Genomic DNA, 72,089 nt, shown 5'->3' with positions numbered 1-72,089 from the left:
GACTAAGCTGTATTATTTAATGCCTATTCTGGTCAGTTGTTTCAACATCCTTACTTTCATATCTATTTCAAATTGCACTGTCATTTTGTGTACATTCTTACAAGGCCTGAAAAATACCAATTCTAAACTTTATATATGCTTCTTTTCTGGCCTTTGAACATGACTTACTTACCTTTGATGGTGTAACTCTCTATCTGCTGTTATTTTTGCAGGTTGATTTGTACCTAGAAATCTCTGTCATGGAATTCCTGCTTTTTATGTTCTTAGATTTTTATGCCATTGCCCATGACCTGTCACCATACAACATTTTGAGAGACTATGGTCTTTTACTTTTTGCTTTCTTTTCTTTTTCAAGCTGAAATTACCTACTGTGTGCCTACAGTTTCACTTGCTTATCAGAGAGACTGTGGATTGTAGCCTTTTCTCCCTCCTATTAGAGCAAAACCACTTCATTCTATGTCAGGACTTACTTCCTCCTGGCTAATGGCATATTTGAGACAAGCTGTTTTAAATTGAACTATTCCATACAGTGGTTGTACTTTGTGAAGTAGAGTGTAGTCTCTGTATCATAAAACTTACTTACTTTATGCAAAAATTCTCACTGTAGTAGTGTTCAACTTCTCTCAGAAATAATTGCATTTCCCTAGGTTACCTAATGAGTATAACTCTCTGATATAGAATCACATAGAATCATAATACAGGTTCCTGAACTCAGAGAGACCTAAAAAATTTTAGCCAGGCAGTAGGGGAAAGGGTCTAGGTGCCACTGAAGAAATTAAAAATTAGAAATACTGTTAGTATGGTTGTCAAAAGTTTCATTCTTATTGATGGTTGAGATCCACCTAGGCAATTAAGGAAGTTTATTGCCCCATCATCACATACCCACACTGCCTTCCTAATCAGTTCTGTCCCTTATGTCATGCAGTCACTTGACTTACACATTTACATTATAATTTCAGATATATAAGTAAGATGAATAACATATTAAATGGCTTCTTTTCCCTGTATTTTGGGTCCTATTTTGTTGATATTATCTGTGACTATTATACATATTCTTTAGTAAAAAGAAAATCCTCTATTTCTGTTCTCACAGAGCAATAACCACTCCTTGTACCTAACCAGCACTAATTACATAGAATGGTAGCAATTTGAAAATATGTCCTATCTGAAACACAGTCTTGAGCATTCCTGCTGCTTTTCCATCACTGACTGAAATGGAATCTCCCCAGGAAACATCAATGTGTTTGTTGTATGAAAGAGTTTTTCCTCTGTTTTCTTTAATATATTTCCTGAAAAGGACATGAGACCTGGGAAAATGAGCTCCTATGGACATTTGCCTTACGAAAATCCCATGAGGTATATATGGCAAGGCCAACCTCGATTTAAAGGGAGTGTCACAGGAAAATGGACACTCATGCAGAGGGAAGCTAATGAAAATCTCCAGTAAGGGAAGTGGTGTAGACCTGGCACAACTATGATGAAGACACTGACAAAGCCCCTGGCTAACATTATATCATGACAGCCTGCCTTCTTACTTCAGCTCCCAATGATTTTCAAGAAATCAACAAATAGTGGAAACTATTTCCTTACATGATCCTCCATCCCCAAAAGAATGTGCTTTTTGTGAGCCTCTCTTACCAAGTAGGAGCTTATACAAGGAAACAAGAGAAGAGTTCCTTGTTTTCAGGCTCTCTGAGACTTTTTTGTATTCCCTCAAATCTCTTTCTATATGCAAATGCTATATTTGTCTTTGTTAGATAGGATCAATTTATTAATGATTTCTCTTTTATGAAAGTAAAATAGTGTGCTAGTAATTTACTATGCCTTATTCTTTGGCTTGTCCTTTGAATTTCGGCTTATCTAAGAATTAATTCTCTCTCAAACACTTCAGGGCTACAAAAAGTATAATAAGTAGAACAAATTATGAAGTTACTAAAAATTGACATCCTTGCTGTCACCTCCTTTTTCACACACCCCCTCTGAATACACACCAGGTAAAAACTGCCTGAAGGAAATAGTCCCCTCAGCCTTGCTCTCCTGCGCAGCGCTTCCTGAACAGCATCTGATTACTCTCCACTGAGTAATTTAAATGCTGAGAACATTTCCATTGAACTAACAAATGCTTAGAGAGGATTGAAGTATTTCTGCATAAATTTTTTTCATCACAAAGGAGTATTTCCAATTTAGAAATGTTGATAGTTTTAAGTAGTGTAATATTATTTGGGATATAAATTCCAGGGATTTGAAAGGTATATCTCTGTATATTCTTGAAGTTGTACTGCATGGATAACTACTTAGGGCTGCAGAAATGTGACCCTGGCTGTGACCTTAGTCTCAGAAAGGGCTATTGAATAGCTCATAAGATGTCTACTATAATCTCCCATACTAAAAGTTGAAACAGGCTTAAGTAACCACATTATGGAAGAAAATCCTAACAAATATTTCTTTCTGAAAAAAAAAGTAATTATGATCTCTACTTCTGGTACTTACTCTTTAGGTACTTTTCATGGTTTCAGCTGACAGCTCCTTACTGTGTTTAGGTGTTAAGGGACACATGTCTCTGCACAGGTGTAACAGGATCATCAACCTGCACTTACTGTCCAGGAATTTCCTGGAGGCTCTTGAGTTCTTCAAGTTTCCCATTTTCATATTACACAAAGACTTTCATTAGAGATTCCTTTATGTTAATCCTTGGAAACATTTCTGCTTGGTCTCTGTCATGGAGGGAAGACAACCTAATATAAGGGAGGAGAACAAAACAACATCCCTCAGGTTTTGCAAGAGCTCCAATTGCTCTGAACAGGGAGGTGCTTTCCTCCTCCAAGACTAATGATAGTCATGCTCTTCTGCTCAGTCTGCTGGGGGAGCCCTGGGACCTCCTCACTGAGTGAGGGAAAGGATCCTCAGTGGCCTAGGATCTAGTGCCACTAATAAGCCTTTTGCTTAATGAACTTTGGCAAAGCAAATAATATAGGCAGCAGCCAGGATTGTCCTTTGAGGTGGTTAAGATGGAAAAACAGCATCAGACTCAGGCCAGGGCCCATCCTACTAGTGAGATAAAAAAGGAAAAGCATGATTAACTTCCTCACTACACTTTCTAAGGGAATGGGTGGGGGAGATTCTAATAATCAAAATATTTTTCTTAATCTATCATGATATAAATGCCTATAAAGTATCTATTTAATATGAAAATATATAGTCAGAAAAACTACTATGTATTCAATGACATTGTAGAATGTATTTGTGTTTTTTTTTAATCACACGAGCATTTATCTACATTTGAAAAACAGGTAAAAATTATGTATTTTTTTCTATTTTTTTTTCTAGACATATTTTTATTCTAGCTACAGATGAAGCTTTATAAGATCATGATTACATGGAGACTCAAAAACAATTAACTCAATAAAAACCACTGACTTAACAATTTCTATGTGAAATATCGGCCCTGAGATTTTTCAATTTGTGTGTTTAAAAGGAACCCATGTAGGAATATTTTAAGGCATAAAACTAAGATTTGGAGGACTGGTTAAGCAATGTTGTTTTTGGTCAATTAAAAAAAGAGAAATAAAAATTACTGTAACTTGGAGATAAGATGACTGTTAAGAAATATAGAGAAACCTATGATTCCATATTGGTTTCTTTAGGATTTTATGGTTTCAAGATGGTAGATCAGGGCTCATGATGAATGAATTTGCCATGATTAAGAAAGTTCCCATGGCAAAGGAAATAGGGAAAAATTCTCTTGTTGCTGGTTGCTTGAATAAATAAATTTGCTCATCCTCTCTTTCTTAATAGTTTTTATTATACCATTACATTATTAGTTTTATGGATTTCTTACCCTAATTTTCATTTTATATTTGAATTAAGGCAAGGCTTTATATTTTAATTATCATTCATTTTCATACATTTCAGTTTTTGTGAATAATAAAGTTTTATTTATAATTGGGTTTACATTGTGGGAGACAATATATTGTAGGAATAGGCTGTTATCATGACAATAAATATTCAAATTTGTGCTTTGTCGAAGAGGTTAAAACAATCTAAGCTTTACAAAAACATGAGGTTATATGATCAATCTCAAATGATGAGAATGAATCATACCAAATAAGTAATATGATGGAACTATATAAAAGTTTATTCTTAGATATTTTTTTCATCCCCTTTGCTTGCTTTTCTTTTTTCTTTCCTTCCTTCCTTCTTTCTTTTTCTCTTTCTCTTTCCTTCTTTCTGTTTCTGCTAATGTATATAATATGTTGAGGTATTGAACAAATATTTGATATCTAGACAATATTCTTACTTTAGTAAAGGTTTTAATTCCAGTAAATATATTCTATTACAACTCTTTATTTTCTAGATTATTCTCTTAGACTTTTCAAATATCTATCATATTCTGAGCATATTATAATGATCTACCCATGGATTCATCAATAAGATTTATGCCATTGAATTGTGTTATTGGAACAGTTTTTAAATAACCTTTTTTTTTTAATGAAACCTACCATGCATACAAAACAGCGTGTAATTGTAGAGGTATAAACAACCTAGAATATGGAACAGAACATTATCAGTACCATGGAAACCTCCTGTTTGCCAGTCTCTGATCACATCACATTCCCCTTCATCCCTAACCAATGCTACAAGGACTGAATTGCAAAGAGTGTTGCAAGGACTGAGGAACACCTGTGTCTACTATTCTGGCACAGTGAGATTCCTGTTTACAGTACATGTCGTTTCTGTTTGTACTCTTCTTCATCCTGGTCTTTGTCCAAGAAGGCTGACAGAATAGACTATATGCACAGACACCTTTTCCTGTGGATTTAACTTTGTTCAGCCTTTGAGGGGCCTTTATAATATCATCACCATGTTTATGCTGTTTCAGTTTTTAAATTGAAGTGTAGTTGATACACAGTATTATGTTGATTTAAGGTATACAATGTAGTTATTTTTCAACTGCATACACTATGAAATGTTCAGCACAATAGATGTAGTTACGTACTGTTACCATACAAAGATATTATAATATTATTGCCTATATTATCTATGCTATATTTTTATCCCAATGACTGACTTATAATTGAAAGTTTCTAACTCTTTATCACCATTCATCTATTTCACCCATACACTAACCCCTCACCACTGTGTCTATTTTCTGTGTTTATGAGTCTATTTTTATTTAATTTTTTAGATTCCATATATAAGTGAAATTATATGGTGTTTGTTTTCCTTTGTCTGATATTTCATTTAGCATAGTATCCTCTAGGTCCATCAATGTTGTCACAAATGACAAGATGTCTATCCTTCTTTCTTTTTTTATGAGTGAGTAATATTCTATTATATGTATGTAACACTTCCTTATCCATTCGTCTATTAATGGATACTTAGGGGACTTCCATATCTTGACTATTGTAAATAATGTTGTATTGAACGTAGAAGTGCCCACACTTCTTCAAAGTAGTGATTTTGTGGGCTTTTTTGTTTGTTTTTTGTTTTTTTTTCTCTTTTTTTTTATTTTTTATTGAAGGGTAGTTGACAACAGTATTACATTACATTAGTTTCAGGTGTACAACACAGTGATTCAACATTTATATACATGATAATTCTAGGTACCAGCTATCACCATACCAAGTTGTTACAATATTTTGACTATATTCCTTATGCTATATATTACATCCCGGTTACTTATTTATTTTACAATTGGAAGTGTGTTTATATATATATATATATATATATATATATATATATATATATATATATTTTGTGAGGGCATCTCTCATATTTATTGATCAAATAGTTGTTAACCACAATAAATTTCTGTATGGGGGGTCAATACTCAATGCACAATCATTAATCCACCCCAAGCCTAATTTTCGTCAGTCTCCAATCTTCTGATGCATAACGAACAAATTCTTACATGGAGTACAAATTCTTACATAGTGAATAAGTTACATGGTGAACAGTGCAAGGGCAGTCATCACAGAAGCTTTCGGTTTTGTTCATGCATTATGAACTATACACAGTCAGTTCAAATATGAATATTCATTTGATTTTTAAACTTGATTTATATGTGGATACCACATTTCTCTATTATTATTATTTTTAATAAAATGCTGAAGTAGTAGGTAGATACGAGATAAAGGTAGAAAACAGAGTTTAGTGTTGTAAGAGAGCAAATGTAGATGATCAGGTGTGTGCCTGTAGACTATGTGTTAATCCGAGCTAGACGAGGGCAATAAACATCCATGTATGCAGAAGATTTCTCTCAGAACATGAGGGGGGAGGTTCTAAGCCTCACCTCTGCTGCTCCCTGATTTTGTTTTATTTGGGTAAATTCCTAAAAATAGAATTACTGGGTCATCTGATGTTTCTATGTTTTGTTTTTTTGAGAAGCCCCCATACTAGTTTCCATAGTAGCTCGACCTATTTTCTCATTCTCACCAACAGTGTATGAGGGTGCCCTTTTCTCTACATTCTCACCAATACCTGTTATTTCTTTTTTTTTTTATACTAGCCTTTCTGACTAGTGTGAGGTGATTCTCATTGTGCTTTTAATATGTATTTCCCTAATGGTTAGTGATGTTGAGCAACTCTTTATGTGACTGTTGGCTTATCTGTATGTCTTCTTTTGAAAAATGTCTATTCAGGTCCTCCACCCATTATTTCACTGGATTATTTACTTTTTGGTATTGAGTTTAAATTATTGGGTTTTTTTTCTCCTTATCAGATATATTTTTACACATTTGTTTTTGTCTATTTTCTTTATCAGTTATTGAGAGTGGCTTGTTAAAATATTCATATAGAACCTTCTAATAATTTTGCTATGTATATTTTGATTCTCTATTACTAAGGATATATACATTGAGAATTATTTAGCTGTGAAAAATTCTATCATTATGAAATCTGTCTCCTTATCCTTACTGATTTTTATCATTTTATCTTAAAGGATTCTTGGCCTTCTTATTAATATTGGTATTCCATCTGTGGATTTTTACATTTGTATTATATTTTCCATATTTTTACTTGAAATCTGTACACATATTTTTGATATGTCTCTTGTTAGAATACATATGTGTGTTTTAGAAAAATATATTTTGACAAGCCTTGTATTAAGGAAAGCATTTATTCTGTAGAAATTTATCAGTAACAGTATAAACATAAACTTTGGCCTTATATGAGAGAAATGAACTATGTGTTAAATTTGCTAACATTGTGTTTCAAGCTTCTAGGTGATGATGGTGCTACGACAGCTGTGTTATTAAGCAACATCTCTTATAGTAATTCTCACCCTTATTGGTAAAATATGTATACACTGGACGACTGTGAGCAAGTTAAAAATACCTACTGGGTAACCAGAGCTTTGGGCTTCCCTGAGTGTGATAAGTCATGTTGCTTGGCATGTCCCTGTAGACACCATGGAATCTATGCTCATGGATTATTACAAGATACTAACTCCTGGGAGGCATGGGGTTTCTAAGCTTAGGTAGATCTGCACTGATCCGGGAGAATCATCATACTATTGTACTTGCAGTTCAAAGGTGAGGAGTGTTGGAGAGTTGCAAAGACTGAGAAACACCTGTGTTTACTATTCTGGCACAGTGAGATTCCTGTTAACAGTCCTTGTGAGTTAATACTGTGAATATTCTGGTCTTCTGGTATTTGAATGTCTGTTTAATCCTCAGAAAAGTCACTCTGTGCTTTCTTACATTGAGTACTACTGTCGATATATTTGAATTTAAATCTATTTTTTTCTTTGATGTTTTTGTTTGCTTAGCATAATATCTTAGTTCTTACTTTCTTTTGGATTTACACTGTATAATTCTTGTTCCCACATAGCTCCTTGATAATTTGTGGGTTTTTGTTTTGTTTTTACTACATTTAGAATGTTTACTTGACAGTTTTTATCTTGACTTAAATTAGTCTTAAATTGTGTGGTTACTTTTACATTTTTCTGGACAATGCAAGGAATTTAGCATACTTTAATGTCATTTACCACACAACTCTGAATCTTATACATTTTTTAAACTTTAATTTTAATACTTTTAAGCCACTCAGAATGTTGTGATTAATCTGATGATCAATATTCACTTAGATCTGCCAACACCTGAATTGTTATTTATTCCTCTCTTCCATTCTTCTTTCCTCTTTTAATCCGCATTTTTTTTGTGTGGGTCACAGGTAAAGAAATCACTTAGATCCTACTGCTCTGAAATGTCTTATTTCACTTGTTTTTATAGTGTATTTTCACTCAGCATAAAAAAGGATTCTGAGTTGATTTTCATTTTCTTTTAGCACTTTGAGGACAGTTTTTTTCTTCTCCCTTCACTTCATTTATGCAGATATTAGCTGCCATATTATTGTTGCCATTTGATGGTAATCTGTGTGTTTGCACTGGCTGTTTGTATATTTCTGCTTTGTCCTTGGTTTTCATCAGTTTTATCATGTGTTTTACTGGATTTCTTTGTCTTTATCCCATGAAGTGCTGCTGCTGACTCTTGAGTCTGTCACCTGTCACTGCTTCACTAAGTTTGGAATTTCTCAGGCAATAACTTTTTTATTATTCTCCATAGAAAATGTAACGTGGTTGTTTAAACACCATTATTTTTATTACTACTGGTCTCTTTCTACATTGATGGCAATCTTTTATTTTTTCTTTTTAAAAAATAATATGTTTGTATATCTTTCCATGATTTATGTTTTATAGAGTGTAATTAATACATTGTGCATGAAATGCACACAGATAGCTTGAGGTTTAGTGTATTTTGCCTTCCTTCAGGATGGTTTATATGTTTTTGTTAGGGAGCATAGAAACGTGAAATCCCATATTCCCTTAAACCTGTTAAGAATTGGCTTTTTTCTTGTTTTTTTGTAGTCCAAGCATGATGACTACAGTTAATAATACTGTACATATGTTTGACGTTTGCTAAGAGAGCAGATCTTAAAAGTTCTCATCACATACACACACAAGAATTAACATGTGAGGTAATAGATGTGTTATCTATATTTTTTATTGTGTTATTATTTCAGTATATATATATGTATATCAAATCATTTTGTACACTTAAAATTTGTACAGTTTAATTTCTCAATTGTACATCAACAAAGCTGAGGAAGAAAAGAACTGGCTTCTTCAAATAAGGACTTAAATCTGTACAAAGGCAATTCTATTTTTCAGCTTAGTCTTGCTTTTTTTTAAACTTTCTCTTTACATTAATGTGTGTAAAGTGTATAAATAATTTTATACAGATTCATTTTGATATGACCAAATTCTTTATGCCAGGCTCTTCATTGTGGTATGTCCAAATTATTTATGCCTAATTGGGGAAAAATTTATCATTATTTCCTTTTACTATCAACCAAAGTCCATAGACTGTATTAGTTTAACTCTGTGTTATACATTCTATGAGTTTTGACAGATATAATGACATGTATCTAGTATTATGGTATCATACAGAATAATTTCCCTGGTCTAATATCCCATGTTCTACCTCTCATTGCTTCCTTCCTTCCATCCTCACTCCCAGCCCCAGGGAACCACTAATATTTTTGCTATCTCCACAGTTTTGATCTTTCCAGAATGTCATATATTTGGGATCACATAGTATGTAGCCTTTTGGATTGCATTTTTTCACTTACTCATATGCATTTAAGACTCCTTTATGTCTTCTAATGTCTGGATAGTTCATTTGTTTTAGAAGTTATGTAATATTTCATTGTCTTGATCTACCAAATTATATCCATTCATCTACTAAAAGATATTTTGGTTGCTGTATCTGTGAGGTTAGCTATTGCATATAAACCAATAAAAATCTGCTGTTCAGCCAAATTATTTCATTGTATATTGACAAAAAAAAATCAATGAAGCCTAAGATTCTAGAATATTGAACCCTAAAGCCATAAGGTGGAGATGTGCAGAACTTGACAGTGGGAGAGATAAATAAAAAAGCAGAAAGACACACTGATAGAGCAAATGTTTTTAACATACCTGCATGATAGAGAATGAGTAGAAACACACTGAGAAGAAAGTTTTTAACTTTTTAAAAAATGGAGCTGGATTATTTGAACATATTATGAAACAACAGATAGGAACAAAATAAAGAATATTAATCAGATGTAGGAAAAGAAGTATAACACAGATTTTTGCTCTTACATATTAAGAAAAAAGAAATTACTCTAAATGTGGACAGTGAGAACTTGAGGAAAGTCTAATATTATGGTGAGCAAATACTGACAGCTGTCTTCCTTTTCAAGTGATGAAGCTCTCACAAAGGTAAAAAGTGAAGATTTGAAGATATAATGATAAAAAATAAACAAAGATGTCTGCAAACACTGAAGATGGTTATGAACTGATATAAAGAGAAGTCATCTTAGGGGCAGAGAAAATATATATAAAAGATTTATTAGGAAAATGTAAGAATCAAATTGAAGGGCAAAAAAGAGAAAACCGCACCATTATCTCAATAGGTAGGTGTGGGATAGTATAAAATATGCTAGTATCTCTTCTATACCTCTGTAATCCGCAATAAGATACACCAAGTATTTAACAAAGGGATTATATGGGGATTGTGTAATTTGCAGTTGTTTTTTCAAATGTAGTCACATAGCCTAATTTTTATTCAAATTAATAGGCAATATTTGTACTTATGTGGAGGAGTAGCCTATAGTTTTCTTTCCTTATAATGTCATTTTCTGGTTGTGGCATCATGTAATCCTAGCCTTATAAAATGAGTTAGGAAGTTTCCATCCTACTATACTTTCTGAAAGGGTCTGTATTGGATTGGTATTTTTTCTTCCTTAAACATTTGAAAAAATCACTTATAATACTTTGTGCAAAAAGTTTTATTAGAATGAAATTTTGTAATTGACACATGACTTTCTGTGCCAGCAATAAGTACTGAAAGTACTTACAAAAAGTAAGCTAACTGAATGGAGAGGTACACATGGGTCATTGTCTTCATATCTCCTGTTACCTTTTACTACTGTTGTGCAACTTTTCTGTTTATCTTTGAAAATCTTGTCTATAACTTTTCCCCGAAGTTAGTGTATAGATTCTTTAGGGACCTTTGGTGACCAGGGTCAGCAAGAAATCTCTTATTCATTTAATTCATCCTTATGCACTTAAAAGAAGCTTATAAATTCACTGAAATCTCAGTTTTTAGTATTATTTGCTGCTGCTATGCCTAGAGAAATTAAAACACTTATTTTTACTCTCTGCCCTTTGCCATAATCTTTTTTTTCACTTCAGGAACCTATAATACAAGAAACTATTCTGTAAGTTTTAATAAGACAGTATTTTTGGTGAGAAGACTGTTTTATGAAGCAACAGATGGAGACAAGGAGAAAGATGGTTTTTCTCTGGAACATGTGTGTGAGCACGTATGAGAGCCTAAGAAGGAGATCATTATATCGAATTAATTCCAGTCTGTCTTAAGTCTACCTGTATGTCACACTTATAGGTTAACTATTACTATATAAGAGACATTGACAAACTTATTAGCTTCAAGTAACAATAACTATTATCTTTCACGAGTTGAGGTTGACCATTGAAGACACCATAGAGGATACTTTTCAGATACTTCAGTTATTATAAGGACACTTAGGGGCTGTTATAAAATGCATTATGGCAATCAAATTGACAAACAAGAAGAAATGAATAATTTTTCTGAAATTTACAAATTGCCAAAACTTTTAAGAATAAATAAATGATGAATAGCCCTGTGTCAATTACAGAATTTCATTCTAATAAAACTTTTTGTACAAAATATTATGAGTGATTTTTCCAAGTGTTTAAGGAAGAAACAATACCAATCCAACACAGACCCTTTCAGAAAGTAGAGTAGGATGGAAACTTCCTAATTCATTTTATAAGGCTAGGATTACATGATGCCACAACCAGAAAATGACATTATAAGGAAAAAAAACTCTAGGCTAGTCCCCCTCATAAATATAGAAATATTCTTGTTGACATATTAGCAAATAATATACTGCAATATATGAAAGAATAATAAATTGTGACAAAGTAAATTACCCTAGAGATCAAGGTAAGTTTTGTATTAAAAGAGTGATTAGTGTGGGACTACAGCTTGTAAAAAGATGGAGTAGAGATACTTTTCTTTATTTCTCCAAGTACTACTAAAAATCCTTGGCACTATAAATACAGCAAACCCAAGAAGTCTTTGAAAGATGGAGAGAAGGAGACTAGCTAGAGAACTGGAGACCCAAGGAATAACAGTGGTGAGTTCTCTGGGTTTTCCTTTTGCCTTACTTATTACAGATGTGGAACTTTAGAAGCTGGCAACTTCAAAACACCACTTGGTACAGACAAAATAAAATGAAATAAAACCAAACCCTGCTTTTCATAGAGAAACACCAAGAAAGGAGCAGCTCAAAGACAGACAATAACTTCTCTACTGCAAACAAACATACAAAAAATACTGTGGCCCTATCCCCACTGAGACCAGTAAAGGTCGAATGGGGAGACCAGATTGCCATGCTCAGGAGCTGTACTGAGGCTCACAATGCCTCCTCTGGGCTGGTATCAAAGGATGAGTAGAAAGCCAAGACTTCCATCCCCATCGTATGGTCACCAGCAACCCCTACCTTATGTTATAAGTGAACGTCCATCTTCTTCTGGCAGTAACAATACATCCTTCCTTCTCCTCACTGTGCTGGTGTTAGAAGAGGAAGGCATTGTGGACACACTCCCCGCTGTCCATGGCGATGCCACTCTCCCCCACCTCCGCAGTGTGTCAGCAGAGGCCATGTGGGAGAACGCTGACAGGGGTTCCTACCCTCCTCCCACTGTGATATCAGCAGAGGGCAATGGAGAACTAGAAACATCACTCCCGCTCATCCAATATGAGGATCCCTGCTTCCCCTATCTGTCAACAGGGACCAAGAAGGGGAGTTGAACTCTCTGCATCCAGTAGTAATGAGGCTGAGTCCCTTCCTTCCCTGATGGACTTGTGTCAGAGGAAGGCAGCTAAAACAGAAAGTCTAAGTAAGACCCACAGACTTTTAATAACAAATCTGTCCACATCACAGTAAAAAAATCACTGATACAATTTAGTAGTTAATAAAACTAAGAAACTGATAGGTTAGATCAATTTAATGCAAGCCTCTTAAGCATGGTTAACTGTATTATCTATATCATAAACACACACAAAAATATATCCAAAGTCATAGACACTAAGAAGTGACTCATGGTTATCATGAGAGAGGGGTTGGTGTGAGTGGGCTGGGTGAGTGGGATAAAGAGGCACAAAAATCTTAATCATCAAGTATGTTGGTCATAGGAATGGAATACAGCTTGGAGGATATAGTCAATAGTTCTGTAACATCTTCCTTTGTTGACAGATACTTACTGCACTAGTGAGGGCGAGGATTAATAATGTGTGTAACTGTTGAATCACTGTGTTGTATACTTGAAATCATTATAACATTGTATATCAACTATACTTCAATAAAAACAGATATCTAACATCAGAATTTAGTGGCATTGATTTAGTGGAGCCTAATGACAAAACACAGTGGGTCTGGAGCATTTGAACTTGCCACAGTTGCTGTCACGGAAGAGGATGTTTCATCACATATCTTCATGTCTAAGTAAAAAGAAGAAAAAAAAACACAAGGGGAAAATTTATATTCATTATCTATACCATTCTATTGTCCTCAGTTCCTTAGTATACTGATGCTAAGAATGCAGCTCTCTACATAAGGCTCCCAGGCACTAGCAACCTTCTGTAAGTGACAAAATTTATATTGTGATTTATGTATTTAACTCTCTTATGACTATGATTGGTAGAATTCAGGTCTGATCAAATATGTCACTTGGACAAAGCAAAGGGGTAAACCTTCACTATCATAAATTTACCAGGAGGGTGCCACTGTTTCAGAATATTGATATGGATGCTTAGGTGACCTTTATCTACTAAGGGTCTCTGCATCTGCAAGTTTGCATGCTTTCCATACAAACAAGTGGGCTGAATGAAGTTAACCGATATAATTTGGATAGTGTTTTATTCAAGAATTATTTCCCTCTCATTTTTAAACAAATAGAGCTGCCAACCTTCATCTCTACCTGTCAGTAAATAATATGATGCAGTCAGATAGATATGGCAATAAAATTATTATAACAATAAAAATAGCAATAGATTACATTATTAACGACTTTTAGTACAACAAGTAAAGTCTCATGTCTGTAAAGGACAGCACCAGAGCACGAACCTAGTGACCTAGTAACACCAGCACACTTAAATCAATATGCTGTGGCAGAGAATCACGTAACTGATCCTCTTGGACTAAAGAGATGGTAAGTGATTAACACCCATAGACGGCCCAGTCAGTTTTTTAAACTGGCACTTTTATTGTAGCTGGTAGCGAGGAAATTCTTTTCTTTGTTTCATGAAGTGAAAAAGAGTGAATTGAATGCTGCAAAGTGCAATGCTATCTGTCATGCAGCAAAGAGTATCTGCATTAAGGAACACTGAGAGAAAATTTATACACATAAAGTTATGACAGAGAAAAGAAGCATCAAGACTGAGAGTGAGCAACAGTAAGTCATGGCACACATGAACCCTTCTTTCTGGCCCCTGGGGTAAGGAGAATTTTCTAGAATACATAAGTCTTCCTAATCAATCTGATTTTTTTCATCATTTGGTTTTATTTTTTTACATGCAGTGACAACAATATAACCCCACATACTATAGTAGGTGAATCTTATCAAAACTAGACTAAGGCAATTTATAAAAGAGAGGTAGTAATACTGTTACCTAGGATGTTGTATGGGTGAAAAGTTATGAACCACAGTCTCAGGTCGTGATTCCCAGAGAGCATCATTACCAAGCCAAATAATGCTGGCTCTTTCAAAAATTGTTTTACAGAAAGATGATTGCCTTTCTTATAAGTACTAATCCTAATTAGAAAAGTTCTATACTCAGGAAATTGTTCCTAAGTGCATAGTTTTTTAATTTATTATTTTAATGTAAGCACTACTACATTTTTTTTTGTAGATAATTATTTTTAATTGAAGGGTAGTTGACACACAGTATTACATTGGTTTCAGGAGTACAAAACAGTGATTCAACATTTATATACATGATAATTCTGGGTACCAGCTATCACCATACCAAGTTGTTACAATATTTTGACTACATTCCTTATGCTATACATTACATCCCGGTTACTTATTTATTTTACAATTGGAAGTGTGTATATATATATTTTTTGTGAGGGCATCTCTCATATTTATTGATCAAATGGTTATTAACAACAATAAAATTCTGTATGGGGGTGTCAATGCTCAATGCACAATCACTAATAAACCCCAAGCCTAATTTTCATCAATCTCCAATCCTCTGAACCATAACGAACAAGTTCTTACATGGAGAACAAATACTTAAATAGTGAATAAGTTACATGGTGAACAGTACAAGGGTAGTCATCACAGAAACTTTCATTTTTGCTTATGCATTATGAAATATAAACAGTGCAAATATGAATACTCATTTGATTTTTAAACTTGATTTATATGTGGATACCACATTTCTCTCTTTATTATTATTATTTTTAATAAAATGCTGAAGTGGTAGGTAGATAAAAGATAAAGGTAGAAAACATAGTTTAGTGTTGTAAGAGAGCAAATGTAGATGATCAGGTGTGTGCCTGTAGACTATGTGTTAATCCAAGCTAGACAAGGGCAATAAAACATCCACGTATGCAGAAGATTTCTCTCAGAACAGGGGGGTGAGGTTCTAAGCCTCACCTCTGTTGATACCCAATTTCTCACCTGATGGCTCCGCTGCGTCTGTGCCTGTCTTAGGTTGTTCCTCCCTTGAGGAATCTTACCCGTCTCTGGCTAACCAGTCATCTTCCGGAGCCATACAGGGAAATGTAAAGTTGGTAAGTGAGAGAGAAGCCTTATTGTTTGAAAAGCTTAGCTTTTTACTTCTTTGCATATTTATGCCCTGTGGCTTCTATGCCCACCATTTGTCCTGAGGTAACTTTACCACTTGGAAGAATTATGATACTCTGTAAATTTGATATGAGGCATGAATTCTATTAAAGGGTTATAATTAGGAGGGAAGAAGAAAAGCTATAGAAGTAGCAGGCAGAAGAAAACCTGGGAAGATTGATTATTTCTTTGACATATCTTCTTTAGAGTAACTTCAGCATGTATAGGATTTAAACTACTAATTAAATTGTGCACACACATTAACATAATAGGAGTATAGTTACATAACCAAAGCATACCTGTAATTACCATCCATCTCCAGTGAAACCAAGAAAACCAGTTAGGCAATGTAGGCATTAGTGAAAATTTATCTATGATATGGTGGATATTGTCCAACTGAACTTGAACAGTCTGTGAGAAATCAGACAAATTGAAACAACCCATTCCTGGGGACTGTTCACATCCCATATGTTCTTTTAACAGTAAATAGTCTGTAATAGTAAGATTTTGGAGCACTACAATTTGAACTTCTCCTAATTCCTGGTTGAGTTCCAACAGTATAGATCCAGTCAAATTTGTTGTTTTACTGTATGCACAGGCCAGCTTAGATATCTCCTTCATCATTCCCATGGCAAGTCCAGGAACTGGTGGGATGAGTGCATCTACACCTGTGACAGTGCGTGGATCTTTGTTGGAGTTTTTTTTTTTTGCTCATCATCTTCTGTCATGAGTCTTCCTGAGATTGCCAATGTTGGAAGTTCTTTTTCATATCGTATCTTAGTTCATTTTCAGGGTAGCCCAATTAGGCTTTGATCCTCTGTATAAACAAAAACAGACCCTTTGCCTACACTTTTATATGCCCTTTATATCATTGTGTAGAACTCATTAGAGGTCACCACATAGGAACTGCTTTTTTTTTTTTTAATCATTAATCTACACTTACATGACGAATACTTTGTTTACTAGGCTCTCCCCTATACCAGGTCCCCCCTACATACTCCTTTACAGTCACTGTCCAGCAGTGTAGCAAACTGTTGTAGAATCACTACTTGTCTTCTCTGTGTTGTACAGCCCTCCCCTTTCTCCCACCCCGCTATGGATGCTAATCTTAATACCCCTCTTTTTCTGCCCCCCCTTATCCCTCCCTACCCACCCATCCTCCCCAGTCCCTTTCCCTTTGGTACCTGTTAGTCCATTCTTGAGTTCTGTGATTCTGTTTCTGTTTTGTTCCTTCAGTTTTTCCTTTGTTCTTATACTCCACAGATGAGTGAAATCATTTGGTATTTCTCTTTCTCTGCTTGGCTTGTTTCACTGAGCATAATACCCTCCAGCTCCATCCATGTTGCTGCAAATGGTAGGATTTGCCCTTTTCTTATGGCTGAGTAGTATTCCATTGTGTATATGTACCACCTCTTCTTTATCCATTCATCTATCGATGGACATTTAGGTTGCTTCCAATTCTTGGCTATTGTAAATAGTGCTGCGATAAACATAGGCGTACATTGGTCTTTCTCATACTTGATTGCTGCATTCTTAAGGTAAATTCCTAGGAGTGCAATTCCTGGGTCAAATGGTATGTCTGTTTTGAGCATTTTGATGTACCTCCATACTGCTTTCCACAATGATTGAACAAGTTTACATTCCCACCAGCAGTGTAGGAGGGTTCCCCTTTCTCCACAGCCTCGCCAACATTTGTTGTTGTTTGTCTTTTAGATGGCAGCCATCCTTACTGGTGTGAGGTGATTACTCATTGTAGTTTTAATTTGCATTTCTCTAATAATTAGCGATGTGGAACATCTTTTCATGTGTCTTTTGGCCATCTGTATTTCTTTTTTGGAGAACCGTCTGTTCAGTTCCTCTGCCCATTTTTTAATTAGGTTACTTGTTTTTTGTTTGTTGAGGCGTGTGAGCTCTTTATATATTCGGACATCAAGATTTTATCAGATGTGTTATTTTCAAATATATTCTCCCAAACTGTAGGGTTCCTTTTTTTTTCTATTGATGTTCTCTTTTGCCGTACAGAAGCTTTTCAGCTTAATATAGTCCCACTTGTTCATTTTTGCTGTTGTTTTCCTTGCCCGGGGAGATATGTTCAAGAAGATGTCACTCATGTTTATGTCTAAGAGTTTTTTGCCTATGTTTTCTTCCAAGAGTTTAATGGTTTCATGACTTACATTCAGGTCTTTGATCCATTCTGAGTTTACTTTTGTATATGGGGTTAGACAATTGTCCAGTTTCATTCTCCTACATGTAGCTGTCCAGTTTTGCCAGCTCCATCTGTTGAAGAGACTGTCACTTCCCCATTGTATGTCCATGGCTCCTTTTTCAAATATTAACTGACTATATATGTCTGGGTTAATATCTGGATTCTCTAGATTGTTCAATTGGTCTGTGGCTCTGTTCTTGTGCCAGTACCAAATTGTCTTGATTATTATGGCTTTATAATCGAGCTTGAAGTTGGAGAGTGATATCCCCCCTACTTTATTCTTCTTTCTCAGGATTGCTTTGACTATTCGGGGTCTTTCATGTTTCCATATGAATTTTTGAACTATTTGTTCCAGTTCATTGAAGAATGTTGCTGGTAGTTTCATAGGTATTGCATCAAATCTGTATATTGCTTTGGGCAGGATGGCCATTTTGATGATATTAATTCTTCCTAACCACGCTCATGGGATGAGTTTCCATCTGTTAGTGTCCCCTTTAATTTCTCTTAAGAGTGACTTGTAGTTTTCAGAGTATAAGTCTTTCACTTCTTTGTTTAGGTTTATTCCTAGGTTGTTTTTTTTTTTATGCAATGTCAATGGAGTTGTTTTCCTGATTTCTCTTTCTGTTGGTTCATTGTTAGTGTATAGGAAAGCCACAGATTTCTGTGTGTTGATTCTGTATCCTGCAACTTTGCTGTATTCCGATATCAGTTCTTGTAGTTTTGGGATGGAGTCTTTAGGTTTTTTTATGTACAATATCATGTCAACTGCAAATAGTGATAGTTTAACTTCTTCTTTACCAACATGGATTCCTTGTATTTTTTTTTTTGTCTGATTGCCGTGGCTAGGACTTCCAGTACTATGTTAAATAACAGTGGAGAGAGTGGGCATCCCTGTCTAGTTCCCAATCTCAGAGGAAATGCTTTCAGGTTCTTGCTGTTCAATATAATGTTGGCTGTGGGTTTATCATAGATGGCCTTTATTATGTTGAGGTACTTGCCCTCTATTCCCATTTTGCTGAGAGTTTTTATCATGAATGGATGTTGAACGTTGTCAAAAGCTTTTTCAGCATCTATGGAGATGATCATGTGGATTTTGTGTTTCTTTTTGTTGATGTGGTGGATGATGTTGATGGACATTCAAATGTTGTACCATCCTTGCATCCCTGGGATGAATCCCACTTGGTCATGGTATATGATCATTTTGATGTATTTTTGAATTCGGTTTGCTAATATTTTGATGAGTATTTTTGCATCTACGTTCATCAGGGATATTGGTCTCTGTTTTTCTTTTTTGGTGGGGTCTTTGCCTGGTTTTGTTATTAGGGTGATGTTAGCTTCATAGAATGACTTTGGGAGTATCCCCTCCTCCTCTATTTTTTTGGAAATCTTTAAGGAGAATGTGTGCTATGTCTTCCCTGTATGTCTGATAAAATTCCGAGGTAAATCCAATTTTCCGGGGGTTTTGTTCTTTGGTAGTTTTTTTATTACCACTTCAATTTCATTGCTGGTAATTGGTATGTTTAGATTTTCTGTTTCTTTCTGGGTTAGTCGTGGAATGTTTTATTTTTCTAGGAAGTTGTCCATTTCTCCTTGGTTACCAAGCTTGTTAGCATATAGGTTTTCATAGTATTCTCTTATAATTCTTTGTATTTCTGTGGGGTCCATCGTGATTTTTCCTTTCTCATTTCTGATACTGTTGATTTGTGTTGACTCTCTTTTCCTCTTAATAAGTCTGGCTAGAAGCTTATCTATTTTGTTTATTTTCTCGAAGAAGCTGCTCTTGGTTTCATTGATTTTTGTTATTGTTTTATACTTCTCAATTTTATTTATTTCTTCTCTGATCTTTATTATGTCCCTCCTTCTGCTGACCTTAGGCCTCATTTGTTCTTCTTTTTCCGATTTCAATAATTGTGACATTAGACCATTCATTTGGGATTGCTCTTCATTTTTTAAAATATGCTTTGATTGCTATATACTTTCCTCTTAAGACTGCTTTTGCTGTGTCCCACCTAAGTTGTGCCTTAGTGTTGTTGTTTTCATTTGTTTCCATATATTGCTGGATCTCCATTTTGATTTGGTCATTGATCCATTGATTATTTAGGAGCGTGTTGTTAAGCTTCCATATGTTTGTGAGCCTTCTTGCTTTCTTTGTACAGTTTATTTCTAGTTTTATGTCTTTCTGGTCAGAAATGTTGATTGGTACGGTTTCAACCTTGGGAATTTACTGAGGGTCTTTTTGTGAGCTAGTATGTGGTCTATTCTGGAGAATGTTCCATGTGCACTTGAGAAGATTTTGTATCCTGTTGCTTTTGGATGTAGAGTTCTGTAGATATCTTTTAGGTCCATCTGCTCTACTGTGCTCTTCAGTGCTTCCGTGTCCTTACTTATTTTCTGCCCAGTGGTTCTATCCTTTGGGGTGAGTGGTGTGTTGTTGTCTCCTAGAATGAATGCATTGCAGTCTCTTTCCCCCTTTATTTCTGTTAGTATTTGTTTCACATATGCTGGTGCTCCTGTGTTGAGGGCATAAATATTTTGAATGGTTATATCCTCTTGTTGGACTGAGCCCTTTATCATTATGCAGTGTCCTTCTTTATCTCTTATTAGTTTTTTGTTTTGAAATCTATCTTTACAGATATTAGTACTACAACCCGTGCTTTCTTCTCACTGTTGTTTGCCTGAAATATGTTTTTCCATCCCTTGACTTTTAGTCTGTACATGTCTTTGCATTTGAGGTGAGTTTCTTGTAAGCAGCTTATAGATGGGTCTTGCTTTTTATCCAATCTATTACTCTGTGTCTTTTGATTGGTGCATTCAGTCCATTAACATTTAGGGTGACTGTTGAAAGATATGTACTTATTGCCATTGGAGGCTTTAAATTTGTGGTTACCAAAGGTTCAAGGTTAGCCTCTTTATTGTCTTACTGCCTAACTTAGCTCACTTATTGAGCTGTTATATACACTGTCTGGAGATTCTTTTCTTCTCTCCCTTCTTATTCCTCCTCCTCCATTCTTCATATGTTGGGTGTTTTGTTCTGTGCTCTTTCTAGGAGTGCTCCCATCTAGAGCAGTCTCTGTAAGATGTCCTGAAAAGTTGGTTTGTGGGAAGCAAATTCCCTCAGATTTTGTTTGTATGGGAATTGTTTAATCCCACCATCATATTTGAATGATAGTCATACTGGATACAGTATCCTTGCTTCAAGGCCCTTCTGTTTCATTGCATTAAATATATCATGCCATTCTCTTCTGGCCTGTAGGGTTTCTGTTGAGAAGTCTGATGTTAGCCTGATGGATTTTCCTTTATAGGTAACCTTTTTCTCTCTAGCTGCCTTTAAAACTCTTTCCTTGTCCTTGATCTTTGACATTTTAATTATTATGTGTCTTGGTGTTGACCTCCTTGGATACTTTCTGTTGGGGGTTCTGTGTATTTCCGTGGTCTGTTCGATTATTTCCTCCCCCAGTTTGGGGAAGTTTTCAGCAATTATTTCTTCCAAGATACTTTCTATCCCTTTTCCTCTCTCTTCTTCTTCTGGTACCCCTATAATATGGATATTGTTCCTTTTGGATTGGTCACACAGTTCTCTTAATATTGTTTCATTCCTGGAGATCCTTTTATCTCTCTGTATGTCAGCTTCTATGTGTTCCTGTTCTCTGGTTTCAATTCGATCAATGGCCTCTTGCATCCTATCCATTCTGCTTATAAACCCTTCCAGAGTTTGTTCAATTTCTGTAATCTCCTTTCTGGCATCTCTGATCTCCCTCCGGACTTCATCCCAAATCTCTTGCGTATTTCTCTGCATCTCTGTCATCATGTTTATGATTTTTATTTTGAATTCTTTGTCAGGAAGACTGGTTATGTCTGTCTCTTTCTCTGGTGTTTTCTCTGTGATCTTTGTCTGCCTGTAGTTTTTCCTTTTCATGGTGATAGGAATAATTTGCAGAGCTGGAACGAGTGACAGCTGGAAGAACTTCCCTTCTTGTCCGTTTGTGGCCTTCCTCTCCTGGGAGATTAGCGACCTCTAGTGGCTTGTGCTTGGTAGCTGCGTGCGGACAGGTCTTGTGCTTCCTTCCCGGCTGCTATGGGGTTTATCTTCACTGTTTCTGTGGGCGTGGCCTGACTCGTGCCACTGCTCCAAAGTGGTGGGGTCATGTTGGAGGGGGAGCGGCAGGGAGGCTATTTATTTCTATAAGTGGCATCCCTGCTCCCTGCAGCCCAAGGGATTAGGGTGCCCAGAGATCCCCGGATTCCCTACCTCTGTATTAATTGTCCTGCCCTGCCCCTTTAAGACTTCCAAAAAGCACCCGCCAAAACAAAACAACGACCACAAAGAAAAAAGAAAAAGAAAATTTTAAAAATTAAAAAAAAAATTAAATAAAAAATGGCCACTCGTTTTTCTTTATTCTCCGGCGCCAGCCTCAGGCATCTGCTCACTGGTATCACTGCCCTGTTTCCCTGGTATTGTTGTCCCTATCCCTTTAAGACTTCCAAAAAGCGCTCGCCAAAACAAAATAGAAAAAAAAAAAATGGCCACTCGCTTTTCGTATGTCCTCTGGCGCTGGCCTCCAGTACCCTCTCACCATTCTTGCTGCCCCATTTCCCTAGTATCCAGGGCCCCACGCACGCACTGTGTCTGCGCTCTGGCCCGGATGGCTGGGTCTGGGTGTTCAGCAGTCCTGGGCTTCGTCTCCCTCCTGCTCTGCCTACTCTTCTCCCGCCGGGAGCTGGGGAGAGAGGCACTCGGGTCCCGCTGGGCCGGGTCTTGTATCTTACCCCCTTTACGAAGCACTGGGTTCTCGCAGGTGTGGATGTGGTCTGGATATTGTCCTGTGTCCTCTGGTCTTTATTCTAGGAAGAGTTGTCTTTGTTATATTTTCATAGATATATGTGGTTTTGGGAGATTTCCACTGCTCTACTCACGCCGCCATCTTGGCTCCACCCCCCACTTGTACATTAAAAAAAAAATAAGTTTATTTAAAGAAAAAATAAAAACTAATAATTATTCTACCTCTTAATGCTTTGTTGTCATATGATAAGCTGTAATTCTATTTTTTATTCGATAATTAAATTAAATTGGGAGTTGAATTTCTTCATTAATATAAAAATTACTGTCCCCCTGGTTGACATTGCTGTATTCTTAATTAAGTGTTGTTGTTTTTATATCAATTATACTCATATTCATTATGTTTCCTCCGAGTATCATTTAAAGCAAAAAACTAAAGCAGGATATATATATATATATATATATATATACACACACATATATATGCATAAATATATAAATATATGTATACACACACAGAAATATATATACATACACACATACAAATTAATTAAGTACATATAAATAAATGTAAGTACAAGCATAGCTAGATACAGTATATATACTTATGTGATCTAAAAGCTAGAAATGTCCATTGCCATCTCCTTTAGAATAAATTAGGCAGTGATAAATACCAACACAATGTATAATATTTGAAGTGCATACATTAATATAGGATATGACTAGTCATTTCCTTGTGATATACCAAAGTAAAATGCTACAGATCATTCCATTGTATTTTGTGCTTAAATTTGCAAGAAAACTGAACCAAAATAGCATAAAATGTAATGTTTCTGAGAAATGATAAAAATTAAAAGAGAGAAGAAACAAAACAATTTATTCTTTATTAGTTCTCTGGCAAAAATTGTTCGGTGGATATTGTAGTTGTAAACTGAAACCAGATCAGTACATTTGAGGAAAGTATCTTTCTCGCAACATCCTTAAGTGCTTGTTTCACGTCCTGGTTCCTTAAGGTATAAATAAATGGATCCAGCATAGGGGCAACAAAGGTATTGAACATAGCTACCCACTTTGCAAAAGCAACCTCTTCCTTTGCTGATGTTTTCACATACATGAAGATGTAGCTTATGTAAGAGAGAGAGACAACAATCATGTGGGAGGAGCAGAAAAAAGAGAAAGACTTTTTTCTTTGTTGAGCTGAAGGGATTCTCAGAACTATCCTGAGGATGTAAGAGTAGGAGAGAAGTACTAATGTCAAAGTGGACATAAGCATAAGCACAGCTAAAACAAAGCTCATGAGCTCCAGAGTACTGGTGTCTGTGCAAGAGATCTGCAGTAAAGGAGCAGCATCACAGGTGAAGTGGTCAATGACATTGGAGTCACAGAAATCCAGCTGCAGCCCCATGGTCAGCGGAGGGAAGATCACCAAGAAGCCAGCCAGCCAAGAGCCAACTACAAGCTGGCAGCAGATCTTGTTACTCATGATGGTTGTGTAATGCAGAGGTTTGCAGATGGCCGCATAGCGATCATAGGACATAGAGGCCAGAAGGAAAAACTCCATCGAACCAAGGAGGATGGAGCATTGTAGGAAATAGATGTGTCTCCAGTTAGGATGCTGATCAAAAATCTAGGGTTATAGACAGAAGTAAATGAAATTTCTAAGAAGGAGAAATTCCTGAGGAAGAAATACATGGGGGGCTTCAGGTGGGAATCCAGCAGGGTGAGAACAATGATAGTGAGATTTCCAGTAACACTCAGAACATATGTGAGAAATAAAAAGAGGAAAATCACAACCTGCACTTCTGGGTTATTGGTCAGACCGAGGAGGATGAAATCTGTTACTGATGTGCTATTTTCATTTCTGGTGGATGATTTTTGACAGACGTTATGTACTGACAAATTGAAGCCAAACAACAATAAATCAGTGAGACAGCATAAATATCTGCACCTACTTTTTCAAATAATGATTTTATTCTCACAGGAAGTACCTGAGATACTTAAACAAATTCCTTCTATATATGCACTTCCTATTTTCCTCAAATTGTTTATGCCTCTCATGCCATAATGAATCCAATTCATCTTGGTGAGCATTTAAATTCCCCTCTTATAAAAATGATAGAAAACATAGACACACATAGACATCTTGGCATTATTGTCCTATTAAGTTTTGAGAACAAATTTCCACAAAAGGAGTTACTGATCATAACTTTCATTATTAAAATATATATACATATTTATGGATTTCTCTAGGGAAATGGTTGCTTTAATATCCTACATTTTAAGAATGGCCATTTTCACACAAAACAAAATACAAAAGATGGATACTTTTAATCCTTACATATATGATAGAGAATAAAATGCCGTTCTCATACCTCCCTTTAAGATGGAGATTATTTCCAAAAGCAGAAAATAATAAGGGTTGATAGAATGAGAAATCTTGTGCATTCTTGTTGCCATCTAAAATGGTGCCACAGCTATAGAAGACAGTATGTTATTTCCTCACATAACTAAACCTAGCATTGTCATATCATTCTGCAAGTCCACTTCTGGGTGTTTATCCAGGAGAATTAAAATCAGAATCTTAAAGAGATATCTGCACTCCTGTGTTCACTGCAGCCTTAAACACAATAGGCAAGATATGGCAACACTGAAGTTCCTATTGATAGGTGAATGGATAAAGAAAATATGGTGGACATGCACAATGGAATAGTGTTCAGCCTTAGAAAGAAAGGACATTTTGACACATTCTGCATTATTAATGAACCTGAAGACATACTGATTTTAATACACCTGTCAGTAAAGAAGAAATACTATATGATTCTACTTATATGAGGTACCTAGATTAGCCAAAATCACAGAAATAGAAAGTAGAATGGAGGTTGCCAGGGACTGAGGGGAGGAAATCTGCCATAGGATTTTGTGTTTATGGTTGACAATGCTGCATTGTATACTGAAAATTTAAGAGGTTGCATTTCACATTGTTTTTACCAAAATGTTTAAAAACAGGCCCTTTCATGTCCTCCTCTGGGAAACTCCACATGGAGCTGCAATAAAAGGAAGAGGAAAAAGGCACTAAGGATACAAAGCTCTGTGACATCAAGTGGCCCCTAGCTTCATCTGAACATCTGGAGGTGACAGCAACTGTAAGCAGGGGAGGGCAGGAGCCTGAAGATTCAAAGTCATTTCTGAATGGATGCATGCCTGGGAGTACCCTGTCAAGACTCAGTCAGTAAGCTGATATCAAACAAAAAGTGATTCATTTTTTGATTAGTTTAGCTGTGATTAGTTTATTGTAAGGCTATCCTGCCAGAAAGCATTTTCTGGTGACTAGGAGAGGAATAGTGTTTTCTCAACTTGGGGGACCATACATACCATGAATCCTCTTCCTGGATTTGATGTTATATGTTCCACCATAAAGTGCTCCTAGCTATTGGTGCATGTGCTTTGTTTGGAAAGCATGATTTATTTTAGGAGCCCTGACCAGGGAAGGACCAAGTAATTGGACAGCCCTGTGTATGGAAAGATAACTGAACTGGGATGCAGATCTCAGTTTGCATGGATTCACTTAGTCACCTGAGAGAATCTCTTCCTTTTCTGGGTTCCACAAGTGAGTGTGTTGGATGACATCAAGGGTACAAATAAATCTCATCTCACAAGCCAAATCTTACTGTGTTTTCACTGTGTTAAGAAGGATTCTGAGGTCATATCCTCACTCTTGAAGAAATAATTATGCGACTCATTTGCAATTATGGTTAGTGACCTGACTCTTTTATTTTCAGTTCTATCCACTTTGTATTTTGGTAAGTGAACTCTCTGTAATGAATAAACTATAGTGTGTGAAATAACATGGACACATACACATATGACTACTTTAAATGAATGGCTTATACATGTAAAGTTTCTGCATGCAATAAGATATTAATACAATCTTGGGAATGTTCTGAAGGCACAGGTCTCAGAGCTTCTTCAGTAATTCCTCCCATAGTTAAAATATATATTAGGATTATCTGTTGCCTTATGAATATTTGCCAATTAATACTATATCCTAAAAACTTTAAAATAAGAGGGTATCTAATTGCATATAGTACCATAATTACATTCTATCTCATAGTCAACATTTTGGAATATTTTCAAACATAGTCAGCATTTGGAATATTTTACTTACAATATTTTTATTAGTATCACATTTCTGTGATATTATAATGGCAGTTGTTTTTCAGTAATTAGATTGTGAAAAACTTATTTTTTTTATTTTTTCTAATTTACAAGTTATCTTTATTTTTGTTGTTTTTCCATCCAAATACTGAGTTCTTTCATATTTAATTTTCAGGTTCCTGAATTTCACATTTAGTTGCAATATTTCTGTTTCTATTAATTAAATAGTTTGAGCTGCTTGGAGCAACTGTTTGAAAACAGAAAAGGAGAGTGATTTTCTTTGAAGTGCCCTTATTTGAGTACCAGTAAAATGGTGTCCTCTGATTCTTATATGCATGTTAAATAGGTGTGTAAAAACCAGCATTGATTTTCAGTGACTTCATGGGTGGAGTTTTTGTGATTTCCTACCTCTGTGTATTTTCTGATAATAAGATATTAAAAAAAAAATTAAAAAGTAAAGTCACTGCATTGACTGTAAAAGCAGTCATCCCTAACAACCCTGTTCATAGCACCAGGGAATAAGATCATTTTTCCCAGCAGCTGCAACTCACAATTCCAGTTACTGTTTAAAGAAGGTAGATGATCTGAAAAGATATAGATAAATATTTATGGTGGAGCAGAGTTGGTAGAAAAGCAACCTGACAGTCTGAAATAACCAATATTTGTAGTAGAAGATCATTGTTTAGCTGTGTTTTCCCTACACAGATTTAGAATATCTGATTCAATAGACTAAGGGAGGAAAAGTAGGAAGGAGACAGTGCCCATTGCTAGAAATAATCACAAAGCATAGTTTTCTAAGCCTTGAAGTTAGGTCCCATCCCATTCACTAACTGTGGGTTGCTGTGAATTTTATTTTGGATCATTTATTTTTATGTAGGATTGGGATAGGTTTTCTAGAGCTTGCTACTGAACTTTGGAAGTAAAAAAAGATGAATACTTATTTAAAGTCACACCTCACAATTCCATTATGGTTGACATGTGAGAAACAGATCACTATATGGACTTGGGAAAATGTCAGAGAAGAAAAAGTTAAAGACTACAGAGAAGTGCATTTGAATGTTGAAAAAATAAAGAAAAAAGAGCCATATAATGACTGTTAAATCTTTGATGACCCCACTTCGCTTTATTTTTATCCTACTTTTCTTCAAGTACTTTTTAAACATTGACTACTTATGGAAGCTCTAGGTAATTTGCTTGTCTATTATGATGGCTTTTTATCATTTGGGTCCACTGCTTAGAAGGAAGTTCTATAATGGAAGGGGCCTTTGTGTGCAAATCCTTAAGAGGTAGAATAATGATTACTAGTTTTTATTTTTCCTTAAATAAACTTATTTTTTAAAAATGTACAAGTGCTTATATGAAAATAATAAATTAAAAGTTTTTGCACAAAATATTATGAGTGATTTTTTCAAATGTTTAAGGAAGAAACAATACCAATCCAACACAGACCCTTTCAGAAAGTATAGTAGGATGGAGACTTCCTAACTCATTTTATAAGGCTAGGATTACATGATGCCAAAACCAGAAAATGACATTATCCCTCCTAACGCAAGACTGATTTGGATGTAGGACTCCCTCCATTACCATCTCTCTGTTTATTCTGCAATTTTTAACATGTTCTTTTTGTCCTTATTTTGCAGATGTTCATTCAGTCCTCAGTTCTTCCTCAGGGTGAATTGCTCTGTGTGTAAGTATAGATTCTGTGTGTTTGTGTGTGTGTGTGTGTGTGTGTGTGTGTAAGCATGTAGTTACAGGCATATCTATGCTGCCATCTTGGGCCCGCCTCCTCTCTCACTGTTGTTTGAGTCTGGATTTCCTTGATTAATAACTATGCTGAACACCATCTTGTATGTTTACTGACCATTGTCTTTGCTCTTTTGTGAAACGGAATTTCAAGTCATTGGTGAAATATTTATTGGGTTGCCTTTTCTTCGTAGACATGCAGGGGATCTTTCAATATACTGAAAAGAGTCTTTAGAGGTTATAAGTTCCTTGGATTTCAAAGTCTTAGTGCTTTTTTTATTAAGGTGCAAATCAGATAAATAAAATGCAGTGATTTCACTTATACAATCCAATGAGCATAAATGCTTATTTCTGGATGTTACTGTTTCTATGAATTTTTTAGCTTTCATCTTTGGTAATGAATTAAAAATAATGTTCATTGAATTTTATACCTATTTTATTGATTCTTCAATTTTAATGTGTCCATCTGATGATTAACATTTATACATTTTCTAAAATTAAATATCTAACATCTACCACATCTGTCAGAATGTTCACCCTTTCATTCCTAATACAGTATTTTGTTTTAATGCATACCATTTAAGTTGCATTCAGATAATTAATTCTGTTTTTCCTGTTTTGAAATATGATAACTTTTCCTGTTTTTCAAAATCATGGTAAAATACAGACAAGAAAATAATGAAGTTCTGACATAATAGCTACAACATGGATGAAACGAGTATATTAGGCTGTGTCAAGAAGCTTAGAGAAAGGGAAATCATGCTGTGCTCGGAGCAGTCTCATTCTTAAAAACAGAAAGCAGATTTGGGGTTGTCAGTGTCTGGAGGCTGACATAAGGGGGAGTAATTGTTTAGTGAGTATGTAGTTTGGGTTTTTTAAGATCAAAAGTTGTAGAGATGAAGGGTGGTGATGGTTCCACTACTTTATGAATGTATCTAAAAACTATGAAATGTGCATTTGAAAATGGCTAATATGACAAATTGTATATTATGTATATTTTTCCACAGTAAAATAAATTGGGATAAAGCATAGTGTAATACCATTTATGTAAAGATTTAAACAAAAACTGCTATGTATTGTTTGAGGTTGTATGGGTATGTGCTAAAAGTATAAAGGAAAACAGAGAAATCAGCAATGCTAAATTGTAGATAAGGATACCACTGGAGGTGGGAAGAGATCTTGACTGGGAAGGTTACATAGGGACTTACATATTAAAAATGTTAAAAAATTTTTAAGCTGAGCAGTGGATACATTACATGTTTTTCATTATTCTTTAAAAAAATCAGAATATTAATTTTCTATCTTTATGCTTTATTGAAATATAGTTGATATGCAATATGATATTGGTTTCTAATATAGAGTATAATGATTCAGTAATTACATACTTTATAAAATGCACACCACAAGAAGTGTAGTTACCATCACCAAAAGTTTTACAAATTATTGACTACATTTCCTATGCTGTATTTTTCATCCATGTGAGTTATTTATTTTATAATTGCAAGTTTAAACCTTTTTGTCCTCTTTGCTTCTTTGGTCCTTCCCCCTACTCCCATAGTTAGCACCAGTTTTTTCTCTGTATGTATGAGCCTACTTGTGGTAGGAAGCCAAGACAAGAAAAGGGACAATGTTTCTTTAAGGCTTTAAGAATGCAGATGAAATGCAAGAATTTGTTCTCCATGTAAGAACTTGTTCGTTGTGCTTCAGAAGATTGGAGACTGATGAAAATTAGGCTTGGGGTGGATTAATGATTGTGCATTGAGCATTGACCCCCCGATACAGAATTTTATTGTTGTTAACAACCATTTGATCAATAAATATGAGAGATGCCCTCACAAAAAAAAAAAAAAACAAAAAACAAAAAATACACACTTCCAATTGTAAAATAAATAAGTAACCGGGATGTAATGTATAGCATAAGGAATATAGTCAAAATATTGTAACAACTTGGTATGGTGATAACTGGTACATAGAATTATCATGCATATAAATGTTGAATCACTGTGTTGTACACCTGAAACTAATATAATGTAATACTGTGTGTCAACACAGTATTCAATAAAAAATAATTATCTACAAAAAAAAGAATGCAGATGAATACCAGGGTGCTTGAGTTTAAAGCAATGTAACAATGGGCCTCCAACCAGGACCCAGTGATATGGAACAGCTTGTTGATCATAGTCATGTAGGCCCTTTAGTTTATAATAGAGTATCTGGATATCCTTTATTGAGATAGGTTAAAACATAACTAGCATTCTGGCTGAACCTGCAGTACACTAACAGCTCCCACTGCAACACTCTTGGGGGCTGACTCTCCTTTACCCTTGTAGTGAATGTATAAAAGTCATGGCCCGGCTGTGCTCGGGGCTCAGCCTTTGGACATGAATCTTCTCAGCCAGTGCTGGCACTGATAAATGCTGCTTCTCGCCAAACTTTTTGGTGTCCTGACTCCTTGTTTGTCGTTCCTGCAGTTCCTGCAACATACTGTTTTTTGTTGGTTTGTTTTAGATTCCACATATAAGTGAAATACATGGTCATGTTTTTCTCTATCTGACTTCCTTCACCTAGCATTATACCCTCCACGTCCACCCATGTGGTCAAAAGGGGCAAGATTTCACTATTTTAAATGGCCCAATAGTATTCCACTATCTATATGGACCACATCTTCTTTATCCATTCACTTATTGATGTGCACTAAGATTTCTTCCGTATCTCAGCTATACCTGAAAACCATAAGATATTGAAATAAACTGCAGATAATACAAATAAATGGATGGATATTCCATGTCCATGGATAGGAAGAAATAATATTGTTAAATGACCGTATTTCTCAAATCTACAGATACATTGCAATTCCTTCTATTATACCAATGGAATTTTTCACACATCTGGAGTAAATAATCCTGAAATTTGTCTGGAAATACTAAAGGCCCAAATAGCCAAAGCAATCTTGAGAAAGAATAAAGCTGAAGGTATTATACTACCTGATTTCATGCTATACTAAGAAGCTGTATTCATTCAATTGGTATACTAATCAAAAGTGCGTAATAAACCCACACTTACATTGTCAGTTAATATATGGAGTAAGGAGGCAAGAATATGTGATTGGAAAAGACAGTCCCTTCAAAAAATGGTGTCAAGAAAACTGGACAGCTACATGCAAAAGAATGAAACTGGACCATGGTCATATACCATATAGAAAATAAATGCCAAAGTATAAAAACCTAAATATAGGACCTGAAACCATAAACCTCCTAAAGAAAACATCAGCAGTGAACTCCTGAGCACAGGCATTAGCAATTTTCCTGGATATGTTTCCCAAGGCAAGAGAATGAAAGCCAAAAATAAACAAGTATTGTATGTTATTTTTAAAATAATTTTTATTCTTATTAAAATATTTCCTGATAGCAATTCAAAATGTCACACAACTCCAGCCTGTAAATTTCCTTAGGCTCCTTAGTTTCCAATTGTGATGTGAGTTGTATCCCCCTCAAATTCATATATTGAAATCCAAATCCAGTTCCTCTGAATGTGACTGTACTAGGAGATATGGTCATCAAAGATGTAATGAGTTAAAATGAGGTCACTAGCATAGGCCCTAATCCAATATGACCACGTCCTTGTAGGAAGAGGAGATGAGGACATATATGTACTGAGGGAACACCACGTGAGACACAGGGAGATGGCCCTCTGTCAGCAGAGAGCGAGGCGTCTGAAGAAAGCAGCTCATCAGCACGTTGGTCTTGGACTTGTAGCTTCCTGAACAGAGAAAACATTCATGTTAAGCCAAAATAAAGTTGTAATCTTCAGGTTTAGGGTGCATTTATTCTAGCTTGATCATTGTATTGCTCAAATCTTCATTTTACTTAATCATTTCTTTTTTCTACTTCCATTAATTACTGAGAGAAAGACATTAAACTTAGTGAATCTGGCTATTTCACCTTGTAGATAAATATGTCTTGTGTGTGTATATTTACGTAGAAGGATAAAGTTACATACGTGTATATATAAAGAAACATTTGGTCTCTTTCCCTGTTCCTGGCAGAGATATCCAAACTCATGGAATCTGTTTATTGGTAAACTTGTCTTGTATTACCGGGAGTATATGCTTCTAAAGGACTTAGGGTGGGGACCACAAAGAGCCTCAGAATGGGGTGGATCATCGGAAAGATCAGATCATTACAGGATTTGAACCTCCAGCCCCATTCACTGAGCTCTGGGAAGGTTAAAAGGGGATGGAGATTAAATACTAAAAGCACTTGAACAAAGAAATCTAGGAGCTTTTGGGATAGTAAGCACAACACTTAAATATTGCTATGTGCACTATTTGTAAGGACAAACATCAAAAAATGTTTATTTCTGGATATTACAGTTTCTGTAATTATTTCCATTTGCATACCGATTTTTAGATTTTTATATTAACTTTTTATTAATGTAATTTTAGGTAAGAAGGCTATCTTACTCTTTCTATTGTGTAAACCATGTGTGTGAAAAAATATATAAGGACAGTTTTCTGAACTGTCATTGAAATCTTTTAACAGCTGGACTGAGTAAGTTGAAATAATTGCTTTTTTGTCTATGTAAGGACATTCCCCCCATTGGTACTTGGCTCAGATCTTTTCATGGTGAAGTAAATTATATTTTAAATTCATCAGAGGTTTTCAATCACAGCCTCCAAGGACTCTTTTATTCAGTAGCTTTCCACACTTCTGTTGCAGATGGACAAAATAAACAGGGTCTTAAGTGTAAAAACCTGTTTTTTCCAGAGAAAATCAGACCACTCTTTTTCCTAAACCAGAGAATCTTCTTAAGTCCTCTTGCTCTTTGAACTTCATTATCTTCCTTTCAGCTAATAAGAGTATACAGAAATATTCCTATTTTAATTAATAATGGTATTTCTTATAAATTCAGTATACAGAAATATTCCTATTTTAATTAAAATGGTATTTCTTATAAATTCAGAAACCATGTGATATAAAGTATGAGTGTAGCTTTCTGGGGCAAGCTACAAAGAGACTTAGATGATCCTATTAATATGCTTTTGTTCAACTGTGAGGCTCACCTAAACATATATTTGAGTTATAGCCTCCTGATGAAACAAAAAGAATGTCTAAGGTAAGGCATGGGATATTTTCAAGCTCACCCTATCAGTACAGTGGGTATCACTCATTTAAAACATCATTATGTTGGTGCAGTCTCATATACAATGCTTTGCTTGACACACAGAAAATACTTCTTAATGCTTCTCTCTCTATTCTCCCTCTCTCCTTTTCTCTGTCAATTACCTATCAGGCATCAATTTATATATTTACACCCTTTACATCTCAACTATCATGGGCAAACATTCCATTTTTTCTGTTTTCCCTCTTTTATATTATCACCTGTGTGCAAACTTTTTGATTCATACACCCAGGTTATTGACCCATTTGCTAACATTATATCTGTGCCCTCTCAATGTCTATTTCTGCACCTGGTGGGAATTGATGCTATACATTTAAACCTTACAGAAGCCCTATGAGATAGTGAGATACTATTACTGTTAACTCTGCTTTACAGATTAGGAAACAGAACACAGAGAGATTAAAGTACTTGACCAAGGTCACTCAGACAGTAGATGACTGAGATGTCAGAGATAGGACTTGAACCTAGACAAACTGTTCCAAGGACCATGTACTTAAACTCTCTGTGTTACTGAAATGTGTATCACACTTCTTGTGATGAAGGACAGAACATCAAAATATGTCTTGATATTCTTCAGCTCTTTATGCTTCTAACCATGTTTTTTCAAGTTATATTAAAATAACCATGCCTCAAAGCCTCCATGCTGAAGACAGGAAATAAAGGAATAATAGAGGAACTTAGGGAAAGAGCTGGTGAAGGACTAATATTTGGGAGAAATCTGACTTGACCTTTCAATAATGCCTAGTTCACTAGAGAGGGGAGCTGGAGAGTCTAGATAGGGCACATGCACCATTTCCTACAGATTTCTAATTCATCAGGTGCCATAACTTGAAGTAAAAGGAATGCTAGAGTGTAGCTTTTGGGAACAAAAATTTTGGAACAAAGGGACTCTATGCCCCATGAAAATATCACTCAAAAGCAGTTGATTCCTGATTTTACAGAGGAAATCTGAACCAAATTATGGACTTAAACAATAATTTTCTTAAGAATAGAATATTTATAGTAATTTCAGTAGCAGTAATTTTCAAGAGAAACATCCCATAAACTTTGCTTCCATACAGCACATGCCAACGGAGTTGAGGGGAGTATCTCAACAAAGCCCTATTACCAAATTTCAGAAGGAAGCTCATGTGATTGGTTTAGCTTTGTTTTGGTAGATGCAGTCTCATTTTGTCCTATTTAACATTGTTCTTCAGATCCATTTCTGTGACTTTTATGTGAAGACTGGCAACAGATGAAGTCAGTGATGGGAAACCAGTCAGCGGTGAGGACGTTCATCATTCTGGGACTGATGAGTGACACAGCTAGAGATTCTGGTCTTTACCTTTTTGTTTATCACATATACATTTAGTGTAATTGGGAATCTGACCATAATTTCTCTCATCATGTTGGATTCTCATTTAAAACCAGTTATGTCTCTTTTTCTTCAAAATTTCTCTTCCCTAGAACTCTAACTCACAACTTCCTGTGTCCATACATGCCTGTACATGATAGCAAGTGGGAACAAAGTCATTACCAAAGCCTGTTTCATTCAAGTATTTTTTGTCATCCTCTTTGGAGCAACAGAATTTTTTCTGTTGACTGTGATGTCCTATGACCGCTGTGTGGCCATCTGCAAACCCCTGCATTACATGACCATCATGAACAGCAGAGTCTGCAGGAACCTCATCCTCTGTTGTTGGGCATCTGGCTTACTGAGCATTCTTCCACCCCTTTCTTTGAGCCTTAATCTGGAATTCTGTGACTCTGTTATTGACCATTTTGTCTGTGACACTTCTCCAATAATGAAAAATTCATGTACAGATATGTTGTTCATAGAGCAGCTGGACATACTCTGTGCTGTTTTGACTCTCATCGTGACACTTATGTGTGTGGTTCTGTCCTACATGTTCATCATCAGGACGGTTCTAAGATTATCCTCTTCCCAGCAGAGGAAAAAAAGCCTTTTCCACCTGTTCTTCCCACATGATCGTGGTTTCCATCAGCTATGGCAGCTGCATTTTTATGACTATCAACCCTTCAGCTAAGAATGTGGTGTCCTTTAATAAGGCTGTTTCTCTGCTCATTGTGTCTTTTGCCCATTTGTTGAACCCCTTCATTTATACCCTGAGAAATAAACAAGTTAAGCAGTCTTTCCATGGTATCCTCGAACGATTCCTTTCAAAGAAGTACTAGCTTTTCACATTGGAAATTTAATTAAAAATTTTTGAATGTTGTGTTCATTGGAATGAAATTGAGCCATGGGAAACCCAGTCTTACACTGTTGTAAAATAAAGAGCACTGAGAAGAAAGTCTAAGAAAGAAGCATGGTCTTGCCAGCATTATGTAAATGGATTTCCCTACTTTTCTGAAACTTCTGTTTTCCTCATCTACATTTCAGCCAACACATTTTAGTTTGCCATTTGCAAATATATTCACCCGTACAGTAGGTTGCCTTTCCTTTTTGTTGTTGATGGTTTCCTTTTCTGCACAGCTTTTTAGTTTGATTTATTCCCACTTGGTTATTTTTGCTTCTCTTTCTCTTGCCCTGGGAGATCTATCCAGAAGAAAATTACTGATGTTGCTATTCAAGAGTTTACTGCCTGTATTTTCTTCTAGGAGTTTTATTGTGTCTGGGCTTTTATTTTGGTCTTTAATCCATTTTGAATTTATTTTTGTGTATAGTCTAAGACAGTTACCCAGTTTCATTCTTTTGCATATAGCTGTCCAGTTTTCCCAGCACTATTTATTGAAAAGACTGTATTTTTCCCTTGTATGTTCCTGTTTCTTTTGTCATAGATTAATTGGTCATTTAAGTGTGGGCTTATTTCTGGGATCTCTATTCTGTTCCACCAATCTTTGTGTCAGTTTTTGTGGCAGTACCATACTGTTTTGATTACTGCATGTGACCTCCAGCCTAGTTCTTCCTTCTCAAGACTGCTTTGTCTATCTGGGATTTTGTGTGATACCAAATTTTAGGATTATTTGCTCTAGCTGTGTAAAAAATATAATTGGTGTTTTAATAGGGATTCCACTGAATCTATGGATTGCTTTGGGTTGTAGGGCCATTTTAACTTTAATTCTTCCTGTCAATGAGCATCAGATATTTTTGTCATCTTTGATTTTATGCTTTTCTCATCAATGTTTTATGCTTTTCAAAGTATAGATTGCTCACCTACTTGGATGGATATATTCTTAGGTATTTTATTCTTTTTGATGCTATTGGAAGAAGGATTGTTTTCTTGATTTCTCTTTTTGCTTGTTCATTATTTGTACATAGAAATAATATTTTTCTGTACATTGATTTTATATTCTGTTACTTTACTGAATTCATTTATAAATTTTAATAGTTTCTTTGTGGCATCTTTCATGTTTTCTGTATATAATATCTTGCCATTTGCAAATAATAACAATTTTACTTCTTACTTTACAATTTCGATACATTTTATTTCTTTTCTTTAATCGCTGTGTCTAAGACATCTGGTACTATATTGAATAGAGATGATGATAGTGGATAATATTGTCTTTTTGCTAATTTTAGAGAGAAAGTTTTCAGTTTTTCACTATTGAGTACAATGATAGCTGTTGTTTTGTCATAGACAGCCTTTATTATATTGAAGTAAGCTCCTTTTATACCCACATTGTTAATTGTTTTTATCATGAATGGATGTTGAATTTTGTCATATGCTCTTCAGCATCTATTGAGATTATCATATGGTGTGTATCCCTCCTCTTTTAAATTTGGTACATCATATTTATGATTTGTGGATATGGAACCATTCTTTGTCCCTGGAATAAATCCCACTTAGTCTTGATGAATGATCTTTTCAGTATATTTTTAAAATTTGGTTTGCTATTACTTTGTTGTGGATATTTGTATCTATGTTCACAAGGGATGTTAGTCTGTAGTGGGCTTTTCTTTTTTGTAGTGTGTTTGTCTGGTTTTGGTATATGGTGACACTGGCCTTGTAGAATGAATTTGGAAGTTTTCCTTTCTCTTTTATTTTTTAGAATAGTTGAGTAGAACAGTTAACTCTCCTTTGATTGATATAATTAACTTGTGAAACTAACTGGTCCTGGGCTTTTGTTTGTTGTGTAATTTGATTGTCAACTAAATATCATTGCTAGCACTCTGTTCAGAATTTCTATTTCTTCCTGGTTCATTCTTGGAAGATTGAATGTTTCTAGCAACTTATCCATTTCTTCTAAGTTGTCCAATTTTCTGGCACATAAATTTTCATAGTAATATCTTACAATTTTTTGTATTTCTGTGGTGTTGATTGTAACTTCTCTTTGAGTTCTGATTTTATTTATTTGAGTTCTCTCTTTTATCTTAATGTGTCTAGCTACAGGTTTCTCAATTTTCTTTATTCTTTCAAAAAACCAGCTCTTAATTTCATTGATTGTATTTGTTTAGTCTCTATTTATGCTCTTATCTTTAATATGTTCTTTCTTTTACTAACTTTGGATTTGGTTTGTCATTATTTTTCTAGTTCCTTTAGGTGCAAGATTAGAGTGATTATTTGAGGAGTTTCTTGCTTCTTGAGTTATGATTGTATCATTGAAAACTTTCCTCTTTGGACTGATTTTACTACATCCAAAGTATTTTGAACCATTTTATTTCTGTTTTCACATTTCTTCAAGTATTTTTTGGTTTCCTCTTTGATTTGTTTGATGACCCATTGGCTATTTAGTTGCATGCACTTTAGCCTTCTTGTGTTTGTTTTTTTTTTTCTTGTGATTGTTTTCTAGTTTCACACCATTGAGGTCAGAAAAAATGTTTGATATGATTTCAATCTTCTTAAGTTTATTGAGACTTGCTTGGGCATAACATGTGGTCTATTCTGGTAAATGCACTGTGTGCACTTGCATAATATATGTATTCTGCTGATTTTAGATGTAATGTTCTTTTTCTGTTAAGTTCATTGGTCTCTTGTGTCGTTCAAATGCATGGTTTCCTTACTGACTTTCTCTCTAGATGATTTATCCATTGATGTAAGTGGGTTTTAAATCCTTATAGTATTATTGTATTACCTTCAACTTCTCCCTTTATATGTGTTAATATTTGTTTTATTTATTTAGGTGCTCCTCTGTTGGATGTGTAGATATTTATAGTTGTAACTTCACACTAGATTGAGCCTTTAATCATTATATAATGTCCTTTGCTGTTTCTTGTTGTGGTCTTTCTTTCAAAGTCTATCTTGTCTGACAGAATTACTGCCATTCCAACTATTTTTCATTATCATTTGCATGGAATATCTTTCTACATCCAGACCCCTATCTTACACCACTCACAAAAATTACCTGGACAAAAGACTAAAATATAAGAACTGAAAGTATAAAATTTATAGAAAAAACATGGCTAAAAATCCTTGACACTGAATCAGCGTTTTTGACATTACACCAAAAGCACCGATAACAAAAACAAAAAACAAACAAATGGGACTACAACAAACTAAGAGCATCTAAACAGCAGTGGAAGAATCAACAAAACAAAATGGGCAACCTATGAAATGGGACAAACATTTGCAAACCATATACAATAAGATGTTAATATACAAAAAATATAAGGAACTTCTTACCAAAATAAACAGCAACAACAAAAAAACCCACAAAAACTGGGCAAAGGACTTGGAAAGATATTTCTCCAAGGACTTACAAATGGCCATCAAATGTATGAAAAAGTGCTTAATATCACAATCATCAAGAAAATGCAAATTAAAACCACAGTACAAATCATAACTCTTAGGATGGCTGTCATCAAAGAGACATGATAAATGCTGGTGGGGATGTGGCAGAATGAAAACTATTGTACACTACTGATGGGGGTGTAAATTGCTTCAGATAATTTCAAAAAAATTCAGGGGCTCCTTAAAAAATTAGAAATGGACTGCCATATGACCCAGGAATCCCACTTTTGGGTATATGTCAGAAGAAAATGAAAGCACTATCTCAGAGAGATATCTGTACTTTCATTTTCACTGCAGCATAGTACACTGTAACCAATACATGGAAACAACTTAATTGTCTGTCAATGGTGTAAAGCTTAAAGGAAATGTAATTCATGTGAAATCTGTGATCTAGAATAGGAATATTATTCAGTCACCAAGAGAAGGAAATTTTCATTTTTAACATGGATGAAACTTGAATACATTTTGTTAAGTAATAAATCATCAAAAGACAAGTATTGTGTGATCTCACTAATATGTGGGTGGTTAAAAGCTGAACTCATACAAACTGAGAGTAGATTTTGATTGTCAGGCACGAGAAGTAGGGGTAAATGTGGAAATGTTGATCAAAGGGTACAAACTTCCAATTTCTAAGATCAATAAGTTATGGAGATATAATGTATAGCATTGTGACTATAGTTTAAAATATTGTATTGTACGCTTAAAAGTTGCTAAAGGAATATATTTTAAATATTCTCAGCACAATACCCCTCCAAAAGTAATTCAAGGACCTATATAAGTGATGGAAATGTTAATTTTCTTACTGTAATAACTATTTCACAATATATATGTATATCAAACTATTAAGTTGTACATCTTAAACTTACAAATTGTTATGTGTCATTTATATCTCAATAAATCTGGAAAGAAAAGAAAATACATTGTGGTTTTCCCTTGTAGCTACATCCATCACTACTTGATTTTATAACACTCTTTTCATATATTATGTTATTGATTCCTACTTGCAGATTATAAAATAAAACAGTAAATCAGAAATGAGAACTTAGAGAGCAGTAACAGTGTTCATCCTGCTGGGACTCACACAGTATCTACAACTTGAAATTTTCTTTTATACATTTCCATTTTTACCTACAAGTTGAGTATATTTGGAAATAAACAAAATAAAGAAATGCTTAGTCAGACTTACTCAAGAAAAAAGAGAGGACACAACTAAAATCAGAAAAAAAAGAGAAGTTAACATTGATAACCACAGAAATACAAAGAATTATTAGAGGTCTATAAGAGAGACTATATGCCAAGAAACTGGACAACCTAGAAAAAATGAACAAATTCCTAGGTACATACAATTTTCCATGACTGACCCAGGAAGAAACAGAAAATATGAACAATTTACCAGTAATTAAATTGAATTTTTAGTCAAAAAACTCCAAACAAAGAAATAGCCAGGACAAGAAGACATTACAGCTAAATTCTACCAAACATTTAATGAAGGGCCAATACACATCCTTTTTAAAGTATTCCAAGAAATAGAAGAATAGATAATACTTCCAAACTTATTATATGAGCCCAGCATCACTCTAATACCAAAACCAGACAAAGACAATACAAAAATAAAAAAAAATTACAGACCAATATCATGAATATTGATGTAAAAATTCTCAACAAACTATTAGCCAGCCAAATTAAAAAATATGTCAGTGGGCAGAGGACCAGAATAGATATTTTTCAAATTAATACAGATAGCCAAATAGCTCCTCCCCAAATCACATAGAACACAAAAACACAGCAAATAAAACTAGGCTTGAAAACAACCTGAAGACTTTGGAACTGACCACCTACATCCGGGGAAGAAGAGAGTACCCTACAGAAAAGGGTAAAGGGACAAAGCCACAATCCAGCATGATTCAAACCCTTCCTCCACCCTGGCCCACAGGCTGGAGGAACAGGAACCGAGGGGGGAGGGAGTAGGAGCCCAGGACCCTGAACACTTGACCCTGGAAATGTGCTACAGGAACACAATCCATATTGCATGGTGCCCTGGTGATGGGCGGGGCTGGACAACAGAGATGGGCAGAACACTCCGGGAGGCTGAGAAACCAGCTGCCTGTGGAGAATAGGCAAACTCTACCAACCTCCCCTTTGAGAAAGAAAGCACAGCGGGCCATTTGAAAGACTTCCCAGCAGTGAGAGGTGTGGCAGAGAGAAAAGGCAGGCAAAATATAGATGGATCTTGTTTTTTTATCCATTCTGTCACTCTATGTCTTTAGATTGGTGCATTCAGTCCATTTACATTTAGTGTGATTATGTATAGATGTGTACTTATTGCCATTGTAGGCTTTAGATATGTGGTCACCAAAGGTTCAAGGATAGCTTCCTTACTATTTAACAGTCTATCTTGAATTATTTATTGCTCTATTTCAAATATTGTCTAAAGGTACTGTTTTTTTCTCCATTCTTTTTCTTTTTCCTCCACTCTTTATATATCAGGTGTCATATTCTGTACTCTGTGTATTCCTTGACAAACTTTGTGAGAGGCTGACACAATTTTCTATTTGCCTAGTAATTAGCTGGCCTACTAACTTTAATGAAGGTTTGCTTTCTCTGGAGAGCTTTATTTTCCCTACAGGAGACTCATTTCAAGCCAAGGACGTACACAGACTGAAAGTGAGGGGTAAAAAAAGATATTTCATGCAAATAAGAGGGAGAAAAAAAGCAGGAGTAGCACTACTTATATCACACAAAATCGGTTTCAAAATAAAGTAAAAAAGACAGAGAAGAAGATTACATAATGATTAAGAGGTCAGTCCAACAAGAGCATATAACCATTATAAGTATCTATCCACCCAATACAGAAGTACCTAAATATGTAAAACAAATACTAACTGAATTAAAGGGGAAAATATAATGCAACACACACATCTTAGGAGACTTCAGCACACCACTCACACCAAAAAACAGATGAAACATACAGAAAATAAGTAAGGAGACAGAGGTACAGAATAATGCATTAGAACAGATAGATCTAACAGACGTCTGTAGAACACTCTACACAAAAGCAGCAGGATACACATTCTTCTGAAGAGTACACACAAGGTTTTCCAGAATAGTTCACATCCTAGGCCACAAAAAGAGCCTTGGTAAATTCACAAAGATTGAAATTGTGCAAGTCAACTTCTAAGACCACAAAGGTATGAAATTAAAAATAAATTATGCAAACAAAACAACAAAGCCCACAAATACATGGAGGCTTAACAACATGCTCCTAAATAATCAAAGGATCAGTGAGCAAATAAAAACAGAGATCAAGCAGTATATGGAGACAAATGAAAACAACTCAACAGCCCCAAACCTGTGGAATGGAGCAAAGGCAGTTCTAAGAGGAAAGTATATAGCAATACAGGCCTACCTCAAGAAAGAAGAACAATCCCAAATAAACAGTCTAAACTGACAGTTAATGAAACTAGACAAAGAAGAACAAATGAGGATCCAAGTCAGAGAAAGTGGGGAATAATAAAGATCAGAGAAGAAATAAATAAAATTGAGAAGAATAAAATAATAGAATCAGTGAAACCAGGATCTGGTTCTTTGAGAAAATAAACAAAGTAGATAACCCCCTAGCTAGACTTACTAAGAAAAAAAGAGAGTCTACACACATAAACAGAATCACAAATGAGAAAGGGAAAATCAATATGAACATCACAGAAATACAAAGAATTATTACAGAATACTATGAAAAATTATATACTAAAAATTTGGATAACCTAGAAAAAACTGAATACTTTCTAGAAAAATCCAACCTTCCAATACTGACCCAGAAGAAGCAAAGAATCTGTACATACCAATAACCAACAACTAAATTGAATAGGTAATCAAAAAACTACCTAAAAACAAAACCCCTGTCCAGATGGCTTTACCACTGAATTTTACCAAACATTAAGAGAAGACCAAGACCCAACCTCCTTAAAGCTTTCCAAGTAGTAGAAGAGGAGGGAATAATTCCAAACTCATTCTATGAAGCCAGAATCACTCTAATAACAAAACCAGGCAAAGACACCACAAAAAAGAAAATTATAAACCAATATCCCTGATGAACATAGATGCAAATATCCTCAACAAAATATTAGCAAACCAAATTCAAAAACACCATCCACCATGACCAAGTGGGATTTATTCCACGGATACAAGGATGGCATAATATTTGAAAATCAATCAACATCATCCATCACATCAACAAAAAGAAGGACAAAAATTACATGACAATCTCAATAGATGCTGAAAAAGTCTTTGACAAAATTCACCATCCATTCATGATAAAAACACTCAACAAAATGGGTATAGAGGGCAAGTACCTCAACATAATGAAGGCCATATATGACAAACCCACAGCCAATATCATACGTAATAGTGAGAAGCTGAAAGCTTTTCTTTTAACACCAGGAAAAAGACAATGATGCACACTGTCCTGACTTTTATTCAACATAGTACTGGAGGTCCTAGCCATGGCAATCATATGACACCAAGAAATACAAGGGATCCAAATTGGTAAAGAAGAAGTTAAACTTTAGCTGTTACAGACAACATGGTATTAAACATAGAAAACCCTAGACTCCATAAAATAACCTGTTAGAACTAATAATTGAATTCAGCAAAGTTGCAGGATACAAAATTAATACAAAGAAATCTGTTGCATTCCTATATACAAAGAACGAATAAGGAAAAATAGAAAACAAGAAAACAACTCCATTTATAATTGCATCAAAAAGAATAAAATATTCTTTTAGGAATAAACCTAACCAAGGAGATGAAAGACCTATACTCTGAAAACTGCAAGACACTAATGAGAGAAATTAAATAAGGCACCAATAAATGGAAACATATCCCATGCTCATGGATAGGAAGAATTAATATTGTCAAAATGGCCTTTCTGCCTAAAGCAATCTACAGATTGAAGCAATCCCTATCAAAATACCAAAATCAAGGGTGGAGCCAAGATGGCAGCATGAGTAGAGCAGCGGGAATCTCCTCAGAAAACCACATATATTTTTGAAAATACAACAAAGAAAACTCTTCCTAAAAGAGAGACCAGAAGACACAGGACAACAGCCAGACCACATCCACACTTGCGAGAACCCAGCACCTCGCAAAGGGAGTAAGATACAAGCCCAGGCACGGCGGGACCCGAGTGCCCCACACCCCAGCTCCCGGTGGGAGGAGAGGAGTCAGAGTGGGGAGGGAGAGGGAGTCCATTACTGCTAAATATTCAGCCCCAGCCATCCGCACCAGAGCGCAGAAACAGTGCATGCATGAGGTGCTGGAAACTAGGGAAACAGGACAGTAAGAACTGTGAGTGGGTCCCTGCAGACGTTGCACCAGGGACAAAGAAAAGCGAGTGCTTTTTGGAAGTCTTAAAGGGACAGGGACCTCCACCGCCAGACGGAAGCATCCTGGGACATGTAGTCCAGCAGCAGGGAATCTGGGGATCTCTGGGCACTCTAACACCTGGGCAGCAGGGAGCACAGAGGCCCCTCATGAACATAAATAGCTTCCCGGCTGTACCCCCTCTGACGCGGCTCCACCATATTGGAGCAGCAGCCCAAGGTAGGGCACGCCCACAGCAAGAGCGGAGGTAAACTCCATATCAGCCGGGTAGAAAACAGAAGCCCCGTCTGCGAGCAGCTGCCCAGCACAAGCCACTAAAGGTCACTTTTCTCACAGGAGAGGAAGGCCACAAACCAACAAGAAGGGAAGTTCTTCCAGCTGTCACTCGTCCCAGCTCTGCAAACTATCTCTATCACCATGAAAAGGCAAAATTACAGGCAGACCAAGATCACAGAGACAACACCAGAGAAGGAGACAGACCTAACCAGTCTTCCTGAAAAATAATTCAAAATAAAAATCATAAACATGCTGACGGAGATGCAGAGAAATATACAAGAGCTATGGGATGAAGTACGGAGGGATATTATAGATGCCAGGAAGGAGATTACAGAAGTGATACAAACTCTGGAAGGATTTATAAGCAGAATGGATAAGATGCAAGAGGCCATTGATGGAATAGAAAACAGAGAACAGGAATGCATAGAAGCTGACACAGAGAGAGATAAAAGGATCTCCAGGAATCAAACAATATTAAGAGAACTGTGTGACCAATCCAAAAGGAACAATATCAGTATTATAGGGGTACCAGAAGAAGAAGAGAGAGAAAAAGGGATAGAAAGTGTCTTTGAAGAAATAATTGCTGAAAACTTCCCCAAACTGGGGGAGGAAATAATCGAACAGACCACGGAAATACACACAACTCCCAACAGAAAGGATCCAAGAAGAGCAACACCAAGAAACATAATAATTAAAATGGCAAAGATCAAGGACAAGGAAAGGGTTTTAAAGGCAGCTAGAGAGAAAAAGGTCACCTTTAAAGGAAAACCCTTCAGGCTATGATCAGACTTCTCAACAGAATCCTTATAGGCCAGAAGAGAATGGCATGATATATTTAATGCAATGAAACAGAAGGGCGTTGAACCAAGGATACTGTATCCAGCACGATTATCATTTAAATATGATGGTGGGATTAAACAATTCCCAGACAAGCAAAAGTTGAGGGAATTTGCTTCCCACAAACCACCTCTACAGGGTATTTTAGAAGGACTGTTCTAGACGGGAGCACTCCTAAGACTAAACAGATGTCACCAGAGAAAATAAAATCACAGCAAAGAAAGCAGACTAACCAAATACTAACTAAAGGCAAAAAATAAAATCAACTACCCACTAAAAGCAGTTAAAGGAAACACAAAAGAACACAGAATAAAACAACCAACATATAACGAATGGAGGAGGAGGAATAAGAAGGGAGAGAAGAAAAGAATCTCCAGACAGTGTATATAACAGCTCAATAAGCGAGCTAAGTTAGGCAGTAATATACTAAAGAAGCTAACCTTGAACCTTTGGTAACCACGAATCTAAAGCCTGCAATGGCAATAAGTACATATCTTTCACTAGTCACCCTAAATGTTAATGGGCTGAATGCAACAATCAAAAACACAGAGTAACAGAATGGATAAAAAAGCAAGACCCATCTATATGCTGCTTACAAGAAACTCGACTAACACACAAAGACATGCACAGACTAAAAGTCAAGGGATGGAAAAACATATTTCAGGCAAACAACAGAGAGAAGAAAGCAGGGGCTGCAGTGCTAGTATCAGACAAAATAGACTTGAAAACAAAGAAAGTAACAAGAGATAAAGAAGGACATTATATAATGATAAAGGGCCCAGTCCAACAAGAGGATATAACCATTCTAAATATATATGTACCCAACACAGGAGCACCAGCATATGTGAAACAAATACTAATAGAACTAACTAAAAGAGGAAATAGAATGCAATTCATTCATTTTAGGAGAATTCAACACACCACTCATCCCAAAGGATAGATAAACTGGGAAGAAAATAAGTAAAGTCATGGAGGCACTGAACAACACACTAGAACAGATGGACCTAATTGACATGTACAGAACTCTACATCCAAAAGCAACCGGATACACATTCTTCTCAAGTGCACATGGAACACTCTCCAGAATAGATCACATACTAGCTCACAAAAAGAGCCTCAGTAATTTCCAAAAGATTGAAATTCTACTAACCAACTTTTCAGACCACAAAGGTATAAAACTAGAAATAAATTCTACAAAGAAAACAAACAGGCTCACAAACACATGGAGGCTTAACAACATGCTCCTAAATAATCAATGGATCAATGAACAAATTAAAATATAGATCAAGGAATATATGGAAAAAAATGACAACAACACAAAGCCCCAACTTCTGTGGAACGCAGTGAAAGCAGTCTTAAGAGGAAAGTATATAGCGATCCAGGCACACTTGAAGAGGGAAGATAATCCCAAATAAATAGTCTAACATCACAAATATCGAAACTGGAAAAAGAAGAAGAAATGAGGCCTAAAGTTAGCAAAAGGAGGGACATAATAAAGATCAGAGAAGAAATAAACAAAATTGAGAAGAATAAAACAATAGCAAAAATCAACGAAACCAAGAGCTCGTTCTTTGAGAAAATAAACAAAATAGATAAACCTCTAGCCAAACTTATTAAGAGAAAAAGAGAATCAACACACATCAACAGAATCAGAAATGAGAATGGAAAAATCACAACAGACTCCACAGAAATACAAAAATTATTAAAGACTACTATGAAAACCTATATGCTAACAAGCTGGAAAGACTAGAAGAAATTGACTGCTTCCTACAAAAATACAACCTTCTAAGACTGACCAAGGAAGAAACACAAAAGTTAAACAAACCAATTACAAGCAAAGAAATTGAAACGGTAATCAAAAAACTACCCAAGAACAAAAACCACGGGCCAGACAGACTTACCTCGGAAATTTATCAGAAATACAGAGAAGACATAATACCTCTACTCCTTAAAGTCTTCCAAAAAATAGGAGGGGAGGGAATACTCCCAAACTCATTCTATGAAGCCAACATCACCCTAATACCAAAACCAGGCAAAGACCCCACCAAAAAAGAAAATTACAGACCAATATCCCTGATGAATGAAGATGCAAAAATACTCAATAAAATATTAGCAAACCGAATTCAAAAATATATCAAAAGGATCATACACCATGACCAACTGGGATTCATCCCAGGGTTGCAAGGATGGTACAACATTTGAAAATCCATCAACATCATCCACCACATCAACAAAAAGAAAGACAAAAACCACATGATCCTCTCCATAGATGCTGAAAAAGCATTTGACAAAATTCAACATCCATTCATGATAAACACTCTCAGCAAAATGGGTATATAGGGCAAGTACCTCAACATAAGAAAGGCCATATATGATAAACCCACAGCCAATATCATACTGAACAACGAGAAGCTGAAAGCTTTTCCTCTGAGATTGGGAACAAGACAGGGATGCCCACTCTCCCCACTGCTATTTAACATAGTACCGGAGGTCCTAGCCATGGCAAGTAGACAAAACAAAGAAATACAAGGAATCCAGATTGGTAAAGAAGAAGTTAAACTGTCACTATTTGCAGAATACATGATATTGTACGTAAAAAACCCTAAAAACTCCACCCCAAAACTACTAGATCTGATATTGGAATACAGCAAAGTTGCAGGATACAAAATAAATGCACAGAAATCTGTGGCTTTCCTATACACTAACAATGAAACAAAAGAAAGAGAAATCAGGAAAACAACTCCATACACAACTGCATCAAAAAGAATAAAATACCTAGTAATAAACCTAACCAAAGAAGTGAAAGACCTACTGCCTTTTCCACCTGCTCTTCCCACATGATTGTGGTTTCTATCGCCTACGGCAGCTGCATCTTCATCTACATCAAGCCCTCGACAAAGGAGAAGGTGGCCATAAACAAAGGCGACTCAGTGCTCACTACATCTGTTGCCCCCTTGTTGAACCCCTTCATTTACACCCTGAGGAATAAGCAAGTGAAACAAGCTTTTAATGACTCCATGAAGAGGATTGCATTTCTCTCAGAAAAATCAAAGCTTTCATGAATCAAATAGAATGTAGAAGAAACTCCTCTAAATATTTTACTACAGCTTCTAACTTACTTTAATTCTTTGTGCCTATAATTCAGTCACATTAACCTCAAAGACATTTAATGCTGCATCCTCTCACTTTAAGCAAACTCCTTCTGCTTTCTTTTTTTAGATAATTATTTTTTATTGAAGAGTAGTTGACACACAGTATTAGATTAGTTTCAGGTGTACAACAGAGTGGTTCAACATTTATATACATGATAATTCTAGGTACCAACTATCACCATACCAAGTTGTTACAATATTTTGACTATATTCCTTATGCTATACATTACATCCTGGTTACTTATTTATTTTACAATTGGAAGTGTGTATATATATTTTCTGTGAGGGCCTCTCATATTTATTGATCAAATAGTTGTTAACAACAATAAAATTCTGTATGGGGGGTCAATGCTCAATGCACAATCATTAATCCACCGCAAGCCTAATTTTCATCAGTCTCCAATATTCTGAAGCATAATGAACAAGTTCTTACATGGAGAACAAATTCTTACATAGTGAATAAGTTACATGGTGAACCTTACAAGGGCAGTCATCACAGAAGCTTTCAGTTTTGCTCATGCATTATGAACTACAGTCAGTCAGTTTAAATATGAATATTCATTTAATTTTTATACTTGATTTATACGTGGATACCACATTTCTCTCTTTATTATTATTATTTTTAATAAAATGCTGAAGTGGTAGGTAGATACAGGATAAAGGTAGAAAACATAGTTTAGTGTTTAAGAGAGCAAATGTAGATGATCAGGTGTGTGCCTGTAGACTATGTGTTAATCCAAGCTAGACACGGGCAATAAAACATCCACGTATGCAGAAGATTTCTCTCAGAACAGGGTGGGTGAGGTTCTAAGCCTCACCTCTGTTGATCCCCAATTTCTCACCTGATGGCTCCGCTGCGACTGTGCCTGTCTTAGATTGTTCCTCCCTTGAGGAATCTTACCCGTCTCTGGCTAACCAGTCATCTTCCGGGGCCATATAGGGAAATGTTAAGTTGGTAAGTGAGAGAGAAGACTTATTGTTTGAAAAGGTTAGATTTTTATTCTTTGCATATTAATGTCCTGTGGCTTCTATGCCCAGCATTTGTCTTGAGGTATCTTTACCACTTGGAAGAATTATGATACTCGGTAAATTCGATATGTGGCATGAATTCTATTTAAGGGTTGTAATTAGGAAAGAAGAAGAAAAGCTATAGAAGAAGCAGGCCGAAGAAAACCTGGGAAGATTGATTATTTCTTTGACATAACTTCTTGAAGAGTAACTTCAGAATGTATAGGTTTTAAGCTACTAATTAAATTGCGCACACACATTAACATAAATGAGTAGAGTTACATAACCAAAGCATACCTGTAATTACCAGACATCTCCAGTGGAACCAAGAAAACCAGTTAGGCACCTTAGGCATTTGTGAAAACTTATCTATGATATGGTGGATATTGTCCAACTGAACTTGAACAGTCTGAGAGAAATCAGACAAATTAAAACAACCCATTCCTGGGGACTCTTCATGTCCCATATGTTCTTTTAACAGTAAATAGTCTGTAGTTGTAAGATTTTGGAGCACTACAATTTGCACTTCTCCTAATTCTTGGTTGACTTCCAACAGTATAGATCCAGTCAAGTTTTTGTTTTACTGTATGCACAGGCCAGCTTAGATATCTCCTTCTTCATTCCCATGGCAAGTCCAGGAACTGGTGGGATGAGTGCATCTACACCTGTAGCAGTGTGTGGATATTTGTAGGGGTTTTTTGATGATTATCTTCTGGCATGAGTCTTCCAGAGGGTCCTGAAGTTGGAAGTTCTTTTTCATATCATATCCTAGTTGATTTTCAGGGTAGCCAAATTAGGCTTTGATCCTCTGTATAATCACAAACAGGCCCTTTTCTACACTTTTATATGCCTTTTATATCATTGTGTAGAACCCATTGGAGGTCACCACACAGGAAATGCTTTTTTTTTTTTATCATTAATCTACACTTACATGATGAATATTATGTTTACTAGGCTCTCCCGTATACCAGGTCCCCCCTATAAACCCCTTAACAGTCACTGTCCATCAGCATAGCAAAATGTTGTAGAATCACTACTTGCCTTCTCTGTGTTGTACAGCCCTCCCCTTTCTCCCACCACCCCATGCATACTAATCTTAATACCCTCCTTCATCTTCCCCCCTTATCCCTCCCTACCCAACCATCCTCCCAAGTCCCTTTCCCTTTGGTACCTTTTAGTCCATTCTTGAGTTCTGTGTTTCTGCTGCTGTTTTGTTCCTTCAGTTTTTCCTTTGTTCTTATATTCCACAGATGAGTGAAATCATTTGGTATTTCTCTTTCTCCACTTGGCTTGTTTCACTGAGCATAATACCCTCCAGCTCCATCCATGTTGCTGCAAATGATAGGATTTGCCCTTTCCTAATGGCTGAGTAGTATTCCATTGTGTATATGTACCACATCTTCTTTATCCATTCATCTATCGATGGACATTTAATTTGTTTCCAATTCTTGGCTATTGTAAATAGTGCTACGATAAACATAGGGGTCCATTGGTCTTTCTCATACTTGATTGCTGCATTCTTAGGGTAAATTCATAGGAGTTCAATTCCTGGGTCAAATGGTAAGTCTGTTTTGAGCATTTTGATGTACCTCCATACTGCTTTCCACAATGGTTGAACTAATTTACATGCCCACCAGCAGTGTAGGAGGGTTCCCCTTTCTCCACAGCCTTGCCAACATTTGTTGTTGTTGGTCTTTTGAATGGCAGCCATCCGTACTGGTGTGAGGTGATACCTCATTGTAGTTTTAATTTGCATTTCTCTGATAATTAGCGATGTGGAGCATCTTTTCATGTGTCTTTTGGCCATCTGTATTTCTTTTTTGGAGAACTGTCTGTTCTGTTCCTTTGCCCATTTTTTAATTGGGTTTTTTGTTTTTTGTTTGTTGAGGAGTGTGAGCTCTTTATATATTCTGGTCGTCAGTCCTTTATCAGATCTGTCATTTTCAAATATATTCTCCCATACTGTAGGGTTCCTTTTTGTTGTATTGATGGTGTCTTTTGCTGTACAGAAGCTTTTCAGCTTAATATAGTCCCACTTGTTCATTTTTGCTGTTGTTTTCCTTGCCTGGGGAGATATGTTCAAGAAGAGGTCACACATGTTTATGTCTAAGAGGTTTTTGCCTATGTTTTTTTCCAAGAGTTTAATGGTTTCGTGACTTACATTCAGGTCTTGATCCGTTTTTATTTTACTTTTCTATATGGGGTTAGACAATGGTCCAGTTTCATTCTCTTACATGTAGCTGTCCAGTTTTGCCAGCACCATCTGTTGAAGAGAGTCTCATTTCCCCATTGTATGTCCATAGCTCCTTTATCAAATATTAATTGACCATATATGTCTGGGTTAATGTATGGATTGTCTAGTCTGTTTCTTTGGTCTGTGGCTCTGTTCTTGTGCCAATACCAAATTGTCTTGATTACTATGGCTTTATAATAGAGCTTGATGTTGGGGAGTGAGAAACCCCCTACTTTATTCTTCTTTCTCAGGGTTGCTTTGGCTATTCGGGCTCTTTGTTGTTTCCATATGAATTTTTTAATTATTTGTTCCAGTTCATTGAAGAATATTGCTGGTTGTTTCATATGGATTGCATCAAATCTTTATATTGCTTTGGGCAGGATGGCCATTTTGACGATATTAATTCTTCCTAGCTACGAGCATGGAATGCGTTTCCATCTGTTAGTGTCCCATTTAATTTCTCTTAAGAGTGACTTGTAGTTTTCAGAGTATAAGTCTTTCACGTCTTTGGTTAGGTTTATTACTAGGTATTTTACTTTTTTTGATGCAATTGTGAATGGAGTTGTTTTCCTGATTTCTCTTTCTGTTGGTTCATTGTTAGTGTGTAGGAAAGCCACAGATTTCTGTGTGTTGATTTTGTATCCTGCAACTTTGCTGTATTCTGATATCAGTTCTTGTAGTTTTGGGGTGTAGTCTTTAGGGTTTTTTACGTACAATATCATGTATTCTGCAAATAGTGACAGTTTAACTTCTTCTTTCCCAATCTGGATTCCTTGTATTTCTTTGTTTTGTCTACTTGCCATGGCTAGGACCTCCAGTACTATGTTAAATAGCAGTGGGGAGAGTGGGCATCCCTGTCTAGTTCCCTATCTCAGAGGATAAGCTTTCATCTTCTCACTGTTCAATATAATGTTGGCTGTGGGTTTATCATAGATGGCCTTTATTATGTTGAGGTACTTGCCCTCTATTCCCATTTTGCTGAGAGTTTTTATCATGAATGGATGTTGAACTTTGTCAAAAGCTTTTTCAGCATCTATGGAGATGATCATGTGAGTTTTATCTTTCTTTTTGTTGATGTGGTGGATGATGTTGATGGATTTTCAAATGTTGTACCATCCTTGCAACCCTGGGATGAATCCCAGTTGGTCATGGTGTATGATCCTTTTGATATATTTTTGAATTCGGTTTGCTAATATTTTGTTCAGTATTTTTGCATCTACGTTCATCAGGGATACTGGTCTGTAGTTTTCTTTTTTGGTGGGGTCTTAGCCTGGTTTTGGTATTAGGGTGATGTTAGCTTCATGGAATGAGTTTGGGAGTATTTCCTCCTCCTCTATTTTTTGGAAAACACTTTAAGGAGAATGGGTATTATGTCTTCCCTGTATGTCTGATAAAATTCTGAGGTAAATCCATCTGGCCCGGGGGTTTTATTCTTTGATAGTTTTTTTATTGCCGCTTCAATTTCATTACTGGTAATTGGTCTGTTTAGATTTTCCCTTTCTTTCTGGGTCAGTCTTGGAAAGTTGTATTTTTCTAGGAAGTTGTCCATTTCTTCTAAGTTTCCCAGCTTGTTAGCATGTAGGTTTTCATAGTATTCTCTAATAATTCTTTGTATTTCTGTGGGGTCCGTCGTGATTTTTCCTTTCTTGTTTCTGATACTGTTGATTTGTTTTGACTCTCTTTCCTTCTTAATAAGTCTTGATAGAGGCTTATCTATTTTCATTATTTTCTCGAAGAACCAGCTCTTGGTTTCATTGATTTTTGCTATTGTTTTATTCTTCCCAATTTTATTTATTTCTTCTCTGATCTTTATTATGTCCCTCCTTCTGCTATCCTTAGTCCTCATTTGTTCTTCTTTTTCCAATTTCGATAATTGTGGTTTTAGACCATTCATTTGGAATTGTTCTTCCTTTTTTTAATATGCTTGGATTGCTATATAATTTCCTCTTAAGACTGCTTTTGCTGTGTCCCACAGAAGTTGGGGCTTAATGTTGTTGTTGTCGTTTGTTTCCACATATTTCTGGATCTCCATTTTGATTTGGTCATTGATCCATTGATTATTTAGGAGTGTGTTTTTAAGCCTCCATGTGTTCTGAGCCTTTTTGCTTTCTTTGTACAGTTTATTTCTAGTTTTATGCCCTTGTGGTCTGAAAAGTTGTTTGGTAGAATTTCAATCTTTCGGAATTTACTGAGGCTCTTTTTGTGGCCTAGTATGTGGTCTATTCTGGAGAATGTTCCATGTGCACTTGAGAAGAATGTGTATCCTGTTGCTTTTGGATGTAGAGTTCTGTAGATGTCTATTAGGTCCATCTGTTCTAGTGTGTTGTTCAGTGCCTCTGTGTCCTTACTTATTTTCTGTCTGGTGGATCTGTCCTTTGGATTGAGTGGTGTGTTGAAGTCTCCTAGAATGAATGCATTGCATTCTATTTCTCCCTTTAGTTCTGTTAATATTTGTTTCAGGTATGTTGTTGCTCCTGTATTGGGTGCATATATATTTATAATGGTTATATCCTCTTGATGGACTGAGCCCTTTATCATTATGTAATGTCCTTCTTTGTCTTTTGTTACTTTCTTTATTTTGAAGTCTGTTTTGTCTGAATCCAGAATTGCAACACCTGCTTTCTTCTCTTTGTTGTTTGCATGAAATATCTTTTTCCATCCCTTGACTTTAAGTCTGTGCATGTCTTTGGGTTTGAGGTGAGTCTCTTGTAAGCAGCATGTGGATGGATCTTGCTTTTTTATCCATTCTGTTACTCGGTGTCTTTTGATTGGTGCATTCAGTCCATTTACATTTATGGTGATTATTGAAATGTATGAATTTATACCCTTTGCATGCTTTAATTTTGTGGTTACCAAAGGTTCAGGGTTAGCTTCTTTACTATCTTACTGTCTAACTTAACTCGCTTGTTGAGCTATTATAAACGCGGTCTGATGATTCTTTATTTCTCTCCCTTCTTATTTCTTCTCCTCCCTTCTTCATATGTTGGGTGTTTTGTTCTGTGCTCTTTTTAGGAGTGCTCCCATCTAGAGCAGACCCTGTAGGATGCCCTGAAGAGGTGGTTTGTGGGAGGCAAATTCCCTCATCTTTTGCTTATCTGTTAATTGTTTAATCCCTCCTTCATATTTAAATGATATTCGTGCTGGATACAGTAGTCTTGTTTCGAGGCCCTTCTGTTTCATTGCATTAAGTATATCATGCCATTCTCTTCTGGCCTTTAGGGTTTCTGTTGAGAAGTCTGATGTTAGCCTAATGGGTTTTCCTGTATAGGTAACCTTTTTCTCTCTAGCTGCCTTTTAAACTCTTTCCTTGTCCTTGATCATCTTTGCCATTTTGATTATTATGTGTCTTGTTGTTGTCCTCCTTGATCCTTTCTGTTCGGCGTTCTGCATATTTCCTTGGTCTGCTCGATTATTTCCTCCCCCAGTTTGGGGAATTTTTCAGCAATTATTTCTTCCAAGATACTTTCCATCCCTTTTCCTCTCTCTTCTTCTTCTGGTACCCCTATAATACGGATATTGTTCCTTTTGGATTGGTCACAGAGTTCTCTTAATAATGTTTCATTCCTGGAGATCCTTTTATCTCTCTCTATGTCAGCTTCTATGTGTTCCTGTTCTCTGGTTTCTATTCCATTAATGGCCTCTTGCATCCTATCCATTCTGCTTATAAACCCTTCCAGAGTTTGTTTCATTTCTGTGATCTCCTTTCTAGCATCTGTGATCTCCCTCCCAACTTCATCCCATTTCTCTTGCGTATTTCTCTGCATCTCTGTAGGCATGTTTATGATTCTTATTTTGAATTCTTTTTCAGGAAGACTGGTTAGGTCTGTCTCCTTCTCTGGTGTTGTCTTTGTGATCTTTGTCTGCCTGTAGCTTTGCCTTTTCATGGTGATAGGAATAGTTTGCAGAGCTGGGAAGAGTGACGGCTGGAAGAACTTCCTTTCTTGTTGGTTTGTGGCCCTCCTCTCCTGGGAGAACAGCGACCTCTAGTGGCTTGTGCTGGGTAGCTGTGCGCAGACAGGGCTTCTGCTTCTGCCCAGCTGCTATGGAGTTTATCTCTGCTGTTGCTGTGGGCGTGGCCTGCCTCGGGCAGCTCCTCCAAAATGGTGGAGTCACTTTGGAAGGGGAGCTTTCGGGAGGCTATTTATCTCCGTAAGGGGCCTCCGTGCTCCCTGCTGCCCAAGGGATTAGAGTGCCCAGAGATCCCCGGATTCCCTACCTCTGGACTAAGTGTTGCGCCCTGACCCTTTTAGACTTCCAAAAAGCACCCGCCAAAACAAAACAACAACAACAAAAAAAAAAAAAAACGGCTGCTTGTTTTTCTTTATTCTCCCGCGCCAGCGTCAGACACCCGCTCACTGGTCTTGCTGCCCTGTTTCCCTAGTATTGGGAATCCTCTCCTTTAAGACTTCCAAAAAGCATTCGCCAATACAAAACAACAAAAAAAAGAAAAAAAAACAATGGCCGCTCGCTTTTATTTTGTTCTCTGGCGCTGGCCTCCAATACCTGCTCGCCAGTCTTGCTGCCCTGTTTCCCTAGTATTGGGGTCCCTGTCCCTTTAAGACTTCCAAAAAGCAGTTGCCAAAACAAAACAACAACAAACAACAAACAAAAAAATGGCCACTCACTTTTCTTTTGTCCTCTGGCGCCGGCCTCCAGTACCCACTCACCGGTTTTGCTGACCTATTTCCCTAGTGTCCAGGATCCTACGCATGCACTGTGTCTGCGCTCTGGTCCAGATGGCTAGGGCTGGGTGTTTAGCAGTCCTGGGCTCCCTCTCCCTCCCCGCTCAGACTCCTCTCCTCCCACCGGGAGCTGGGGGGAGGGGTGCTCTGGTCCCGCCGGGCCGGGGCTTGTATCTTACCCCCTTTGTGAGGTGCTGTGTTCTCACAGGTGTGGATGTGGTCTGGGTATTGTCCTGTGTCTTCTAGTCTTTATTCTAGGAAGAGTTGTCTTTGTTATATTTTCATAGATATATGTGGTTTAGGGAGGAGATTTCCACTGCTCTACTCATGCCGCCATCTTGTCTCCACCTCCCTTTTGCAATTTTTAAATAACTTTTATATAGGATTGGATGTAGTCGATTAAATATGTGAATCTTGTGATTTTAAAGATTCTTCATTAGTAAATGTTTCCTTCAAATCCTAAATTGTATACTTATTCCTGTTTTAAAATATATCTGTGGTTTATGAAATATTTCCTTGCACTTAGAAAATTATTGATTCTTTTCAATATTATGCTCTTCTTAGTTGAGTAAGGTGGACTTTCATTTTTTTTTTCTTTTGTGTTTTATTTGGAAGAATGGTGTGCACCATTGTACTAACATTTTATGACATATTTCCCAATGCTTTCAGCACTGCAAGGAAACATCAAAAGTGAAGAAGTGAAGTCATGCTTAAATTTCTGGGAACACCTATTCGCACTTTTATTCATTAAGATTATCATCTCAAAGAGGTTTCTTTATAAGGTGATGAAAGGAGTGACTTGACCAGCAACAGTACTGAATGGAAGGCTATGCACAGATCAGGAAAGGAGGAGAAAATTAGATAGAAACTGAAGAAAATATAGTTAGGGATCCTGACATCAATGTTCCTCTAATTCTTTGAGAGCAATATAAACCTTTTGACTAAGTCACTAAAGGCTTTTTTCACTTGTTTGTTCCTCAGAATGTAAATGAATGGGTTCAGCATGGGGGAAATGGAAGTAGTGAGTAGTGCTACTCCCTTACTAATGGCCATTTCATCTTTTGCTGAAGGTTTGATGTAAACAAAGATGCAGCTGCCATAGGTGATAGAAACCACAATAATGTGGGAAGAACAGGTGGAAAAGTCTCTTGTCCTCTGCTGGGCAGAGGGGAGTCTTAGAATTCTTCTGATGATGTACATGTAGGACAGAACCACACACACCAGAGTCATGAGTAAAATCATCACAGAGTTGATGATTACCATCTGCTCTATGAGCCATATATCTGAGCAAGAGATCTTCAGCAAAGGGTTAGCATCACATGCAAAATGGTCAATGGCATTAGAGGCACAGAATTCCAGGTCCAGTCCCAAGCTAAGTGGTAGCAATATGATCAACAATGTAGTCATCCAACAGCAGAAGACGAGCCTTTTGCAGACCCTGTAGTTCATAATAGTCATGTAATGCAGGAGTTTGTATATGGATACATATCGATCAAAGGACATGGTGGCCAAGAGAAAAAATTCTGCTACTGCAAAAACATCTGTAAAAAATAGTTGGCACACACAAGCATTATAGGTCATAGTCCTGTCACCTGTTGATAAGCTGTACAAGAATCTGGGAATGCAGGCAGAAGTGAAAGAGATTTCTAAGAGGGAAAAATTTTGGAGAAAAAAGTACATCGCAGTTTTCAGGTGAGAATCCACTAATGTGAGGATGATGATGCTCAGGTTTCCAGTTACACTCAACATGTAGGTGATCACTAGAAATATCAAAATCAGAATCTGTAGCTGAGGGTCATCTGTCAATCCCAGGAGGATGAACCTGGTGAGAGATGTGTGGTTTCTCATTCCTGTGTCCTGACCTTTGCCCAATCTGCATGTAAAGAGAGAGAATTAAGATCTGAGAAGATGGTGGGAAAAGTGCGTTAATATGGAATTTGTTCAGAAAAGCCAAGCAATGTATTTTACATGTATTTTTTTTACTTAACAATGAATTTAAAAATAATTCATACTCTTAGCTCTGTTGATAGCATATCATTGGATCGGTTAGAAACCTGACCATGAAATGTTTTACTACAATGTATGGTAAGATAGACATTTCATATTGCAGCCCACTGTATATGCTCACACCCACACAGATACATATTCATAGACATATATCTGAAATAAAATTGTGAATAAATTACTGATAACCCTTAGGTGCCCTGCTCTCTGATGTTTTATGTTCTAATGTATCTCATTAAAAATAAATACAAATATCATCTAATTGATTTTATAGTCTACTAAATGGTCATGACCTGTATTTTTTTTTAATTAACTTTTCATGAATCCTGTGAATAATATTGTCCTAGCAAAACATATTCTTACAGAATAGTTTTTAAATATGCACTCACAGTTTAATTTGCACTTTGGAATAGATTGGTTCATAGCACATTTGTACCCCTAAGACTAATTCCAATATCATTAAACAAAATTTTACTCAGTTTCACTATCTGCTTCCAACCATTTTTTTAACTATAATAAATTAAAAACTCATGATGTGTGTCTGATACACAAGATGTTTCTAGATCCTCTACCAATGAAGCTGAAGACTCTGTTCGACTACATGAGTCATCCTACATGGACTACCTGTCTGGAAAAAAATTTCATCTAATCATTTATGTGTTTTTCCCTCCCCCTTACTCCGTCTATTTGCTGATTCTGAATGGCACTTTCTTATTCATTCCTGATTTCTACTTGAACTATTAAGAGAAGTCCTTCCACAACTCCCAAGGCACATTAATAATGTTTTTGTGTCTTAATAGAGGATCTAAAAACATTGTTGAAAAAAGGATTTTAAAAATCTTGTTTAATGTAATAACCACAGACTGTAGGAAACTGAGATATAGAGTTAATTCAAGGTAATATTTACCCTCAGACCTAGATCAAGTTATATTATTCATTATGTGGACTCAATTTTAAAACTATTCTGACATCTCTTACTTTTGCCATGTCCCTGACTCTAATTTAGGGGATTCTCGTTGGCTTTTACTTTCGGTGGTGGAAATGTTCAGACTGGCTCCTAAGTTACGTCATAACCTGACTATATACTCATTACATATTTAATACCTGCATGAAGGCAAAAAAGTTTTAATTGACTTATTCCTGTGATTGGCAGAGAAATAGTTTTCCTTTTATGGATTCTCTTCCTGCTTCCTTAGAACACCTCCCAGAAATATATTAACACCAGAGATTCAAACTCTTAAATTATGAATGTGGACCATCAAGTTCTCAGTGGTTGTTCTTCAGCTAACACCAACGAACTACATTAATACCTGCTAAATGATTTTGTTCACCAATGCTTGTTTAAGGCCTTAAGTAAATTGAAAAAACTCCGTATCATTTACTATATAAATTCTAATTAATTGGCTATGTGAGGGTTTCACTTAATTGCTTTAAAGTAGTCCTTTTTTTCAGAAGTGAGAGATACTCTGTACTCACCATCTGCCCATTTCCCATAGTAAATCTCCGAGAGTTTACAGGTTTTGGTAAAGAGATGCAGGGAAGACCCTGGTTTGTTGCTTTAGGATGAGCCAGGCATTTCCAAGAATGTGAGCATCACACAGCTAACAATAAATTAAATGAATAGTTACAATAGATTAAGCAATTAAAATAATTGAATAGACTAATAGACTCAAGACATAGAAATGAAAACATATAGAGGCCACCTACCTCTCTTTCCTTAAGTCTTAACACAACTGTGCCTTACACAACCCTGGAAATTTTAAGCCTTGTCCTCACTTCCAAATATCTTGAAAATAAATAAACCCTACTGTTTGACACTTTATGTTTACTTCTTTGTCTTTTAGAAAACTGAACATTTTAGAGAGTGCAGTAATGTAAATTACGTCAGCAGATGATTTCTGATTCAAGGTTGTTTCTAGAAGCCCTTCATTTCACCTAGTTTTAGGTGACCTACTATTTGTTGATATACAAATCCAGCCTTATCAAAGTCTCCAATCAATTCAAAATTTTAAATTCTTTTTTCTTTAACAATTTAATTAACTATTCATATCTTTCTACTTTTGTAAAATGTATCAAACTTGTTTCTTAAAGAAGATAATTTTCTAAGTCTCTCAAAGACCACAGACATTGATTGAAGTCAGGTATTTGTCCATGAACATCCTGAGGGTTAGAAGGATGAGTAAAGGTTTACATAGGCTTGTAAATTACAGGTGAATTACGATCCGATGTTATTTATTAGTGTTTTGTGTAACCTTTTTTCAGCAGTGGGGATGGTGTCTTCAGAGAATTGAAGATTGCACAATGATATTCAACATAGGACTTACACAAAATAAAAATCTAATGAAAAAGAGCAAGACTACTTTTTCCTACTTTTCTATTCAATAACATTATAGCTGCTAATAGCTGTAAGAAAATACAGTTACCCCTTTTCTCCTTTGATAACATATTTTTAATTAATGTAATTCTTATTTAAACAAATTAACATAACAAAAATAGAAAAATTAAGCCTAAAGGTAAAAACCACCGTTAATGTCTCTTTTATGCACTTCCTTAGATTTCCTATGTAAATATATTCATATTAATGGGTATATTCACAAATATGAAATATCCTTTATGGGTTTTTTTTCAAAACACTTTGACAAAAACTAAAAATTTTTTTTGTCTTAATACCTATAAATTTGTATATTCACTTCGGGAATATGTAACATTTATTTTGGTGTGCTCCATTATAATTTTAAATCAATCCTAACAGTTAAAACTTTGTGCTTTCTTAAAATACTTTCACTATTATAAAAAATGACTACCTCAGGCTTATTATGATTCTATAATTTTTATTATAAATTTATATTACTTTTTAAATAGACATTCAGCTATGATGCAGAATGTTTTGTACAAATATCTTTTTCCTCTTATAATATTTCCTAGAACTGAGCGTAATTTTTATTACTTCTTATATATTAACAACTTCATTGTTATGTATGTTGCAAATATTTTACCACTTATTTGTTCATTTTTATTTATTTTTATGCTGTTTTCTTTACATAGAATCTCATGTCACATTTTACATGTTACATCTCATGTATCAATGATGTGATAGAGTTGGTAATTATCACTACAATAGCAATCATATGACAATATATAAATGTATCAAATCAACATATTGTACATCTTGAGTTTACACAATGTTATATGCCAAATACATTTCGATAAAAATGAACAGAATGGTTAGGTGATAGTCACCTAGATGAAAGAAGAAAACCTAGAAGGATTTATGTCTTTGTATTATAACTTAACATGGAGAAAGAACTAAATTGTGGGGCAATAGACATGGTTGTGTCTAAATGACAACACACTATGCTTGAACAAGTATGCACTTCTCTAATCTTAAGTAAAATGTCATCTTATTGTGACATTCTAGATTTGTTCCAACGTTCCTATTCTATTGCATTTAAAAGGATACCAGGATATTCTTTGAGGGTTCACATTTTTCCACTGATTGCAAATATAGAAAATATGATCATAAATTTTTCCAGATGCTTGGTATTTGATTTATTATGCTTCTTACAATAAGTTTTCATTTTACTTGATATGTCTATTTTGACTACCTTTTTAAAAAGTTAGTTTTATTAATACCTTAAAACAACTATGAAATATTTTTTCCTAAAACAAAGGTTTCTTTGAACATGTGAATTAAAGGAGTTTCACAAAATTATTGTTCCAAAAATCATAGATACTATATTTAACATGTTATAAATTTCTTAAAGAATAATATTAGAAATGCTTAGTGAGAGATTAAGGAAGATTTTGTTTCCTTGAACACATTCTTTTAATGATAGAGGAAATTTTCATTGACACTGAAGAGAGTAAGAACCTCCAAGTAGGTTCACAATCAAGCTTTCAAGGGTTACTTGAAGGTTAACCTGATGGAACTAGTTAGGCCTTTGAGAAAAAATGTTAAGGAATGAATCTATTGTTTTCATTTGACTTTTCAAATAGAGTGTGCTCTTACTTGTGTGAGATAAATGCAATTTTTTTGATTGTGTCACTGAAAGCTTGTTTCACTTGCTTGTTTCTCAAAGTATAAATGAAGGGTTTCAAGAAAGGGGCAACAGATGTAGTGAGCAGGGATACCCTTTTATTGATGTCTACCTCTTCTTTGGCTGAAGGCTTGATGTAGATGAAAATACAGCTTCCATAGGTGATGGAAACAACAATCATGTGAGATGAACAGTCAGAAAAAGCTTTCTTTCTTTGTGACTCAGAAGGGAATCTTAGAATTGTCCTTGAAGGGCCCCCACCAGTAAGATGGTGAACTTCGGCTTCTCTTCTGGGTCCTCAGTTCCTGACGACGCCACCTAAAGGCCAACCCCCCCTCTCCCCACTCCCACTCCCAGCACCTAGCCAGTAGCCACCAGCCCTGTAGAAGTAACACCACAATCACCCCATGCCCCTTCCTATATAACCCAGCACCTTTACCCAATAAAGCAGATTTCTCCGGTGAATTGCTGCTGTGTGTCGCTCTTTTCCTTTCATTGGTGCCGAAACCCGGGAGACAGGACAGCCCAACTGGGCCCCGTCTTCCCCCCTGACACCAGCAGCAGCTTGCCCTCGTCCTCTTTTTCCGGCGCTGGCTCCTCACACTCACCAGTCCTCTTTGGCCTTTAGGTAAGTTTTCCCCCAGAGTGAGCCACTCTTCCCCGAGCTATCACAGTGCCATTGACTGTGATCGTCCGGCAAGGCCCTGACGCTCAGAAAGAACTCTCCCTGCCTCCGGCCTTCACAGCTGCAGCAGACCCTCAGGCCCCCCTTCAACTGCCATAAATTGTCACCTCCGGCCTTCACAGCTACTGCAGACCCTCAGGACCCCCTTCAACAGCCATAAATTGCCACCTCCGGCCTTCACGGCTGCAGCAGACCCACAGGCCCCCCTTCAACTGACATAAATTGCCTCCTCCGGCCTTCACAGCTGCGACAGACCCTCAGGCTCCTCCTCCAACAGCCATAAACGAGGTGACTCCTTTGTGGATGAGAACGCTCCCTTTTCCACTCCTTCCGTTTTACCTGCTGAAATCCGTTCTGTCCGCCGAAAACTCCTAGTACTAGATACCTCGGACTCCAGCACTCTGCCTTCTTAGAGAAGTCTGGGTGATGACCCACACTTCCTAAGAAACCGACTCGTATACGAGTTTCCGCAGACCCCCAAGGATCATCGGGGACGCCCTTTGTCTCCTTGTGGTCTGTTCCCAGTCCGAGGATCTCCGTTCGTCTTCCCCTGTTGTCTCCTTCTCTGTCCTTTAACCATGGGAGCCTCCTCATCCCTCCCTGAAAGTTCACCTCTTGAATGCCTGCTCAAGTATCTAACTACCCTCTCCCTGACACCTGATATAAAACCAAAACTTCTCCGTAAATACTGCTCCCAAGATTGGCCGACATACCCCCTAGACAATAACAACCAATGGCCCGCAGGGGGAACTCTTGATCCTAACATCACTCGCGATCTCTTTAACTTCTGCCAGTGCCTGAAAAAATGGAAGGAGATTCCCTATATTGAAGCTTTTCGCCTCCTATCTCAAAATCCCAGCCTCTGCACCACCTGTTCCCCGCCCCAAGTTCTCCTAGCCTGCAAGCCATCTCCCTCCCCTCCCCACACTCCCAGTCCCTCTCCCATTACCTTTGACCCAGCCGACGAGCCTCCGCCATACAAGCTTCCCCCTTCGGCCCCTCCTCCTCCTACAACCCCTCCACCCTCTACTGCCGTCGCTGCTGCCTCCTCCCCTGCAGAAGCCTCCCCCGCAGAAGCCTCCTGTCCTCTCCCTTCCCCCTCCTCTCCTCCCTCACCCCCTCCGCCTCTGTCCCCCTCACCTTCCCCCCTCCCACAGATCTGGCCTCAGCCTTTCAGCTCCTCTCTAAGTCCCAAGAGCCTCCTCCGTCTTTACCCCCTCACACTCAGTCCCGAGGGCCTCCCAAAATTATTGCATCTTTGCCCCCATCACCTGTTTCTCCCCCACAGACTGAGCCAGAACCTTTCAGCCCCCCTCAGACTCCGTCCCGAGGGCCTCCCAAAATTATCGCCCCCCTCCAGGAAGTAGCAGGATCTGAAGGCATCTGTCCCTTTCTCCCTAGGAGATCTAGCCCAACTAGAGAAATGCTTACGTTCCTTTTCCACTGATCCCACGACATACATCAGAGAGTTTCAGTAGACCCTCCAGTCTTACAGCCTCACACATCATGACATTTTCATGCTCCTGGCCAATACTCTCCTCCCTGAAGAGCATAGAAGAGTTTGGAACTTCGCCCAAACACACGCCACCGAAACCCACAGGACTGACCCCACCTACCCCCCTGGCCCCACTGCTATCCCTGAACAAGACCCACACTGGGATTATAACACCGCTGTCGGTCTCCGCTCTCGAGATATTTTTGCCTCCTGCTTAATAGCAGGTCTGAAAAAGGCAGCTCGTAAAGTACTCAATTTTCAAAAGCTCCAAGACATAATTCAAAAAAGAGATGAAACCCCCCTCCGAGTTCTTAGACAGACTCACTCAAGCCCTATTACAGTATACCAGCCTAGACCCAGAAACGCCTGATGGAAGACATGTCCTTATGACATACTTCCTAGCTCAAAGCTACCCCAACATTAAAGCTAAACTCAAAAAGTTAAAACAGGGCCCCGCTACCCCACAGACTGAGATCCTAGCAGTGGCCTTTAAAGTCTTCCATAACTGGGAGGAGGAGAGGGAATGCCGTAAACAAAAGGCTGATCAGGCCAATTTCCAAATGTTGGCCCAGCTGATAAAACCACAACCTGGGTGCCCGTCTATGAACAAGCCCCCCACCAAGAGCTTGTTTCAAGTGTGGAAAAGAGGGGCATTGGTCAAGGGTGTGCCCCTCCCCCAAATCTCCTACCACCCCATGCCCCAAGTGCCACAAAAAGGGCCACTGGGGGTCTGATTGCCCCACCACCCGAAGGGGAGGCTGGACAGGCAACCCCCATCCTAAGCCCGCCATAGTGGGGCTGGCAGAAGAAGATTGATGGGGCCCAGAGGCTTCTCGCCTGACCATTTCCATCACCAAACAGGAGCCCAGGGTTACTTTAATAGTAGAAGGTCGCCCCATCTCCTTCCTCCTAGATACAGGAGCCACCTTCTCAGTCTTGCAGGAATACTGGGGCCATACCACACCTGCCATTACTCCTATAGTCAGGGTAGGAGGTAAGCAGATTTTCCCATTAAACCCCCCCCTTTTATGCACAATCCAAGACAATCCCATACCTTTCTCCCACTCCTTCCTGGTTATGCCCCAGTGTCCCATCCCCTTACTAGGACGGGACATCCTTTCTCTCCTCCATGTTTCCATAACTATATCCACTCCCACAGCCCCCAGTACTCCCTTTCTGATGGCTCTCATAGATGACGACCCCCCTCTACCCAATGAAAGCTCCAGTTCCGCCCTCATACACCATGTAAATCCCAAAGTTTGGGACATTACAAGCCCCTCTGTAGCTCTATGTCCTCCTGCCTCTATCAAACTACGTGACCCCTCTCAGTATATCTGTCAGGCCCAATAGCCCCTAACCACTTCAGCCCTCATAGGCCTACAACCCATCATCCAAGATCTCTTAAACAAAAATTACCTCAGGCCCACTCACTCCCCGTTTAATACCCCCATATTAGCTGTTAAAAAAACCAAAGGATCTTTCCACCTCGTCCAAGACCTTCGCCTCATCAACATGGCCGTTGTCCCTATCCATTCCTTAGTTCCAAATCCGTACACCCTTTTATCACAGATCCCCACCTCAGCCTCCCACTTCTCAGTCCTAGATCTCAAAGACTCATTTTTTTCTATCCCTCTGGACCCCTCCTCCCAAGATTTTTCGCCTTCACCTGGACAGACCCATACACAAGACATTCTGAACAACTCACTTGGACAGTTTTGCCACAAGGCTTCCGAGATAGTCCCCATATCTTTGGACAAGTCCTAGCTCAAGACCTCAAACAGTTTCATCATAATCACTCCGACTCCACCTTATTACAATACGTAGACGATCTTCTACTCTGCAGTCCCTCGTGGGAACAGTGTCAACTTGATACTGCCTCCCTACTTAACCTTATAGCTTCCAGAGGTTAACGGGTATCCCCCCCAAAGCTCAAATCTCTTCCCCTTCTGTCACTTACCTTAGATTCATTCTGTCTCAACAAAGAAATTCCATTACCTTAGACAGAAAACGACTCCTCTCTGACCTGCCCATTCCCAAAACCAAGACAGAAATCCTTTCCTTTCTGGGCCTGGCTGGGTATTTTAGAGCATGGATCCCTAACTTTTCCCTGTTAGCAAGACCCCTATACGACCTCAGCAAGGGCCCCCCCAAAGAACCATTATCATCCTCACCCCGACACTCCTTCATTAAGCTCCATCAAGCCCTTGTAGAAGCTCCAGCTCTCCATCTCCCTGATTTGTCGAAACCCTTCTCATTATACATTCATGAGAAGTCCAGTCAAGCTCTAGGAGTCTTAGGCCAATATTATGGCCCATCCTTTGCCCCAGTAGCTTATCTTTCCAAGCAATTAGACCCCACAGTTTGGGGATGGGCCCCCTGCCTACGAACATTAGCCGCTGGGCAGCTCTTGCAGAAAGAAGCTCATAAACTAACTTTCGGGGCACCCCTTACCATTCTGTCCCCACATCACCTAAAAGATCTCTTAACCTACAAAAGTTTACAGACTCTCCCTCCCTCCAGACTCCTCACCTTACTGTCCTCTTTCCTCCAAAATCCAGACAGTTCTTTCCTCCCCTGCCAGCCCCTGAATCCGGCCACTCTTCTTCCTCTACCCTACGCTCCTCATATTCCCTCGCATGATTGCCTGGAAGCCCTTCACAACTTCCTTCCATGCCATTCCACGATCTCCAAAGGAGCCCTCTCACATTCTGACCTCATCTGGTTTACTGATGGGTCCTCCTTTAAACATGAGGGCACCCACTATGCAGGATACGCAGTAGTCTCTCTCAAAGACGTCATTGAAGCACAAGCCCTGCTCCCTGGTACAACCAATCAACAGGCCTAACTCATTGCAGCCACCAGAGCTTGCACTCTGGCCCGGGACACGTCTCTCACACTGTACACTGACTCCAAGTACGTATTCCACATTCTCTTGTCTCATGCGGCAGTATGGAAAGAACGAGGCCTCCTCACCACAAAAGGAAATTCTGTAACTAATTCAGCCTTAATTACTAAACTTCTAGAGGCCTCACAACTCCCACACCGACTAGGCATAGTCCACTGCAAATCACATCAGAAAGATGACTCCCCCATTGCAAGAGGTAACAACAAAGCCGACAGAGTAGCCCGGTCAGTTGCCCTATCAGAAGACACACCAGACAACAATTCATCTGCCCTTGCAGTTTTAACCTTATCACAAGACACCCTCTGCCTCTGTTCCCAGGACAAAGAGTCTCTCTTCCGCTTCTTACATGATCTGTTCCATTCCAGCCCCCAATCCTTGACCCATTTTTTACAATCCTTTTTTCTCTCTCTCTTGAAGACAAAACCCTCCTTAATGAAATCACCTGCAAGTGCACAATCTGCCAACGCACTAACCCTAATACCCCCCTCAAAGCCCGACCCTTCCCAGCTCATCAAGCAAGGGGTAATGTCCCTGCCGCAGATTGGCAAATAGACTTCACTAACATGCCTCCTGTACGGCGTACCAAATACCTACTCGTGATAGTAGATACATTTTCAGGATGGGTCGAAGCTTTCCCCACCACTAACAAACGAGCGTCCGCAGTTGCCTCTATCCTCCTCACCCAGATCTTTCCTAGGTTCGGGATGCCCACCTCCCTCCAATCAGATAACGGCCCTGAGTTCACTGCCCAAATTATCCAGAACCTCTCCAAGTCGCTCTCGCTCCCCTGGCATTTACATTGTCCTTATCGACCACAAGCTTCGGGAAAAGTAGAAAGAACCAATAGAACTCTAAAGGACATCCTGACCAAACTATCTCTAGAACTACACCTTGACTGGGTTCGCTTACTTCCCTTAGCTCTACTCCGCATTCGGGCCCTCCCAAAGAAACCTTCCTCCTTGTTGCCCTTTGAGATCATGTACAGCTGCCCAATTCTACCCCCAGGGCTCCCTTCCCACAAAGGACCAATTCCTTCCAATATAGCCCTTCCGCTACTCTCTCTCCTCTGCACTGAATTGTGGAAATATCAATATTGACTCCTTCCTGATCCATTTGCCCCCAAAATCCTCCTGTCTTACAGCCCGGCCAACTAGTGTTTTATAAGCCGCCAGAGGACCAGCCTTCTCTCACCCCAAAATGGGATGGTCCACACCCAGTTATTCTCTGCACCCCCTCGGCCGCCAAGCTCTTACTGCCTGATAACTCTGTCACCCCTTGGATTCATATCTCCAGGTTGAAACCAAATACCCAAGACCCACCTTCTCTGGACACCCAAGACCCATCAGTCACAATCCAGAGTCCTTCGGATACAGCCCAAGATGCTGTCTACTCTACCACGCCTCATCCCTCTGATCCCTTGAAACTCCACATCTCCCAATCACCCCCTTTCCCATCCATACCCGAATCATGACTTTTTCCTTCTTTACCGCTCTCTTGTTTTTTCTCCTCATTCCTACTGCCACCCCAGCCTCCTTTGTATGGCGATTCAAAGTAAGACAGACTTACATGCTGTAGCAAACAAAAGTTACTGCCCTCATTGCCACGTCAGACTGCCCTCTAAAAGGCTGCTCCGAGCCTTTATACCTCCACTTTCCTCCCTCCACCCAAGTGTTCACTAGCAGCTACCTTTATTCTCCCTACCTCTGCTTCCTCTATGACCAAAGACAAGCCTATTGTAAGCAATGGCAAGACACCTACGGGGGATGTCCCTACAGTTCTTGCACCATTCACTACATGAGTAACCCCCAGTACCCACAGTATTACTCCTCCAACCGTTTCATGAGATACCCCAATGGCTCATTCTCCTTATCAATCCCAGATCCCTGGGACTCTCGATAGGCTGCCGGGGTCAAAGCCTCAGTTTACTATGGAGGATCCTCAACCCCCCACGGTACCCTTCATATCTCTCGAGAGTATGTTCCCTCTCACTCCCAGATCTCTCAAGTTGCATTAGATATCGGACATTCCGAGAAAGTCATTATCCAAACTCTTGACGGCACTTCTTCAACTTCTTATTCCTCCTACTCTTGGTTACACCTTGTTCAAGACACCACCATCTTTCTCAATCACACCCTCAACACCGCCAATTGTTTCCTGTGTGCATCACTATAGCACCCATTGCTGGCCACCGTGCCCCTTAATATTTCCAACTACTCCTTCCATGCAGAAGGACCACCCCTCCACCCCCTGGCAGACATACACCTATGGGAACCAGAATACACAGATAATCTCACCATCCACCACTGTGTAGGCCCAGCTCCAGCCCCCTCCAGCGCACTTCACTGCCTCTCTATCTACACCCCTACCTCCAGCTCTAAGACTTTCACTCAACCAAGACACTTCTTTTGGTGCAATGGCAGTCTTTTTAACTCGCTGCCTCCCAACTCCGATATACCCTGCATTCTCCTCACCCTAATCCCACAGCTTACACTTCACAGCATGGCAGAATTTCTTGAGCTCCAACCTCCCTTGCCCTCATGCACAAAAAGGGCTGCTTTCCTTCCCATCATGGTCGGTATCTCTTTGACCACCTCAGCCATTGGGGCAGGGTTTTCGGGAGGAGCCTTGGATCACTCTCTATGGGCAATAAGAAATCTCAACGACAACCTTGAGGGAGCCCTGACATCCACTACCGATTCCCTAGCCTCTCTCCAAAGACAGGTCACTTCGCTAGCTACGGTCACCCTTCAAAACCGGCAAGCCTTAGAACTGCTTACAGCTGAGAAGGGCGGCACCTGCGTCTTCCTTCGAGAGGAGTGCTGCTATTACATCAACGAATCCGGCATTGTAGAAACTGACATTACCAAACTCACCGACCTTGCTTCCAGCCTCCACTCTGCTTCCAATTCCAACCCATTCTCTTCAATACTAACAAACCCCCTCTTTACCTGGCTCTGGCCCATTGCAGGCTCCATAATAATAATTCTTCTCGCCTGTCTCTTCTTAACCTGTATAATAAAGTTCATCAAATCCCAAGTCGGAAAAATCTTTAATCAAACTTTCAACCAGCTTTTACTCAGGAACTATCAGCTTCTGGCCACAGAAGATCCCTCACCCTCACGTGACCTCCTCACCACATGCTGAGATGGACCCCTCTCTCTGCTGGAAACTGTTCCTAGAAACAATAGCCACAGATGCCTGGCTCCTGACACCCGTATCCTCTTGGCACCATTGGAATCAACATGTCCTTGACCTATGGTTACAAGGAACCTTCATTGATTTCCAACCTGAAGAAGTCCACATCTACTCGTCCTTACTGTGGGGAGTCCTATCAACCCTTTCCCCCCAATCCTCAAGCCCTCACTCCCTTCTCCGCCCCCGTTCAGCAGGATGCAGTCAGAAAGAAAGCAACGTCCACAACCCCATAGAGGAGAAAGGGGGGAATGAAGGGCCCCCACCAGTAAGATGGTGAACTTCCGGCTTCTCTTCCGGGTCCTCAGTTCCTGACGACGCCACCTAAAGGCCAATCACCCCTCTCCCCACTTCCACTCCCAGCACCTAGCCAATAGCTACCAGCCCCGTAGAAGTAACACCACAATCACCCCATGCCCCTTCCTATATAACCCAGCACCTTTCCCCAATAAAGCGGATTTCACCGGTGAATTGCTGCTGTGTGTCGCTCCTTTTCCTTCAGTCCTGATGATGTATATGTATGAAAG

The 72,089-nt window shown here is 37.6% G+C and overlaps 2 pseudogenes; one reads left to right on the top strand and one right to left on the bottom strand.

The window, feature by feature from the left end:
• The first annotated feature begins 35,254 nt into the window (after positions 1 to 35,254).
• On the top strand, positions 35,255 to 49,231 carry LOC130679322 (olfactory receptor 6C2-like; annotated as a pseudogene).
• Positions 49,232 to 63,253: 14,022 nt separating this feature from the next.
• The window catches only part of LOC130679073 (olfactory receptor 6C2-like), a 9,475-nt pseudogene continuing 639 nt past the window's right edge, over positions 63,254 to 72,089 (bottom strand).

The sequence above is a fragment of the Manis pentadactyla genome, chromosome 10, assembly GCF_030020395.1.
Source record: "Manis pentadactyla isolate mManPen7 chromosome 10, mManPen7.hap1, whole genome shotgun sequence".
NCBI classification, from domain to species: domain Eukaryota; kingdom Metazoa; phylum Chordata; class Mammalia; order Pholidota; family Manidae; genus Manis; species Manis pentadactyla.
This window is presented reverse-complemented; position numbering and strand designations above follow the sequence as displayed.